Raw genomic sequence first — 71,765 nt, 5'->3', positions numbered from 1 at the left:
ATACACACACACACACTCATGCCACTCAAGTCACAACTACTGCACACACTCACACAGAGAAACATGCTTGCACACGCACACATGCGTAACTGCTCAAACCAGGACGGACTGACCGTTTCACTCACGGCCACGCACACACCTGCACACACACACGCACACACACACACAGGCAGTGATACACACACAGGCAGTGATACACACATGCATGCAGAGTCACTTAGTCACACACACACACACACACATGCACAGAGTGTCCCCATCGGTGCTAATTTATGGAGTGAGGAGCCATGTTGTTGGCAAGTTAGCTCAAATCTCATAACACACAAACACAAACACACACACACACACACACACACACACACACACACACAGGTTTACAGCATTAATGGCTGAGAGGCAGGAGGTTATAGTGCAGTACTGTCATGAGTGTTGTTAGGCCTGATGTCAAAGAGCTGATAACACCAAGTGAGAATATTGCACTATAACCCAGCAGCTCAAGGACATTATTGCTTTTACGAGGCAGTCAGCAGCACAGGTGGGTTTAATTGAAAACACTCAACACTAAATACAGACCTCTGATAAAGAAAATAAACCAGATTACAGTTAACTGGTCCCTTCTTCTGCTGCTGGAGTTGGAGCGTTTTTGAGTCTGGAGCTCTACGACAGAACACTGTCACTTCCCCGGAGGCAGGAGGCCTACAAAACACACAAGTGGCTGCAAAATGTTACTGCTGAGAGACGGATGAACGCTCAGAAGGAATCTGATGTCAACTTTTCGTGCAAAATAGGGTGTAGAAAATTAGCGTTGGTTAACTCGCTGGAGTCAATGTTTCCATAGCGACACAACTCTGGCCTCGCTGTCATTGGGAAAGATGTGAAAAGTTCCCCGACAGCTGGCGGGCTATCGTGGGTTAACGTCGCCGCAGAGTCGCCGCGAACTACCCGGTCCCCCCAAAAACACATGCAAACACGAGCGGGAGGCGCACGCGCGGACTCTGACACGAGCTGTGTTGACGGCATGAATAGTGAGACAGAGAAACAGGCAACGTGCCCAAGTGTCTTTGGCACATTCAAGCAGTTAAGGTACAAAAAAAAAAAAACAACGACCCAAAAACATTTGGTTCAGGGTGTTAGGCTGATATGTTTTCTTTCACAGAGGAGCGAAGAGGCTGAGATCAGCACGAGATGTGTTTGCAAAAAAAAAACTCTCGCCCGTCCACAAACAACGTGTCGGAAATTTCAGGAAATGAGAATTAAGGCTGAAATGCAGTTTTACATGACTGGTGATTACGCTCCTAAGAAGTCGGTATTATGCTACCGTGGCGTTGAAGTGGACTTTTCAGGTGTTCCTCACATTAAAGATGCAGGTATTAAGAAGACCTTTGTTTAAAGGGGTCACTGCACTCAAATCTTAAAAAGAGAAATGACAAGGAAAGATAACGAGGAATTCATCAGAATGAATTATCAGACTTGTTACTCGTGGTAATTAAGAAAATATAGATGGGGGGACTACTTCACTTACTTCATTGTTTCCGGCCCTGCATATTATTCCAGTAATACTGGTGTAGCATATGGATGGATTACCTAATGGACCTACTGGCCACAGGCCCAGGGGCCCAAGGGGGTCAGGGGGCCCGCTGGTCTCCACCTGCAAAATCTCCCAGGAAGAGCCCTAAAACGCCAGTTGTGTCATAACAACATGCGAGGTTTAGGAACATAGAACATATCTGATAGTATTTGTAGCGTCGCGGTAATGTTTTAAAACGACTTGAGAAAATAATCTCACCACGAGGGGACATGTGATATGAAGCTCCGAAACAGATATTGGATGGATCCTGCGGCGAGATTCTGAGCAATCTCAGTCGTTGTGGTCCAAGGTGAGGAATGACCCGTGAATCTCAGCTTTTATGCCAACATGCGTCGTCGCCACCCAGACCTCAGGAAGTCAGCGATTTTGAAAAAGTTACTGCTCGCGGTCACGACATAGTCTGGCACAGAACTCCCCCTAAAACCACAACGTGACGTTTTCACACTTTTTGAACGGACTAAACAAACAAGATGCAATAAATGTAATCAGTGAGATTAAGAGGCATTGGCGGAGAGCGTTGTCATCTTCGGAGAGAGCCAGGCTAGCTGTTTTCCCCCGTGTCCGGTCTTTATGCTAAGCTAAGCCTGCTAACCGCAGGCTCTAGCTTCATGGTTACCATACGGACACGAGAGGGGTATTCACTTTCTCATCTAACTCTGCAGGAAAGCAAATACTTCCCAAATATCTACTAATCATTTAAGAGAGGATTCCAGTGGTTTTGCGTGTTTTAGCCTGTTTGCCACAAATCACTCACAACGCGCCTTTTCGGGCATCTACCGGTTTCCATGTGTTTTTGTACTAAAGAGAGATCGTTCTGCAGACTGAGACTTGCTTTCATTGTTTAATCCCTCATGGTGAACGTCAAGTCTGCAGTATATTTTGTGAGATAAAGCACTGCAAGACTTGAAGAGAGAGTCATCCATCCACGTGCCTCGATTACTGCAAATCTTTATATCCTGGCATCGCTTTGTATATATATAACACACACATTTACTCGTGCCTAACCTAACTTACTCTCGTATTTCTGCTGAAGTATCTGCAGGAGTTTTTTTGTCTTGTTTTTTTGTTTTTTTTTGTCTTTGTTTGGTAACACTTTATAATATAAGCTGTGATTTAGATTGTATTTCCGTTGTATGAATCCGGTGTGAATTATATACTTACTGGCACTAAGAGGTGGGTGCAGGGGAAGAAAACAAGACTTCAGGGAACAAGGGGGCAACAACTGGGCATTTTAGAGGAAACCATTTTCGTAAGTACTGGGTAGATACTGGGTGAGCAGTACCGGGAAACCAAACTAAAGTCTACAGTGAGTCCACGGTGAACGTCCTGCTCCTTACAGTAAAGGATGAAGTACAGTAAAAACAAAGGCTCTCACCCCTTTGCTCGTGGCAGTTTTTAGGTTAAGGATGCCCCAACAGACAATCTGGTGTCAATCTGCTATTACAAATTGTTGCCCAGTTGTTACTCCCCTGTTCCCTGTCGTCCCGTTTTCTTCTTCTGTATCTCCATTTAAGTACCTACATTTTATTAACCCCTTGATTCATACAACAGAATTGCAGAGCACATCACAGGCTGTAATTTTTTCCGCTTACGTTTTTCCCCGCTTTCGCTCCGTTTCTCTGACTTTGCTGTGAGGCATTTTGTGTCAGCTGTTTTGAGAAGTGCTGTGCAAATAATGTTGCGTTTGAGTCAATCTGCTCTTCAACTGCGTTGCGAGATAATGACAGTGTGCTCCTGACCAAGATTTATGCAGACTTGATGTTCTCTTTGAGAGATCACACAACTCAAACAAGTTTCAAGAGCCCGCTGAATGACTTTCATACCATATGGGTGCCTGTGACGACGGGAAAATACAGTTGAATAAATCTAAAACTGAATCCGCTATATTTCAAAACTGGCCAGTAAAATGGAAAATGTACAGGGTTTATAGTTAAGGAGCTAAAACTTGCAGCCCCCCTCATGAGTTCCTTTAGGATCCATAACTCAAACTGTTTGGTGATTTTGGTCACGACTGATTAAAAAAAAAAAAGAAAGAAAGAAGAGGCTGCAAACGAAAAGATCTTAGCATAAACATGGGACTGAACTTGAGTCAGTAGAGTGACTGCAGAAGGAAACTGCAGACACTCATCCATCCCACTGATCTCCTCACTCTCACGTTACACTGTTTTGGCTTCAAACTCTGCGGCCTCTTTCTGCTCATGTCAAATTGTCATGCGATCCTTTTTTTGGCTGGCGCAAACACATCCGTCTCATTTCCCGTGCACAGAGCATGTCAGGTTTGAAAATTTAAGACGTGTTTGTTTCATGCAATTTCATCAGACCTGCCCGGACTGAAGAACTTGGATATCAAATTAGCTCGGGTATATATGGATCCAAGGTGACTGGTGATAGTTGTGTGGTTGTTACCAATTAAATCTCTGGATAAAGCTTTCTATTCCTGGATTAAGTGACAAACAGAGTTGAATACGTGCCTTTTGAAATGCCTCCATTTTCTTGCGGGTAATTAAAGAACATTTATTTTTGGTATAATGTTGGCGGTGGAAACTTTATTTTTTCTGAGTGTGGTGTCATTTAAATAAGTCTGAAAGCTCTACCTTGTTAAAGGTGTTATAATGGCTTCATTGGTTTGTCATCTTTTTAATGAAGCACAATTATGAATGTGTTAGTAAGTGAAAGTCTATTTTTGACTTTCCTTTGACGGGGTTTAATGAGAAACGTGGGTTCAGCCATAAAGTTTGTCAGGGAGGACTTGGAGAGACATCTCGAAAGAGGAGAAGAAATCTGAGACTGTCCTCCCGAGAAAAGGCAGCAGCATGAGTTGTTTCAACCAATGCTCTAAAACGGCATTTGCCTACGCTCAGGGGACAAAGATCTCTAGAGGCCGTGGAAACTTTGACTCATGATTGTCGGGGGCAAAGGAGGAAACAGTGATGTTGTTATAGAAACTCCTGAGAGGGACGAGAGATGGGACAGCAAAACGTTGGACTTTGACGGGACGGAAATAACTGTTCGCTTCCTGCTCCCTACCAACCACAGTGTTGAGTAAGGTACTTGAAAATGTAATCAGTTACTAAATACTTAACGTTACTTTACTAATCACTCAACAGCAAAAGTAGTTCAACTTAAAAACCTTACTAGTTACATTACTTCCGTTACTCAGCCCTGCTCTGTCAAGACACACGCCAGACCTACGCGTCACTCTCTCGACTGTCACACCGGAGACCGGGGTTCGGGCCCAGACGCCCATCTGTGGAAACAAAAGCCCTTGGGTCAAGCTAAGGGAAAAATCTTAGGGTTTTTTATTTTTTATTTTTACTTTTTATTTAAATACGCGTGATGTGTCTGAACTCACCTCATTCTGAAGCAGACCCACAAAATGTTTAAATAAGAGTGCATTACCGGGAGTAATAACTGTACCGTATTCATCGGATTTCCAATTGTAATCCGTTTACTCTACTTGTTACTGATAAAAGTAACAACATTACTATAAAACATTAGTAAATAACAAGTTACTGCCCCACGTTGCCTTTTTTTTAAGCCTGCCCACGATCGTGTCCTCACCTCAACCAAGTGGTTCTCATGGTAACCATGACAACGAAGGTCCCATAACTTTAGCGGAGCAGTAATGTTTGGCCCGAACCTTTATCTTCTCCTCACTTTTGGTCCTAAACCAACCAACCCTCAGTCACAGCGGTGCCAGATCAGAAAAAGGTTTTTCGTTTTGTAGCAGTGATTGGTGATGGGTTTAGACGACACTGACAAATGATGTTGTGGTGCTGAGCTCCTAAGAACTATTGATTGCCAACAAAGTTACCTAAAAGTCAACTCAACTCATGAGTTCATTCTTTTGCTGTCTTCGTCCTCGGCGCCTTTTCCCCCGACTTTGTTTCTGGGAAACACGGGCGATGTGGTGGCCACGGCGGAAAACGCTGACGTGTTTCCTCCTACTGTCGGTTACTTTGGAGTTTAAACTGAGGAAAAAATAAACTCCAAGTGTTAGTGGCAGTGACCACACACTCAGTCCATAAAAATCCGATCAAGCATCTTTCATTAACACTCACTCAGTGCCTCATCAGGACCGCGAAAGGTGCAATGTGCCAAAGGCTTAAAAAAACACCCGTGGTGCATTTTTCCCGACTACGCGTTCACCTCCCGGGCGTCAGCGCCTCCGGCGCTGCAACACACATGACACCAGGCAGCAGCGTGAGGTGTGGTATCCTTCTCCCAGTTCTGCGCTAGGACAGATATTGGACTCTCCCCGCTAGCTGTCATCTTAAGCCACAACTAGCAGTGTGATGCAGTATTCATGCGACAACGAAAAGGGTCCAACATCACGCATGTTACACTTTTTCCTCAAACCAAACACCTTTGCTTTTTGTTGCCGGTGTAATAAAACGACACAGACCGTTACTGAGCGGTTCAGTACTGCTGCAGGATCTATTGGGTGCCTTTCTAGGTAATTACTGGCTAAGTCGGGCGCCTTGTTGTTTCACTGTAGGCCCGTCGTTCCTGAAGACTTATAGCCAGTCAGTTCACCGTGACACGTCATCATAATTCATGATTTATCACGGTTATTAAAAGTATTGACATAAGTAAAAGTGAAATATGATCTGAGAGTGATATCACAGGAGGCAAAGTGGTCGGGCTGAACAAACACTGTGCGGCCTGTGTTCTGATGATCACTTCATCAGCCAAAACTCGTTTTAAATTTATTTTTAAGGGGTCGAAACACGACTAACGGGGACTAACGACGATTGTCCTCCCTGAAACAAAACAACAACCGTGTTTTATAGAGGTTAAAGTTTGTAGTTTTGGCTAATTTGAAACAATAATGAAAATGAGTAGAGGTAATTTTATTATTTGTTGTAAAAGGAGTAGCAAGTGCCTTACGTCTAATGAGCCTACTGTAGCACTGCCCTCACGCAACCTCTCGACGTCTCATCCGAGGTGTCTCTCTGCAGCCTGCAGGAATTTTTGGTGCGGTTTCAATAAGAATGAAGGAGAATGAAGCACAAGGTTTATTTGGAGTAAAGTAAAGAAGCGTCTGACTCATCTGGTCGGCTTGAATCTTCCCACACAGCTTGATGACGCCACACGACAAAGTTATTGCCCTGCACTAGTTTCCATTCGGATTTCAGTAAAAAGCAGTTCGGTTATTAAATTGTCACCAAGTTGTATTTTTTTAAAACATCGAAATATGATCGAACTGTACTTAATCAAGATTAGCATTTTGACCTCAAGAAGTGCAAAATGAGCTCCGGATCTTTACTTGACGTTTTGTTAAAATTTAGAAAATTAGGTTGAAATCTACAACCAACAATGGGCAGAAAACTGTGGGAACATGTGGCTTCTGCATGTGTTTCAGACTGCGTCCTGCTGTAAAAGAGCATAAGTGTTGCGGATGAATGTACATGTAATGTATTTAAGGGAGGGGGGGGCACGTCCTGACATTTTCCTGACCTCGGACATCAAACACTTAAAAAGGCTGAAAACAAGACGCCGAGCATGTTTAAGTATGGACACGGAGCCAGAGGAGCTCTTAGTGTAAGAGAGGGGGGACCCCTCTGCAGCCTCACCACCCCCATCTGCATCTTTCTGCCTCCAATACAGAGTCAATTAACCTAATGGAAGTGGCAATTAATTAACTCGGCAAACACAATGATTAAGGACCTGACAATCAAGTGAGTGGCAGCGGTTTAAGTAATGCTGATTTAGAGTTAATGACTTCCTGGCTTCTCTTTGATGCCGGAAAAAAAATAAATAAATGAACAACCCAACAAACATCAGGCTCACAAAGACACACATGCACCCTGGATTAGACCGGATTCGTGTCAGGTAAACATAGGTAGACTCCAAGGTGAAAATGAGTCCGATTTGGTCAGGCTGAGTCCCCCAGCCTGGATGTCAACCGCATTTACAGTTTTCAAAATAAAAGCACTTCAATTTGGCTTTTTTTTTTTTTTTTTCCGTGTCACAGCGAAACCGGCAGCTAATCAAAAAAAAGCCCAGCAACCACCGGACTTGAGGCCTTACCGTGTTTCTTTGGCCGTTGGCTCCTATTGGTCCTCTGAACACCCCCTTGATGCTCCTCAGCTGTCCGTCACGCAGGTGGGTGGAACTGATCACAATGTAGTAGCACGCCATTGGATATAGTCGGGTTTCATATGCTTAAGTATCTATCTATTTGTGGCTTAATCTATCTGAACGTTGAGGAAAAAGGCTTTAAAACTGCTTCCTCTCCTCCTCCTCCTTCTTCTTCTTCTTCTGTCCTTCTCAACTCTCTCCCGCTCTCCTCATTTCATCTCCCCTCCTCTGTTTTATAAAGTAGAGGAGGGGAGAAAGACAAAGAAAAAGCAAAGGAGGAGCGCAGGTTCCCCCCGCTGCTCTGATTTATTCTCTCTCTCCTGTAAGTTTTTGCCGGTGACTCTTTCACTCTGCCTTCTATCTGCTCATCTCCCCTCAGCTCCTGTCTCTTGTTAAATATTTTACCCTCCGCTCCTCCTTTCCTTCCACTCTTATCCTCTCTAAATGTTTTTTTAATTCTTCTCGTTTTTTTCCCCCCAAAATTCACCTCCCGCTAGATTCCTCTGTCTCCCTTTAAATATTTCTCTTTAAGTCCTTTTCTCTCCAGATGTTTTGCTCCCATCTTTCATTCATCAGTCGTTTCCTGTCATTGACTCCCTCCTCCTCGCTCACTTCTCTTTCTTTTCTTGCTGAGTCTAAATTTTTTCCCGAAATCTCAGCTGCTCATTGATCAGTCTCACAGTTCCTCTAACTATCTCCCGTCCGCCGCCTCCCTCTCCTCACTTCACAATCTCTCCAACCCCCTTTTGTTTTCCCTCCCTCTTTGTCTCTGTATCTCTCTAAGTGGAGGGGAGGGATACTTTTTCCCTCCTCTTACTATCTCCCCATCTCCTGTCCCTGTCTTTGTTTCTCTCTCTCTCCGTCTCTTTCTGCTCTCTGCCTCCTTGTTAGAGCTGAGAAGAAGTACTCAGTCTTCTCCTCCTTCTGTCTTTCTCTCTGTCAGAGCAGGCGTGCAGCGTCCTCTCAGATGCTCTTCTCCTCTCCTCTGCTGCGCTGCATGTGTTTGCTCTCCTCCCTCCCTCTATCTCCCTCTCTCTGCTGATCCCTTGCTCTGTGGCCAGCAGAGTGGTTTGCTCCTCAGTTACCCGCGGTTACCATCTGCCCTTTTAACGCATGGAGTGCTGACGCTTGCTCTCTCCTCCCTCCCTCTCCATCCCCATCCCTCCCTCTCTCTCCCTATCTCCCTCCCTCCCTTCCTCCATCTCTCTCTGCCTCTCCTCTTGCTGTCTTTCTTCCCTCTTTAATCATCTCCTTCTCTCCCTCCTTCCCTCTCCCTGTCAAGCCGAAGGAGACAAGCTCCACCTACTGGTAATCAGGAAACATACAGAGAGGAGAGACCGAGGAATAAAGAGAAAAAGAGAGTGAAACAGCAGGAGGTATGTGTTCTCTATGTCGTATGTGGATAAACCGACAGTTGGCATGCAAAATATTAAACTTTATTAATCCTAATAATATGGGAACACGGGATTAGATACAATCACGACCGCGAGGCTGGTAGTGATTCAGTGTCTTGCTGAAGGGCGCTTCAGATGTGTCACTTTAAATCCCGGTTCTTCTGCCGTCATGGGGTCTCTAACGGCAAGTAAAAATAATAGAAGGAAAATATGAGTAAAAGCACAAATGTACACGCGTAGTGGTGCGCAGACTAGCTTGGTTTACATTCAGGCAAACAGATGAAGAGGTAAATAAATTAAAGATGAAGACAACAGCACTGGTCATGTGTTGAAATGCCTAGAAACTGTGTTAAGCTTACCTGACAAGGACCTCTACTAGAATTATGACTCTTGTCTGACTTTAAACCTTTAAATAGATTTTTTTTTTTTTTTGTGTGTGATCACTTGGGGGCAGCTGCAAACACAACACTGACAATGATCCATTTCTAAGGTTACAGGCCAGACATTTTCTTATTTGCACATGTAGCAGACGAAGACAACATTGGCATTCATTTGGAGCTGATTAATGTACGTCCAATATTCACTCTCCTTTTAGCTCTGTTTTACTCTTCTTATATCTCGCTCCTTGGCTGCTAAGTGCTCCTCTATGTTCACCAGCTAGTCGCTAACTTTTTTCTCTGCGCCATTTGTCACTGGGCAGGTAGCGTTTAGTGAGTTTTTTCTCCTTGAAAACAGCTGCCCCGCTGCAGCTGAGAACTGCACCGATTGGAGCAGTGAGAGGGAACCCAAAACAGTAAAGTTGTGGACTGGAAAACCAAAACGATGAGCTGAAAGATCCCAAAAAGCTCCGCAGAGCTGAGGAGAACTGCACCACTCGGTCGGGTGATAATTCTCTGTGATTATATTATAATTTTGATTATAGCTGCTTTAACAACGGTGGTGGAAAGCATGAGAGTTTGACTTCTGTCCTCTACCAACACTCAACCTTGGTTTCTTTAACGGTGACCTGAGCGTTTCCTAACCTTAACCAAAAATTGTTTTTTTTTAACCCAAACCAGGACCCTCCTCAACTTTGACCAAATAGTTTTAGTTGCCCAGACCTAACTGGACCGTAACCATTTCGGTGGCAGATCAAATATCGGATCAGTTTACAACCAGGAAGGTGTCTGCAGTCCATCACAGACCTGCAATTAACACGAACCTTTCTATCAAGCGTAAACATGATCTTTCCCTGCACTTAAAACCTCCACTGATTTAGCATCACGCTGCTATAACACCGTCGATCTCAGGCTGGACAGTTTAAAATAAAACAGATCAGAATCGACGCAGCAGAACCAGATATATCCACACGTTCTTCTTCCTTATCAAAACCTGGCACCTACATTACCCATAATGCAATGTCGGTAGACTCCTGTGTGTATACTAGTGGTGGCTGATGCAGCCTCCAGCCTGTAGCCTGAGGCAGCGATGAGGAGGGAGGCTACAGAGGTCTGCTGAGCTCACTTCTCTCTAACCCCACAACCCATTGATTGGGACAGTGAATGTGGGGAACGAGAGCAGGGGAACGATATGCAGCACCTGGTCCAGCTGGCAGGGAGTCAAACCGGGGACTCGGCGTGTACGCCCATGTGGTCAGCGCCGTAACCGCGTGGCTGCAGACCACACGCCTGCCATCCTGCCAATCGGGGCACCAGACCAAAAACAGACATTTTGGTCACTTCGGAAGTCGGGGACAAACGACGTTTCTGTCATTTAGCGTATAGGATTTGTTGCTCAAATCTACAAATGTTCACCAAAGCAGAATTCGTCGAAATGAATTCATATATTTAACAAAATGCCTCCACTGAAAACAATGAAGTTTTTTCCATCACATATGTTAGTGTTATACTTTTCAACTTGCTCTTCAACTCTCCAGTTCAAGAGATCGGAGGATGAGGCAACATCACTACCCACAGCTTTATAACCAACAGGTCAGAAACGTTACAAACAAATTCCCAGTCCAACCCAATTATCTGAGCCAAATTATCTAAAGTCAAAGTGAAAAGGAAACTTAGAAGATCTAAGAGGCCTAAAAGTGGGAAACAAGCAGAAGAGGTAATAGATATGAAGCAACACACTTTAAATCCATAAAACTGGACCTGACAATCACTTCTCTTTGGGAAGCCAGCAGAGGGGAGATACTGGGTTTCTGCTTGATGCCAGTAAGAAGCTGGGCAGGCAGGCGAGACAGAGCCGACTCACACGGAGAATCACAAAAATCACAGTGGGAGGAAATAAAGGCATGTGAAACAGTCCCCAGATCCCTAAATGAGAGAACGGTTAAGGTATGTCGAGTATTTCAGACAGTCCGCTTTTCAGTTCAGACGCTAAAATGGATCATTCTTTTAATCCATTAGAAATTACAGTTTAGTCGTAGAATCTGCGGTACCCTCTGATCCGCAACGCTTTTGAGATTGGCCCCGCGGGTATTTCCACTTCCCCACGGACTTCACATCGTGGCGATGGCCTGCAAAGACAAAATCACTTTTCTAGGCTCTGTGAAAGATCGTTCCCTGACCTTAACCACGTGTTTATGATTGTAACCGTGACGACAAAGGTCACCAAACCTTAGTACTTATTTGAACCCTCACCATGATATTTCCCTAAAGCTAGCCAAACCTTAACCACAGCCATGTCACACAAATGGATTTTCAAATATTCATGCCCACAACAATTTTAGTAAATCGCTGACTAAAAGATGCAGTGTTTAATGCTGGTGGAATCCGAATATTTCAGGGCCTTGGTGATTAGCTCTGTAAGTGTGTGTGAATTTAATGCCGTACTTTTAATTACACGTTATACACATCCTCCTGGATGTGGTATGATCACACCTAGTACCTTAATGATTGCTGTTACAGATATATTATCAATGACATATATATATATATATATATATATATATATATATAGATATATAAATATACATATATAGATATATATATGTATATATATAGATCTATATATGTATATATATAGATATATATATGAATGTGCCTCCTGACGATTGCACATCTCAGCCGGACCTTTTTAAGTTAAAATGCACCTAACGACCTTTCGCAAAGACCAACAACCTGCACGCGTCACTGCACAAGCTCTGCTGCAGCTCAGAACAAATTTGCAGACGTACACGACCATTAACTTTAAGTTTAATCATCCCCAAGTATGTTGGAGTTTTCTCTGTTACTACATCACTTAGTATTGGTGAGGTGTCTTGGTGTCCTTGAGAGAAACTACACACGTATTATTTCGGTAATCTTGTTTCACCTGAAACACGTCAAGTGCTGCATGTACTGTATAACTCAAGCCCAGTGCTGAGATTGCTTATTTTCTGGGGTCCCACTTAGTTCTCATTCGATAAGAAACAAAACAGTCCCTTTCTTGTTTCTCGCTGAATGACTCTGAATTACTACGTGTGCATCGGTGTCGGCTGGTGGAAGGATTTTCCTCGACAGGAAATTGTCAAGACCCCCCAGAGTCTCTTTCTGGTTTAGTGACCGAATATTGTTGTTGAGCTTTGAGAAAATAAAGTACACTGTAAGAGGCTTATCTGATAAATTTCCCTCTACTTTGGGTCCCATGATTCAATACTGCTATAAGCTTAAAACATCGGCTCAACTAGATTAATTTTACGCAAAAACAAATCTAACTTTTTACTCCCTGTTCAATTCTTCTTGTGGTTTATTCATTGATTTATGCCGTATGCATGTCGATTTATCAGTTTGTTTTTATTTGTATGAATGTATACATTTATATTTTCCTCTTGTATTCCATTATGTAATGTTTTATGTATCTGTTATACATATTTTTGTTTGTGTTTTCAGTGCAACAGCGAGATAATGTGGGGTTGCTGGTGGATTATGAGTCCTGTTTGGGGTTTGGGAAGATAAGAAGGAAATCGTTAAAATATGTACTGTAATAATACCGTGTGTTAAATGAATGCAGGGTTTATTTAATAATATATCACATATGCACCCACGGGGAAAAAAATAATAGAACTCATGCTAATGTGGGTCAATTCATTTTCACTATCTGCACATTTAGGTGGAGGAAGACAAAGGGAAAAAAATGCTTTGTTGCATTTTCTTGGTGAGCAGATGTATTTTAGGTTGAAGAGTGGGTGATTTTAGAGTTTGCGTAGTAGGTACAGATGGCTGGCAGATTTAAGGGGAAAAACCAACATGTGTCTTAGTGAGGTGCCGGGCCACGACGAGCCTCCAGAACAGTCTCTGGGACTCTGCTGGAGGGATAAAACAACAATCTCTCAAAAGATGTTCCCTCATTTGGTGTTTTGATGATGCTGGTGGAGAGTGCTTTCTACCACATCACAAAATCTTTCATCGGAGAGATCTGGGACCGCATTTTTCACAGTGCTACACGCTTAGCAATGGTCTCAGGAGCCACCTTAGGAGTTAAAAAAAAAAAAAAAGAAAAGGAAGGAACGTGTTAAGTATGAAGAATAAGACACATTTAAGTGACAGCAGGAAGTGTAGGAGTAAAAGAGCAACTCTCTAGTGATGACATGATAAATCACTAGTATGCTCTGAGCAGGAATGGCCAGGGACAATTTACCCTACATCTGCCATATTGTTCATTTAATAAAAAATAAAATAAATAAATACACCCTTTAAATGCATTTTACTATGCAAAAGCATATGTAATTTAAATTAATTAAGTTTGTTGAAATTGTGTGAAATCCTTAATATCTTCAGCAGCAATTAACATGTGAAATTAACTATCTAATATGTTTATAGTAATAAGCTATAATAGATGTACATATATTATAGTTAAATAGACAAACAGAGATAAAATAATAGGAAATTGGCTGAAATGGAAACAAAACAGAAAAAACAAACTGGAACAGGGAGGAAATTCAGCCGCTGGTATCATCAGAGAAATCGCATCATAGAAAGAGTTTTGTACCATGATAACAAGTGCTGACACTGAAGCTGGAAGGAGAATGCAAATAGCTTTTATTCTTACTTTTATCATTCAATTAAGTCTAAATTTTCGGTTTTGATAAAAACAAGCTCTGGCGACTACGCAGGCCCTGGCCTGTTATATCACGTCATTTTTATACTCATCAAACCATTCAGTGACCCCCCGTGCCCTACGTCTCTGCATTCATTTATTCATTTTTGTCCTTTAATTTGTCAACCATTTGTATACCCTATTTGCTAAGAAGAAAGAAAACAATAACAGGTCAAATATTCCACCGGAAGTTCAATCACAAAAACATGATTTGAAAATGGTATAGATAGATGGATAGATGATAGGTAGATGATAGATAGATAGATAGATAGATAGATAGATAGATAGATAGATAGTCCACCTTATTAATTGTATTCAATTTACAGATGGACATAAATTCATACACAACACTAACATTTACGTATGGTGTACATGTGACGATTAGGTGTGATAATGTGCTCTTTTATAGATGCAGATGGCATAAATGCAGCCATGCATACATGTATGTGCTCATAATTACAAGAAATGCGCATAAGAAACTACAAGCAGACAGCAACAACAAAAAAAGCACTTTATTAAGGCTGGTACTTATAATATTTAGCATTGGTCATTTTGTCCAGTTTGTGACTGGATTTGTGTTTTTTGGGGATTTGTGACTGGTGTGTGAGATGCCCTTAGGAACAGAAAGCACAAAGCAAACCAGGACTCTTCTTCGTTTACTTCTGCAGTTCATCAAATCTAATGAAAACCAACAGGCCAGATACCACTGTACTGCTTTAGGGGGGAAATTATTCATCATCCTCTATGTAACCTACCTCTCACTGTCTGTTAATATTCCCATATTCAGGCCTGCACAGACCGAGATGGTGGTTGGACCCCAAGAGACCCTGCAGATGGGACAGCTTGTGCCATGGTGTGGGCCGTCACATCCAGACGGTGAAATGTCACAAAAATGTCAGGGGAAACCCACTTGGCTTTATAGCAGATACTCTTCAGTGATACACCACTGAACAACACCAAGGAAAAGGCCAAACTCCCCAACACTCATGTGCTTTGACAGGCTGTATGTTGGCACTGTGGCCATTAGTCAGACACTGGTTCAGTATTTTATTTGCCTGTTTTTTAAAGACTTAAGACTTTTACAAGAGGAATTGTATATTTATTGCAGGGTAGTGTAGATTTATTGGGAGAGACGAAGCCACGGGCTCGAGATATTCAGATATCAACAGTGACAGAGGACTGCTCTGTGCAATCAGTCCATGGCTTTAAAGTGGTGTTAAATAATCTATGACCTTTATAGGACCGGTAGGAATTGCAACCAATTTGGCAGAACCTCTTCTCCTCCAAGTCTCTGGCACAGCACCAACCTCCAGCCCTCCGCCTCCCCTGAGCCACAGCAGCCTGCAACTGACACAAACTACAAAGCTGCGTTTTCAAAAAGGGGACAAATACACTCTCTAATGAGAGCAGAAATCCAGCACAGATGTCACTTTTAAAGAGGTAATACATCAGGAGGCAAAATATGGGAATACAAATAATTATATGGCTGGTGTAGACAGCCCTTGTTTAGCAGTTCAGTTCGGTTTAGTTTATTTGCAGATACAAATTTCAAATAAAAATTGCAAACAAACACATACAATGTGCAGGGGTAGGCAAAAAGTTGATAAAACTAAGTATAGAAACAACTGAAATAATATGAGAGAAAATGAGGATATATACGCAACATGTTCAAGAAATTCTACAAACTAAAACAGAAAACTTGTTGACTGTGTTACATTTAATTAAAGGCAATTTACAATTGGGCAACGTAATACAAAAAACAATCAGAGGCATGACATTAAGTATATAATTAAACCATAAGCATAGAAAACAAACAAAATATGGTGCTAACAAAACTGTAGCTGTGTCCCAAATCTATTCTACACAATAATTCTACGTACTCTAATCAGCACACTGGTTTAGCAGTTAGTATACAAAAAATTTCTACACATTTAAACATTTTATACACACAGGAAATTATACTAGATGTGCAACAGATGTCAATCAGACTGTGGCTTTGAATTAAACTTCACAAAAAGGCACCAAAATGTTTTCCAAAGATTTGAAGAAAATTTAGTCGTTTTTCTGTTTGTTCGTTTGTTTGTTTTCTGGAGCCACTGTTTCGCCACCACCCACAGTTTGTTTATTTATTTATTTTTCCAGGTGTGAAGTACAAACAAATCTCCAACACCGGTTCTTCGGAGTGATCTGGCTAAACTCAATCACCAGTCGCTGAACGAACCACTAGCTCTTAGCAGAGGAGCTCCTCACTGGGGACTGGGAGCAGGGTTGTCAGCTCAGCTTCGACTCACAGTACATTAATTTCTCATTAAAAAGCTTATTAAAAGACCACAAAAAGCCACAGAAACAATCCAAATCTGATAACTGTCATAAATAATAGGCTGCTGAGCTGTTAACCTCATGTGCAGCGCTTGTATAGGCCTGGTTTTAGACAGAACTGACTCAACAGCCGGCCGAACATACTACTGAAGAGTCAGAATCAGACTGCATGAGCGCTGATGTGTTCCCTTGCGGTTGTATGTAATGGTGCCCCTTCGCACTGAGATTCAATCATTTAGCGTAGAAAAAGGTGAATGAGCGGCGTAGTCAGTGACTACGAAACTTTAAACTGAACGAAAATGGTTCGAATCAGGAGAAAACAGTGTCCACCAGCAGCATTCAAAAATCAGTCGTATTTATTATGCCTGCTGTCCACTGTTAACACACTACGTGCTAAAAGCCTGCGTAGACTTAGTTTGTGGTATGGATATGGGAAGGGTTATAGGAGTCTGCAGCTATGCTAGCTGCTCTCTGAGGCTGTACTTAGGTAAATGCTAACATCCACATGCTAACATGCGCACAACGACAATGCTATCAGGCTAATGTTTAGCATGTACGATGTGTACCCTGGTCACCATCCTAGTTTAGCATGTTAGCATGCTGAATAGCTCTAAAACCACAGAGTGCAGCTGAGGGTGATTTGAATGTCATTGGCTTTCCAGGCATTTGGTCACAAACCAGTAAAAATTAAAAATTTGACCTGCTGATGGTAAACTTCTTACAATTCCTCCTGAGAGCATCATGAATATCTGTACCAAGTTTCACGGGAGTCCATCCAATAGTTGGATAGTTGAAAAATTTCACTTAAAACCACACGTCAATATCATGGCTGCCATGATATTGACGTGTGGTTTTAAGTGAAATTTTTCAGAGGTCAAGGGATCGCCAAATTCACGGGGATCCGGAACAACTTCCACGGCAATCCTCTCAGCAGTGTTTGAGATATTTCACTCTAGACCGCAATGGTGGGCCATCTGACTGACAGAGCGAAAGACAAGACGTTGACATACTTACAGCAACACCGCAAGCGTGGTTAAAAATTCACCTAGGTGCTCTCACAGTTTTCATTCAAAACTTCAGCCTGAAAACTGACATTTTTGAAGTCAGACAAATCTCAGCAGAGAATGAAGTAATAAGAAAGTCACTGTTATTATTCATAACTGCAGTTAGACTATAGTCATTTTGTGCATTGGGGCAGAACACGTCATGCTTATTTTATTTCAGTGCAACTCTGCAGAATACACTACAGTATGTAATCCAGAGCATGCATGTTCTGGTTTTCTGTCTAACTAATCAAGAGCTGAGGCTGATGTGTTTGAATTGCATACAGCTAAGTGTGCGGATCATCTCCCTCTATATGGATTTCACTGTTAACACCAACACCCTGGACACGAATCAGTAACAATAATCATCAGTAAATGATCTCAGCTGGTTTAACAACAAATCTTCCCTACAGACTTTATTTCCATTTGAACATGAAGATTAGGATATGACACCTTTGTGTGCTGTGAGATTGGAGTGTTAGGAGCTCATCCCAGCGGTATTTGTTGATTAGCATGTGAGCCAAATGGATACTCCCTCATTATCTAACAAGCTAATTACAAACTAATTATTTCAAGGGAGCGAGCTTAGCGCATCAACTCTGCAAAGTTGTGAAATTGATAGAGACAATGCAGCAGTGAGGGCAATCGTTATAATTGATGGTGTAGCTGTTCGCATGGTTGAGAGAGAAAGCAAGCTGAACCTCGGGAAAACTGCTACGTCTTTAATTAGGAAACGATCTATACTGCAAAAAAAGACAAGTGCCTCCAAAATTAACAAATCTATTAAAGAATCAGTGTCTTAACAAAGCTTTAACTAGAGTTTTTCACTTATTGTGTTTTAGAGAAAAGATACTGACGGTTAAAAAATAACCCACTCAACACTGCATTTGGCATTCGGGAAAAAAAGGCAATGTAAAGTCTTTACTGGCAATAAATAATAAAAATTCAAAAGTTTAACACATATAGGAAAATGATTACACATAAGAAATGTCATTTTTTTAAAAATCAAAATATCTTCTGTCCCTTATGGTTTGTAGCTCTGCAGCTGCTGGTAGAAGCCGGGGTTGGGGCGGACTGAGGGCCTCGCCAGCTTCGCCTGGCCGTACGCGTCATCAAACGACAGCCCCTCCCTCAGCATCAGGTAGCCAATCACAATGGAGGAAGCGCGTGAGACACCGGCGTTACAGTGGACTAGCACCACGCCACCCTACGGAAAGAGAAGATGAGTGTAAGGCAGGAAAACAGAGGGGTTAAGGGTGTAGGGCTGCAGTCACGCAACGTCGGCAGAACGGGAGGAGCAGGAAAATCAGCCCTTATTGCGACTTCAGAGTGATCACACACTATTCCAAGGCGGTTTGCCCTAGTGCTCCCATAAAATGACTTGAATAGATGGTATTAGTGTTAATATTTGATTTTATTTTGGATTTAACTGCACACGGTGGCGCATTTGCAGCCATTCTGCCGGCACTTAATTGACGTCTGTAGTACCTTTCAACCAGCGGGAGACATCGTTGGTTTCAGAAGCTCCCGATAGCTGCACGTCAGAATTTACAAGTCGAAGGCTGACGTGAACGTTTTTCCCCGCTCGGCTGCTTGCAATTACGGTTTAAATGAAGTAACGCGACAACAGGTCAAAGTCGGAAATCCTGGTCTTTATTTACAACATCCACATGTTCAAGTGGTCACATTAAGAAAAAACTGAGAAGAAACGTGGATTTTTCTGACCTTAAAATCATGTTCCCAATGCAGTGTTGCAACTTAATAATACGGTGAGGTTACCATTAACCAGCACGCACTGAATGCACCTCTAAGCTCAACAGCAAACTAACAGGTTTAGTCATTTAACATACAGGTGTTTGCCAAATTAAAAGGGTTTAAAACAAAAAAACTATTCCTCTACTGCCAGTTGTACAGTTTTATCTGCTGAGGTTTTGAGATATCCATCTCTGAGTATTCATAAAGACTACTTTCTACAGAAGAAATACTCCCCATAGGTTGTAGCGTAAGTTTCAGAGGTTGATATCTGAACATTAAATTATCCACATGGCCAGATACCACTAATATTTTGTTGTTCATTTAAAAATCATAAACATGCTCTTAAGAAATGAGTGGTGTTGACCGTGTTGACGTGACGGGAGCTCGGCAAAATCACAGCTTGAAGGGTCATTTCACTGCGTGTTTCCTCGTGTAATTTCTGACTTTCCAGCATCTCTGAAAGTAGCAATAGACAGAGCATATAGGGCAAGAATAAATCTGTGTCTGTGGGCGTGTGTCAAAATTTGTGATATGATTAATATTAACGTTGATGTAATTATTTTACTGCCTAGAGTGCCTAGCTGGAAATAAAGTTTTAAAATTCCAGCCACATCTTTAGACAATGCGTGCAGGCCCACGGCTCAGCTCTCAAGCTCGGCGTATTGACACATTTGTCTTTTTTATTCAGCATGGAGCCTCCCATCACAGAATAACGTCTCCTTTCAGCCCGACACGGAGCGAAACAGAAACTGTAAGAACATTTTTCGATGTTACGTGTCAATCAATACCAAGACGGAGGATTCAAATTGGCTGAACACACGTGCCGCACTCTGGATGCTGTAATTGACATGTTATCACTGTATATATGTTGTCACCGTACTTATCTGTGCTTTCCTTCAAAGATATAACTCAATCAGGCCGTTCCTCGGGGTGAAATACAATCAAATGAAGCAAATACCGAACATACAGAGAATGATATCGGTCTTTTATAAGTTTCTATCAATCAAAAAGGTTTCTCTGCTCCTTTGTAATATTTGTGCTGTTGTCTGCAGTCAGTGCAGTTACATATCAGGTCTTGTTTTCCTTCCTCTAGAAAAAAAACAAAACAAAACATAAAACTTCTACAGACAGAAAATTGCCCGAGCTAGATAATCCATCACAGCAAACATGGAGACTTAATTTGGTTTTGTCAGAGTTTCTTGTTTTGCTGTTATTTCATTGCGCTTGAGTGTTTTCATATCAGTGCTCACATCACATTATGTTCTGCTTACGGTCAATCTCCTGACACAGCGCACGCACACGCACGCACACACGCGCAAACACATGCACACACGTACACACACACACACACACGCGCGCGCACGGAAGACGAAATGCAACTCTCTGCCAGGAAATAATCCCTTTAAAAAGTATTACATACAGCATGTGAGGGAAAACTAAGTGTAAGCAGAGAACATTTTGACTTTCAACATTAAATGACCCCAGCATGGTCTTTTAATAGGTATTCCAACCACCCACCTCGACTTTGTGCTGAGTTATAGATAACTGAAAGTTGTCAGTTGTGTGTAAATGCATCACAGTAAGGAAGCAGAGTAGCTGTGTGGTCACACTGACATGTTAAATTTGCTGGCAGATATAAAAGAAGGTATTTTTAGGCTGCACGAGCCTCCAGAGAGAAAGCAGATCCAGAAAAGTTTAAATAGATTTGATACATTTTTTTATTACCTGGTAAAACCTGAAGCTCTACTGTGGGTGTTTGTCTGTCTCTTGTGTTTATGTATCTGCATCTGTCAGTGGTAGAAAATGACTAATTACATTTACTATAGTAGAATTTTTAGACGCTTGTACTTTACTTGGATACAACAAATACATGCTACGTTATACTCCTGCTTCACAACATTTCAGAAGGAAATATTGTATTTTCTTTGATGGTTGCATTTAATAGTTACTTGGCAAATAAAGATTTTGGAAAACCTTTAATTATCATATAAAATATGATGCATTGTTATGCAGTTAATTCAAATAATCAGCAGCAGTTAGCATGTAGTTAAAATCTTCTCCACTTCGACAAAACTACATTAAAACGTTGCTTTTAAAAGAATCATGATCCAAATGTATCTACCAGGATTCTGTATATTAATCCCATTACATACTACATAAACACATAAGACCGACGGCAGCTTTTACTTGTAAAGTTTTGGGTACACTTTGCTGATAATACTGAATATTTCAACTTTTAGTAATATTTTAAAATTTTGGGAAATTGTTTTTTTTTTTTTTTTGCTTTCTTGCCAAGAGTTAGAGGACAAGATTGACTACTCTCATATCTATATGGTGAATATGAAGCTACAGCCAGCAGTTGGTCAGCTCAGTATAGCATAACGATTGGAAACCAGCTAGATCCACCTACCAGCGCCTCTAAAGCTCGCTAAATAATACACTGTATTTTGTTTGTCTATGCAAAAAATGGTACGTAAAAAACGACAATTCATAGTTTTATGGGGGGTTCACGTGCTGAGCTATCTTTTGGCCCGGACCAGTTGCAAGCAGCCAGCAGAGACTGCAGGAAGGAAAAAAAAAGAAAGAAGCTGATTTAGATACTGGCGGCAGCTTCACAGTCAGTGTACGGACATGTGAGCAGCATCAATCCTCTCTAACTCTCAGCAAGAAAGCGAATAAGCACTTTGAAATCAGATGCTTGTACAGTAGTATTTTACATTATTTTGCTACTTCAAGTTGAGGATTTAAATATTTCCTCCACCTCCATCAGCTGTCAATGTGTACAAGAGATGATTAAATACTAATCGTGTGTGTGTGTGTGTGTGTGTGTGTGTGTGTGTGTGTGTGTGTGTGTACCTGTTCTCGAGCCTGATCTATGAAGGAGCTGCATTCCCCGAGATATGAAGTGATGTCCGTGTCTGGGAGGTCCAGGATCTGGAGCGTCTTATACACCAGCTGATCTGGGAGCAGGTTCTTGACTCCATAGGCCACATTTAGCACATGAGACACCTGACAGACACAAAGAGATAAGACATATTATTCAAAACAGCCATATCGATGACACGACACAACCTGAGCATTGACTCGTTTTGAGAGCTGTTTGCAGGACAGAGACAGAAACCTGAATGTGACTAGAGTGAACAAAACTAGAGGGTTGACAGGAAGGGGAGAGAGATGAAGAGGAAAGAGGGAGCGAGACAGAGAAAAAGAGGGAGAGGGGGAAAACGGGAAAGAAGACAGATGGCTCCAATTCATTCTGCAGTATCTGTCTACTCTCACTTAAATTTAGCTTACCTCACAGAGGACCACATTCTCTCCCCCTCTGCATCTTAGCACCGTACTGATGTGTCCTGTCTTTAGACTGCTTGTAACATTTAACACCGATTCTTTTTACACTAGTAAGAGGACGAGACTACACGTTTTTCCTACTGTCAACAAATCAAATGAAAACACCCAAACCAACGGATTTGATCCTGCTATACTAACAAGTATCATGTGTGTATCCAGAGCCTGATATATCTTACTCCTCTGGGCCACAGAGCAACAGTGTTGTCCAGAAACTACACCCAGTGCAACCACATTGTTGCCCTTTGTGACGTGTTCCTCCATTATCATGAACACACACACACACACACACACACCACAGTTTGAATTGTGTCGATCCCACATACGCTGCCCTGTTGCCAATAGAGACGTGTATTAATCCGCCATTGACAACAGATCCGAACAAATGCACTATTTACTAATACTTAATTAAAACTACGATGCCCACATGCTTCTAGGGAAATTACTTCATCTTTAAAAAATACTATACTGTATATTTGTGAGCTGTTTTAGAGATTGAAGACAGGGTAACCTAGTCTTTTCATTCGATTTGTTGACAATAATAAAAATTCTAAATAATGGCAGCCTTTCCCTTTAATAACACAGGACATAGAACATACTTCATCACTAACTTAGTGTGTTTACATGCACACTTGGATCCTGGTTACAAACAGGCTTGTGGAAAATCCTGGTTGTTTGTTTCTTTATTCATCTGTATGTTTATTCTAGTATTTTGACAGCGACATTGCTCACTGAACAACAGTTACTGAGTAGTAATCGAATTATAAAGTGATTAGTCAACGAAACAAAATGATGTCATTTGGGTTCACAGTCTGAAACAAAAGTGAATGTTTGACTTCCGCAATGCAGATGATACATTTTTTGTGTTGCTCTTTTCATTCATGACTAAAGATTAGATGGAGAAGCTAAATCCAGCAGAGTGGCAAATGTTACCGGGTTCAGGCAGCCTCAGCAGTTGGGGTAACTAAGCCGATACAGAACTGTGTATATAATATGTTTAATGTGTGGAAGAGTCAAACTCAAACTAGCACTGATGCAGATGATCAGAACCCTGGATAATATAAGAATCACGCAAACAGGGAGAGGAATAACCAGGTTTTCTTTCCCAAATATGATTACACCTAATTAAGCCCCCAAACCGGGAACTAACGTGCATGTCAGTGTCTCCACTGTGACACTATGACTCAACCAGACTGATTCGGGATTTGATTTACTCACAAGGTACACCTTTACTATTATGGCCTTTTCATTCCAACACCAGTAAATGTTTATTACACGTGTTACTCGTACGATCAGGTTCTTATAAAGTGTCCTTTGGTCCCGCTATCAAGTGTCATGCACTTTAATAGCCACCTGGGAACTTCTGGTCAGTTTGGTTCTCGGGCAGTCAAGATTTCGTCCCAGAAACAGGAAGTGAAGGTATTTGTTATCTCTCCAATTCATCATCCTGAGACTGCACTGGCGTCAATACGCTTGGAGCAGCCACTGCAGAGAGATGTAGTCACATCTCTCTGATGTGGAGGAGCGGCGCTGAGACTTACTGTAATCATTTACTCCCTCTGCTGAGCTGAACCGTCACTGCATGAGTCACGAAGCTCCTCTGGCTATAGGCTGGTTGCCGCCGACCCGCAGGAAAGCACACCTACGAGGCTGCCTCTAATCTCATGTCGCTACACATACGTTGACAGGGAGGCAAGGGCATGGCCGCTCTATTGATCCCTCTGTACTAACCTTATATCTCTGCAGGGTGTCAATGTCGTGGGCTGCATCCTGAGAGGCTGAAATGGCAGAAACAACTGGATGAGAAGAGAGTCGGGAGGACATGCCTCTGCTTGCCACAGTTTTACTATTTAAGAAATGCTTCCTTCACATTAGAGAAAAAAAAATGTACCACTTAAAATGTTATGCTTAATATTCTATTTAATTCATCTGTACACTACTATCAATGTTAAAACAGTGATGGCAATGCTGCTGGCTTTGTTAAAAGCTGTAAAAAAATTTTTTATTTTTAATTATAAAAGAAGCAAATAGTCAGTTAGTTGATCGATCAATCGTTTATCAAACCAAAAGCCAAACAAACATTTGCTGGTTCCAGCTTCTTAACTGTGGGGATTTGCTTTGTTTCTTTGGTTTTGATCATTTTAAGGTGAATATGCTTGGATTTGCGACTGTTGGTTGATCTGAAGACGTCACCTTGGGCTCTGGAAAAATGTGAAAAAATTGTTTGGTTTTTTTTTTTTTTTTACTTTTTTCTGACATCTTACAAACTAAACAATGAATCAATTAATGATATAAATAATTAATAGATCAAGTGAGAATGAAAATGTTCCTTGGATGCAACCTTATTCATAATAAAATAAACCAGCGAACAGTCAGTGTCTTATAAATAGAGCAATTTGATCCCGCATACTATACAGAGTTCTTAAAAAACAGTCGGTTCAGTGGTGTAAAACTTCAGCAGCAGAAAGCAAAAGCCGCAAGATATCAGCACCTATATCACTTGGTAGGAAAACACTGAGACAGAAAAACCCCTTTCTGAACAGCTGCAACACCAAGAAGTGAAGATATCAGTCAGTGGAAACCAACAAGAAAATGGCTTAAAGCTACAGAAGAGGCAGGAATAGGAATCTAATGATTTGCATAGTAGCAGTAGACTAGGCTTAAAAAAAAAAACTGCTGAAATAAACATCCAACATTATCTACAGCTGCAGAGAAAGAATTTTATGATTTTCCTGAAAAGAGTGAGCAACGGCATTTTTAATGACAACACCCTTCATAACAGCAAGAGTTTGGATGACTAAAGCAGCAGAGGAAGCAGGTCAAAGTCTAATGGAGGAAATACAATGAGAGAGACCATACAGCAAGCCAAACCGGATGACTGCTTCGGCCGAGAAAAGCTGATACTCACTGAAGGAGACAGTTAGAACAGAATAAGAGAGAGTCTCTTTCAATTTGTAGAATAACTCTTCATGAAGACAGCAGTGGTGGTCTTAAATACAGGAGCTGGATAATTATGTGAAACAGACATATGGGCAGGAAACAGAATATGATCTTCCTCCAGATTTCCAGAGCGGATTCTCTGCAGCAGCTCACTGCCTTCAGAGTGGCAACATTTGCACTCTTTGCATTAGCCAAGCCACTTTCACATAATGCCATATTCATGGGGTTGAGACGTAAATCTAAATCCAAACGATACGAGCGTCTCTGCAAATAAGCCAGCTCCGGCACATATGACTCGTCAGTGTCGGTGGAAAAGATTTAAACTGACACATCTGTGCAAAGATGCAGGAATGCCAGGATTTTTAGAGCATTTTTTAAATACAAGTATGACATTTTTCTTTTGGGTTACAAGTGCATATGGCTGCTTTCCAGTGAAAAACCGTGTCTTCATATTTGGTCATTTTTGGGTTTTCAGATAAAGTGAAGGAAATTTCTCCTATGTATGTCTTGGCTAAAATTGACGGAATGATCTAAAAAACGATCCACTGTTTAGGGAAATTCTGTGCTTGTGGTTTTCATTGACTGCCAATCAAGAGAACAGAAATACCTAGAAAGTTAAAGTTAACTTGTCACAAAGCTCAACTTACTCTCAGCAAGAAAGCAAATATTTCTCCAAATGCTTTATTAGTCATTCATAAATTCTGCTGTATAAAGGTCTATCATCTGGTTTACACACACTTTAATGTCTGTACTGTAGGGCCCATCCGCGCTGCTCATATTTAAGCGCATGTCAAAATAATAATCATCATTGGAATTTACCAGAGGATGGCAGAATGTTATACTGTAAATACAGGAGATATTTAAATCGCAGTATATTGCTAAAAAAGAGCTCAGGGTGCACAAAGTATGAAATCTCAACTCCAGTCTCACAGGGCAAACATACTGTACAGGATATGTCAACTGTGACAAGAGCATCAGACAAAAGGCTGCTCGAGGAAGTTGACTGACGGCCTGTAAAGGGCTTGGACCAAAGAAACAACAGTCAAGTCAAAAAGTGTCTCTATCCAGTCCAGTGGCGGACTGTCAGTGAATGAACAATAACAAAGAGGCATTTCCAAAAATACTAGAGAAGCTTGTCAGAAGTTTAACAAGGCAATTTATTGAAAACCTTTCCAAGAGCTGATCCTGTAAAGTTTCATCACAAGCTGGTGTCACCATGGATGTGGTGCAGCGTACCTGAAGCAAAGCTGGAGCTGTCACTGAGAATGATTGGCTGGTGTTTTGGGAAATGAACAGCAGTTTGATGCTATGACAGCAGGAGTGAAGCACTGTATGGAAAAGAGTCACCTCTGTTGACCCTAACAGATGTAATATTTCATTGATCTCTGCTGAGATATTCTCCCTTTGATTCTCTCCAGCGGTGAGGCCAAAGTGCAGCGCTGGCTGCGGAACCGAACAGCACCCCAGAGCTCGGAGGGGAGTCAATGTCAGGCCCAAGGACACTTCAGCGGGACGGATACGTGCTGACATGTATCGTACGTCCTCCAGCCGCAGGGCAGATCACCACGCTCCCTGAGACTAATTCAAAATTAATGACATTGATTTATTAGTGATTAGGAATTTATTTATTTATTACCAGGACCACAACAACCACCTAGCGCCTTTGTGGACTGGAATAACGAAGTGACCGAGACGCTATGAAACTAATACTGTTGGACACTTAAAACCTCAGAGGCTCCACTGAGCCTTTCCCACTGACACTGACACTGACACTGCGCTGCCATAAACATGTCATAAAATCTGCCTGTGTGAAATGGGCTGAAAGAGTGAACGTTAGTTAAAATGAACCTCTATTGGTTCACGACAAAAGAGTCGTATTATTACTGGCTGGAAGTCGCGGCAGCACGCGTAGCAGCTGCTGTAGTAGTAATTGTGGTGGTAGCTGTAGCAGTGATAGTAGTAGTGTAGTAGGCAAGAGTGGGAGGTAACTAATTACAAGTAGGTAACTATTAACGATCATCTATTATCACGAGACCAAAGCTCGGGATCGTGTGGTGACCCATGGTTAGGTTGCATTCGCTGAAGAAGGCCGTGAAATATAATCAAAAGCTCCAAAAAAAAAAAAAAAAGCTGATAAGTGAACCCTGAGTTTTGAGTATTTTATCACAGATACGTACAAGTACTCTCATTACTGCAACTTTGGCTTTTTTATGGTTGTGCTTGAAGTTTTTTTAATCGCAGTCCTAAAATCAGACATTTGTCCTTAAACTTCAACCTCACCAGATTTTGTATTTTAGTTGAAGTACTTTTTTTGTGTGTACTTTTTTTTTTGTTTTTTTTAAATATATTCTAAAATAAGTTCTTTGTCCTTTTAAAGTTAAGGGTAGTAGTAGTAGTAAGGGTTAATAGTTGTGATAGTGACCTTTGTGGTACGTGTAGGTGTTGTAGTAGTAATGATGGTGGTAGTATAGTGATGGCAACAGAAGAACTGGTAATAATACCTGTAGTAGCAGTAGTACTAATAGTAGCTGACAGTGGTACGAGTTGTAGTTGTGATAGTCATAATAACAGTAGTGCTGCGAGCGCTAATGGCAGTGGCAGGTGATGGAGTATTCACTGAAGTAGCCGCAGTAGTAGCAATAGCTCTGGTCTGAAATTGACTTGAAGTTGCAGTTGTGGATGCCTGACAAGTAGCAGAAGCAGTCGTGGGAGTAGTGCTCAAAGCGCGGTACAAGTAGCAGCGGTAGTAATATCAGTGGTGCTGGTAATAATGGTGGAGGTTGTATCAGTGGTAGTGGTGGTAGGATAGTCATAGCAGTACTAGCAGTGGGTGGCAGTAACAATGATAGCAACAATAATGGGAGTGTACATTCATGCTAAGGGAACCTAGACTCTACCCCTGGTAATAAAAGTTAAAAACAAAGGTAGACTAGCGCTATTAGTAGTAGTAGAAGTAGTCCTGTATTACCCAGCAGTAGGAAGGGTCTAACGACGCCAACCTGAAGGTCCAGACTTTTATCTTCTACAAATCCACATCCGCTGCCCTCCTCCAGCTCTTCCACCTGCTCCACCTCTCCCTCCCCGCCGTCGCTCCTCCTCTCCAGCAGCTTCCTGCCCGTCACCGTGGTAACACGCGTGCACTGCTTCTTCAGGCGGTTTTTGGAGAATCCCTGGATCTCCTGAGCCAGCGAATGCATGACACCTATGAGGGGGGGGGGTTGAAACCATGACGAGTTGTTTATAGACAGTGATGAAGAGGTAAATGAAATGAACAACCAACAGCCATCACTACTGAGTTAAACAGTAGATATACACTATGTTACAAAGTTTTATGACAACGTGAAAGGTGAATATAAGTGGGTACACTTAACTTTCCTGAGCATTCACTCTCAGCTGCTAACCTATGCACAAAATGTGAAATGTGAATTGAAAAGTGACCATTAGGCTGTTTAACATCTGTAGATAACGGCCACTGGTGGAATTTTTCCCTCCATCACTGTACTCGAGAACAATTCTGAGGCATTTGTACTTGTGTGCTTCTTTATACTTATATTCCACTACATTTCAGAGGTAAATGTTGTACTTTTTACTGCACTACATTTATCTGACCCAGCAGGATATAAAGTACCTAATTCTGAACGGTTCTTTCTGTATAAAAGTACTTTTAATTTTGGTACTAAAGTTTTTTTTTGTTTTTTTTTTAATTTGGATACGTGTGTACTTCTACTTAAGTGAAATTTTGAATGCAGGACTTGTAACAGAGTGTTCACACACCGTTGTGTTACTGCTTTCACATAGGCAAAATATCTTGAGTACTTCGTCCGCCACTGACAATGGCTAATTCTGACCAAAGACCGCGGAGCTTTGGCATTTTACTCCTCCCGCTCCGCGCACCCGCCTGGTCTGAGCGGTTTGAGTCTGAGCGAAATCCCGGAGGCCACCGGACCATCGGCGCTTTCAGCCCGCATGTGACATTTTTTTTTTTTTTTTCGCCACAGGACAGAGGCGTGCGGGGAGACACAGCCACGCCGCAGCGGCGACAAACGCGTCAACGCGGACCCGACAGCCGAGTCGGAAGCTGCGTCAACAGCATGATGCGTTCGGTGACTCGGAGTAAAACAGCGAATCATACCGGTTCGCCAGGAACTCTGCCCCGCGCAAAATGTATCTATCCGTCATTCTTGACAATGTTAATTTAGAAAATTTTTTTACTTGCGAGCATCTCCGCACTACCTTGAATTGCCGAGCTGGTGGTTGCTGAAAAAAAAAATGTAATGGTGCAACAAAACCACGAAGACAGACGGAGGAAGGAGGAAAAGGAACGATTCAGCAAAATGTGCAGTTTTGACAGAAAAGCATCTCTCCCGCTGGCAGTGGTGGAAGGAGCCCTAGATTCACAATAATACTCAGGTAAAAGTACAAAAGTATCAGCATCAAAAGAACCGAAAGTAAAAGTACTACTTTTTTTGAATGACCCATTCCAAAATCATGCATATATGACTCGACTGCAATTATTGATGCATTAATATACGACTTTATGTTGCAACTGTGAAGGTGGCTCTAAATTCAGTGACTTTATATGCTTCCAGGGAGCATAAAAATTTCCCCGCTGGGATCTCCAGTGTTTTATCTGAACCCATAACAATACACGATAATTTACTGGTTGATCATATTTAGTATAATTAATTTGAGTCTGCATGCGACTGAAGTTAACAATTGAATGTAGTGGAGTAAAATAGTAAAATATCTGACTATGAATTATAGTGGAAAATTAGAAAGTAACAGAAAATCGATTTACTCAAGTAAAGTACAAGTACAGTAACTGAGTAAATGTACTTAGTTACTTTCTACCGCTGCCCATTATACTGTCTTGAATATTTCCAGTGATAAGGCTTTTGATACAGGAAGACAGCGGGCAAGTTTATTTGTAATTTTTCTAGAAAAAAAAAAAAAACTAACTAAAAATGCAATGATTAGCGACGCCATGTCCTGATGAGCCGGCACGTAGCAGTAGAAACCAGTTCGTGTAATAGATTTAGTACATATCATGCAGTACTCACTAATGGTAAAAATGGCACAAAAATAAAAAATTCACTGGTACCAGCTTCTCAAATGTGATATTCGCTGGTTGCCCAGTTTTCTATGATAGTACACTCAACATTTTGGGGCTTTTGACTGTCGGTCAGACAACAAAAACAATCTGAATGTGTTAACTTGGGCTTCAGGGGACAATGAGGGACATGCTTCACTATATTTCGTCATTTTATATACTGAACAATCAATCAGTCATTAAAGACAGTAATCGTCTGAGCCGTTGATAATTGTTGATTGCTGTTCTGCTATGATGGAAAAAAAAAACACTACCTTGGTGCCAGTTTCCAATTAATTTGCAAGTTGATGCGAAATGATGCAGAGTAAACAAAAAACCCTCAGTTTTAGTGATTATTAGTTCACATTAGTGAAAAAGAAGCCTTCTTATTTGTATATCAGTATGGAAACCGAGACGGGGTAAAGTTAGTATACAGACGTTATCAGACACCCTTATTCGATTATTAATATTGGAGTATCGATAGATAATCATATGTTTATATTTTATATCTTTGACTTCACTATATGTGTGTCCATTTTTATTTTTATTTTATTATTCATTTTATCACCTACTGGCTTGTACATAACAGGGATATGTTTATGTTAATTTATCTTTGCTCAGTTTTGTTTTTGTTGTATGTCCATGTGTACCTCCCTGGGCACTGTCACTGGTACTGCGTCCTTTTTACCGAGAGCCACCAGAAAACCGGAGTGAGATCCCTTGTATGCACAAACATACTCGGCCAACAGCCACGATTCCGATTTCTGAAGCCGAGATTTTACTTTTAACGAGGGGCGCCTGAACGCAGCAGGAGCCACCCTCGTTGTGAAAACCAGGACAACTCCTCATCCCTGTGACCGAAAAAACAAGCAGGGAGACGGTGGGGTGGAGTACAGGAAGCCGCTGTCCCCGAGTACCTGAACATGGGCGAAATTTAATAACTTCATCGATCACTGCTTCTTTTTCCCCCCCTTTCCTTTTACGGAACCAGAGGCTGCGGAGATCTGCGATATTTTTTTCCCCCCTGGATTGAATTGGAGGTTTAACCGAGTAGCGAGAAGATGTCTCGGGGAGTGATCCAGCCCAGCCAGCAGAAACTGGCAGAAAAGCTCACCATCCTCAACGACAGAGGCATCGGGATGTTGACCCGTGTTTACAATATCAAAAAGGTTCGCACACACACACACACTCACACCGAGTTATATCCTCATTAACCAAACGGGACTGTTAACAGATCCATCAGATAAATGGATAATATCTGCATCCCAAATGAGTGTCACAATATTAACGTTAGTAAGACAGTATGAATCCTTGATTAGCTAGTCCCGACTGTACCCTAACGTGTAGATCCACTAACTCTGGTATTTTGTGTATTATCCCCTGTTAATAATGTAATTTAAACAGGTAAAATGCGTCTGTAGGCACTTACGTTATCCTAAATGTTTCCCCTGGAAGCAGGATGTGGGCAATGTTAGCCACAAGCCGTCGGTTAGCTTGCGGTAAAGTTGCCCGTTGGCTTTACGATGTAAACTGGTTCTCGGTTGGATTGGACACAATCGTGGACGCTTGTTATGGGCAGGATGGTACACGAGTATTAAACAGAACCCAACAGACTAACAGACTAAACTGAATCTGTCAAATTCAAGCTCCTGAAACCTTCGGGCCTGCAGTAGCGTTAGTAGCTGCTAGCTACCGTAGGCTGGTAATGGCGGCGGCGGCTGCTGCTGCTGCTGTTGGCTAAGCTACCAGTCGGGCGTCGTCTCTGCTCCACGAAAGCACCGACACACCAAAACACAAATACAGCTGCAGTCTGATACTTAACGACTAGCAGCTCAATCCAGTCGGTCGTATATAACCCAACTTTGTGTTTTTTTCGCCCTATCCGGCCGCTAGCTACACTAAGCCTGCTGCTCAATAGGGAGAAAATAAGGCGATAGTAGAGGCTGTTAATTGTCGGTTAAATTGTCCTTTATTCGATTAATCACTGACTTTAGCCACAGGTCAAATATACCAACAAATATTAATCATGACAAGTTATCAGCAGTGGTGGAAAGTAACTAAGTACTTAAGTACATTTTTGAGGTCCTTGCGCTTTACTTGACTATTTCCATTTATGTCTCACTTTATACGTCAACTCCACAACGTTTCAGAGGCAAATATTGTGCCTTTAACTCCACTACAGAGGAGGTTTTACATTAAAAGCATACGATAAATTGATAAAAAATACAATGATTAAACCAGCGCTTGGCTTGTGACATTCTTTTATAAAAACAGTGTCTGACTGGGGCCTCATGCCATGTTTCTGATGTCTGTGAATTATTTCATCTTTCATCATAACAGAGGCTCTGTTATGATAAAAAAACATATATATATATCCAGTATTTTACATAAAACTAAACATGAGAGAAAAGTTCAAAGATATTAATACACAGCTGTGTCTAAAACATTTCCCCCTTTTCTGTCTTATTAATCATCTCATAACCCTCAGATTTATCTTGTGACCCTTGGTAGGGACTTGACCCCTAAGTTGGGAACCACCATACGAAAACTGGCTACCTGTATGTAAAAATGGTAAAAGTGGACCAGTTACCACACTAAAATGCCGCTTACGCATTGATGCATCAGTATTAACAATCCAATAATGTCATATATAATAATATATCAGTCACAGGGGACATTTTACTGCACAATGTCTACTTTTACTTTTTTAAATGCAGGGCTTTTACTTGTAATGGAGTATTTGACATTGTTGTATTGGTACTCTTACTTGAGTAAAATTCTGAATACTTCTTCCACCACTGGTTTTTAGAGTTCAATATGATGAGTCAAAAAAACCAACAGAATTCATTGTACTGTATAAAAATCTAATATACAATGGCAGGTTTTAATATGTTTACCCTAGCTACATGTATATCCGGCAGGATTTCTTCTCACCTTACTGCCCAAATGATAAATAAATTTTAGCTGATAAAATTTGGAACCCATAATTGTCAGTTAATTAGTGAATGGCTTTTTAATTGTTTCACCACAAATATTTAGAATAACTTTTTCCACACAGTACAACAGTGCAATAGACACACTAATGTAAAATATAACACTTTTTTTTTTAATGTTACTGACTTTTAAATGTGTTGTTCAAATGTTACAACGATGGTTTGTGGGTGGGAGGAAAAGAGTACTGGGTCTGTTTGTGTGGGACGAGCCTTTTGTGCTTGGGTGTGTATGATGAATTAAAAAAAACAAAAAAAACAAACAAAACAAGGGAGAGAGTGAAAGAGGTCAGTCGTGCCCTATCAAAGTTTTAGAGAGTACAGAGTAGAAGTTAAACTCTCTGAAGGCCCACGCTGTTTCTTATTGATTGGCATTTGAGTAGCCATATACTGTTCAGCAGTAATTTCCAAAGCAGCAGGAGATACGTTGGTGGTCTGAAGGCACCTATGAGTCTGTTATCATCAGATCAATCTTATTCTCATTTAAAATTGCTAGTTGTCAGCAGAAAAAAATCCTAGTAAAATGTAAACTTTTTACCTTGTATTGTCAACACAGCTGTGTTTTTTATCCTTTTGTAGAAGTTATAAGACAGTATGAGCGGTCAGACGCAATCACAGAGATTTTGCTGCTGTTTACACTTCTTAATACGCCCTTCCTTTCCTCCCTCCTTCCTTCCTTTTTCTTTGTTTGTCCCATCATCTTCATATCTATCCTGATCTGCCTCACCATAAGGCTTCCGAACAAATCCACCCTGCAGTGCTGTTCATATGTTGTTGTTTTTTTTCCTCCTTTCTTGTACTTTGTGATATTAGCGAACTTTCCAGCATCCAATAACAGCTGCATCCCAAAGCTAGAAATTTAAACAACTGGGTCTATAATCTGTGATACAATCAATGGGCTCATTCTGGACTGATTTTGACACCCTCAACAGTTAGGTGGAGACTAAGTTAATCTCTTTATTTTTGAAATTCCCCAAGAAGTTCCCTGATGAAGTGCTTACATAACTTTCTCTAATTTGTCATCAGTGGACTAGCTTTATTATGTTTCTTAATGAAAACACAGGTGAAAGACTTGGTTGTTTGGTTTCTACCTTTGGGAGAGAGCAATTCATTGTCACTACCAGTAATATTATCATCTAATATCACAGCAAAGTTCTTTTTCCATTTTAAGTATATTCACTCATTACATACCACTGACTAGCTGCAGTAATCCTTAAAATCTGTCCCTTAAATTTTCCGTAACAGTCACCTTTATTAATCTTGGCTGAGTGGCAATAAAGTTTTTGTTTGCTGTGCTTATCTTTCAGCCGGCGGACCTTCTAACATCATATTTTTGCACACAGCGCTTACATGTATTTATTTTCCTTAACGTTGCCTATACTCGGGTAACCCCCATAGTCTCCTAAGCTAATTTGCAGTTAGTTAAAAAATATACTTTTTCCAATTCACCATGACCACAGTTAAAGGATAGTCACTGTGTGTAAGTGGTAAACACAGTGAAATGTTTAGTATTTCCTGAAACTTGATTAAATGCAATGTTAATTTGTAGGCTGGAGCTTGTTTTGCTTTTTTCAGATGTCAGTTTTAAGTGTCTACAAAAGTAGGTAAGTTAAACAAATGCCTCCCTGACACAATCTCTGTTAAAACAGGGCATTTTAAACTTTACAAAAGCAGTGTTTCTTGAAGGGCAGTTGCATGGGAGTGCATTGTATTTTACAGGAGTTAATCTACTCAGTGAAGATAAACAGGTTTCAGGAGGGAAATCCAGAAACACATTTGCTTACGCGCTCATCAAACACATTATTAGGAACACCTTTACACCTGCTTAGTCATGCAATCAGCCAATCGCGTGGCAGCCCTTAAGTACATAAAATCATGCAGACACAGGTCAGGAGCTTCAGTTCATGTTCACATCAAACATCAGAATTGGGGGAAAAATCAGCGACTTTGACCGTGGCATGATTGTTGGTGCCATACGGGCTGATTGGAGTACTTCTGAAGCTGCGGATCAACTGGGGTTTTCATGCACAACAGTCTCTAGAGTTTATTAAGAATGGGACAAAAAACAACCAGTTAGCGGCAGTTCTGTGGACGGAAACGCCTTGTTGATGAGTGAGGTCAGAGGAGACTGGCCAGACTGGTTGGAGCTGACAGAAGGACCACAGTAACAGCTCAGATAACCACTCTGTGGTGAGCAGAAAAGCGTCTCAGAATGAACAACACGTCCAATCTTGAGTCGGATGGGCTACGACAGCAGAAGACCACGTCGGGTTCCACTCCTGTCAGCCCAGAACAGAAATTTGAGGCTGCAGTGGACACAGGCTCACAGGAAGTGGACAGCTGAAGACTGGAAAAACGTAGCTTGGTCTGATGAATCTGGATTTCTGCTGAGGCAGCAGATGATAGGGTCAGAATTTGGCTTCAGCAGCATGAATCCATGGACCCGACCTGCCTTGTGTCAACAGTCCAGCCTGGTGGTGGTGGTGGTGTAACGGTGTGGGGAATGTTTTCTTTGCACACTTTGGGCCCCTCAATACCAGTCAATCATGGTTTGAATGCCACAGTCTGTCTGAGTACAGTTGCTGACCATGTGCATCCCTTCATGGCCACAGTTCAACATCTTCTAACGGCTACTTCCAGCATGTTAATGCACCATGTCACAAAGCAAAAGTTGTCTCAAACTGGTTTCGTGAACATGACAGGGAGTCCAGTGTACACCAGATCTGAATCAAATAGAAGACCGCTGATATGTGGTAGAACGGGAGATTGGCAGCATGAACATGCAGCAGAAAAATCTGCAGAAATGCTGTGATGCAATCATGTCAACATGGACCAGAATCTCACAGGAAAGTTTCCAACATCTTGTGGTATCCAGGCCACGAAAAAACCGAGGTTGTCTTGAGAGCAAAGTGAGGCCCTACCCAGTATTAGTATGGTGTTCCTGATAAGGTGCTCGGTGAGTGTATAAGTATAATGCAGTGTATCACTGCTCTTACCTACTGCTTGAAACTCAGCAGGTCTTACAGAAGAGGATAATGCCCTTTTTTCCAACCAGTTTATCATCTACTGTTAAATGGTTAAGTGATTTTTTTTTTTTTTTTTTTTAATTTATTTATTTTTCTAAAATACTAGTTGTTTTTTGATGATGGTTCGTGTGAGATCAGGATTTTCTTCTTTTACTTGCTGTGTTGTGCTAACATTTTCTACTCCTTTATTCTGCTTACTTACTAGAGCTGTTCTCATCAACAAAATCTGCTCTTTTTTGGGGGGGCGGGGGGTCTGCCCAGAATACACTAGAAAGTGTGGCCTCGTTACTGGGTTACCTATGGTGGCCCAGAGGGAACAGTAGCTATAGTCTCATATGAATAATTACAAGTTGACATTTAATGAAGGGCACTCCTAATTACTAGGAGGGCATTTCTACTCATCATGTTTAATTTTAAGGGCATTTTATGAGCTGTTAAGGGCAAATATCCTAAAACCTCCATTAATTTCTGAATGGCATGTTCCTTTGGGGAAAAAATGTAATACATTTAATATTTTCATGTAATCTATTTGATTTGAAGATACGAAACTCAGATGGAGCGACTTGGGTAACAAATAGGTAGTCGTGCCATTGAGGGCTGTGAGTGTGCAGGTTTTCTTTGAAAGCGAAGACTTCACCAGATGCTTAGTTTCTGCTTTCTGGTTGAAGCTGCTCTATTAGTTAAATCACCTGTTTGTATTGTTTGGTTTGGATGAAAACCTGCAGACTCTCTCCGTGGCATTACTGCACGTCTGTGGTTTAGATAGTGGTAGACTTCTAAATGTGTGCTATATGCCGAAATGTTTGCAGAGATTCCCTGCTTTCACCAGCACTCAATAATGCACCGTAACTATGCATAGAAGGATGTACAAAATTACAGAGCAGTTTCTGTTATGTATTATGTACCATTAGAAAAACAAAAAAGTCACCATTTAATATGTTTCACAAAGGGAGGAAATGAGAGTCATTTTTACTCCAAATTTGCCAAGTCTCTAAATGCATTCAGAGGAAATGATGTGGGTAAATTATAATGACTAGAGTGTCAATAACTCACCCATTTTGTCTCGCTGTCTCGTTTCAATTAACTATTCTTGTCCCTCTTTTTTCTTCTAACAAGATGAAAGTCAACAAATAAGAAAACTTACCAGTCAACAGAGTGTACTTAATCATGCATGTTAAATTAATGTTTCATTAGAATGGTCATACAATCATTGCAAGTTAAACTGTTAACAGCCTGGTCATTATTTGCTCTAAACACCTGTCAAGACCCGTCCAGCTAGAAAGCTGGATGGCGCAAGCAACAGAGCAACATAATTTCTCTATAAAAATAAGTGGAAAAAAACTCTGCACTACACAGTGTGAAACTGAAAGTCCAGTATTATTTTACTTTCTTGAACTGCCTTGTCATGGGTTGTCATCACCCAGGGATCCTGTAAGGAGGCACGACTAAACTTTGTCTTTTATTTTTATTTTCTTTTATATCAGAATTCAGTTCCAATCCTACCAGATAATGCTGAATAAGGCAATATTATGTATCAGAGATTGCTGTGGCCCTAAAAATTGAGATTGAGGCCCTCTTTAACTGAATGATATATGATTGATATTGTAAAGATAGAATTTTATAATGACATTTCTAAAGAGACTGTATTGAATGTGGATCGGTCACATCTGGCCCCTACCCGATCCGCTTGCTCAGGTCACTGATCCTGATCTGATGGATTGGATTTGATTGGGGCATTTTTAGTTCTGGCGGGCTACAACTAACGATAATTTTAATTATTGATTAATCAGTTTGTTTTATACATAATCAATTAAAAGTTTAGTCTTTAATACATTTAAAAAAAAATCGTAGCACTTGCATTAATGTCCTCAATTTGCTTGTTTTTTACAAACGGAGTCCATGAGTTGAGAAGCTGAAACCAGACTGAAACCATTTGGCAGCTTTGCTTGAAAAATTTCTAAACAATTAGTTGATTATCAAAGTAGTTGCTGATTAATTTTCTGTTGATCAACTGATTGATTAATTGACTAAACATTGCTGCACTATTTGAGAGATATCCATCTGACGGACAAAATTTGCCCAACCGATACTGAATTTGCGAGTTTTAAAAAAATCCTGTAAGAACATATTGTTCTATAGTCTTTTTTTTTTTTTTTTTTTTTGTTACATAAACGGATAACATAAACTAAAAATTTGGGCATAGATCCCTGTATTTTGTCAGTCGTACCTGGTGGACAAACTATGTAAATTACACCAAACCTAGTTTGGTATTGCTGTACAGCAATTTATTATCAGCCGAATTACAGTACCCACTGACACTGATAAATAGATTCTAATATCAACCAATATATCTGCCTGGCAGATTTATTGATCTAACTGTACATAGAATTAACAGAACCATTATTAACCATCTAAGACTGAAACGGCCAACATCAGTTTTGCTCCGTTTCCCTGAACAACACAAGGGCTTTTTTCTTGACCCACTGGTTTTGCACCAACATTAAGCTACGTGTTGTTGACTCCTTCTTGCTGCCACATGACCACTTAGCGAAACTCAGTTTCCCCTTCTTGCCATTATGAACAAATTTCTCCTACTGGAACGCAATACACGATCTGGCTGTTTTTTAATAGGCGAGACCAGAGCCATAGATTACTGTGTCCAGAAATTGGTGAATTGTGTTGCTGCACATCGGTATAAGTATGAAATGATAAATTGAAACATGTATTAGAGCGTCGGCAGCAATGAAGTGCCCCGTGCTTCAACGATGAGGGAGCACTGCATTGTCTGTTACTAAGCAACAGCCGTGGAGGAGATATTTGGAGCAAATATTGCAGCCAGTGAAAACAGAAGGGACCAAAGTTTGTCTCTTTATGCTGTTCTGTATAAGACAGCGGAGCTGCTGAAAGCCGGATGTCAGCCATATTATTTCAACACGTTTCCACAGTCTTAAAATGGATGTGTTATTTTCAGTTTGTCTAAGTGCGTAGGTAGGGACACCTGGTATTACTTTCAAGACAGCGTACGTTAAAACGAATGTTATTATGATCCCATGTTGGCGCAGCATGTGTTGTTTTTTATGTGTTGTGTTGAAAAGAAATGCCAACATGGCTATCCCTAACTAAACTCTCAGATATGCATAAAACACCTATATGAAAGCAGCTGTTTAAGACATGCGTGTGCGTGTGCGTGTGTGTGTGTGTGTGTGTGTTTGCGAGCGAGTGTGTGGTACAGTGATCCAGCAGTTTGTCTGGGTGGGCTCTTTGTTTTGATTTCTTCTCTTCTTCTCTCCGTTCCAATGCTTCCCCCCTCTCCTATGCAGCAAGGACAAGTTTGGAAGGTTTGCAAAGTTTATCACCTTCCACTGATGAAACCCCTTCCCCTTCACCCTTCCTCAGCTCCCTCCTCTTCCTCCTCCCCCTCCCCTCCTCCTGGCTACCTGTACTGATCTGTTGGTCCTCTCCTTTGTGCCTCACTCCTGTTGATGTTTGAATCTGTAAAGCTGAGAGTAAGGCTGGGCTCCATTCACTATCAGTTTTTCCAACCCACAATTCAGTGTAATTCATTTCCTTAAGATGCAGCTTTCACACGCACATTGTTTTTCTGTGCTTTACAGGGGAAAAGAAAGCTTTTTTTTCTTTGAGTGCAGATACAGTAGTAGCCAGTTTACTAGTCTGCAAAGCAAAAATCCAAACTACATTTGACACTTTTTTGAATACCAGCAATCAGTCAAACAACTGACAAGTGGTATAAGTCTTCACTTATGAATATGGCATCTAAATATGCCAATTAGCAAATACTTTAATCCACAGTACCTGACAAAATGAGTGCATTTAGCAAGAGTGGCCGCAGTGTGAATCAAAGCGCCCAGACATGGTTGTGACAGTACCATATCCAATTTGATGGTCACAAATATACCAAATATTTAGTTAAAATATTTGTTTTGATGAACCATAGAAATCTTATGCATTGATACTAATGCAGGTTAAATGTTGTTGATCTGGGCTATATTTTCTACTGTTGATTAGAAGCCATCATTTAATTAGTTCTATTAATGTCTTTGGTTTATGAAGAAAGTCTACCTCATAAATTAACTGATTTGGCAGCAGATTCACAGTTGCACCATCCCAATAAGCACACTGGCATTCTGTAGAGGAAGAAGTGCAATAATGCTGACAAATGCAAAAAGGATGAGTGAAGATTAACACTATTTGAATGCCAGCAGGCAGTCCAGGCAGTCAGCCAGCTCTTAGCAGGTTGTAGTGCTTCTCAAGTGGTTCTCTTTCTAATCACGTGGGACCATCCATTCTTTGGATCCCCCCCCCCTTTTGCAGCAGATAATCCCTCCTTGTAAAAATGAGAGCACTCACCCTGTGAGCAATGACAGACAAAAACGAATTCATCTCAGTGAAGACAAGTTTGTTTTTTGCACGGTTTACTGGGACTCTGAAGGATTGCTGAAAAGGGGGCCATGGGGTATTTTAATATTTCATCCAGTAATTAGCAACCGTAATTAGTTTTCAGATTCAGGTTTCCCTGGCCCAGTGCTATCTATTCCAGAGTCCCCTGCCATATGTTGGTCAATGTGGGGACCCTTTTGAGAAGCTCAGCTGTTAATTGCAACCCGGAGTGGAGAAACGATGGTGGAGGCGAGACTAAGGTCTGTTCTGGTATCCAGGCAACAGCTACCCTTACTCCTCCCTGACCACTACTGATTCTCAGCTTATTCCCATGCCCTGTCCCTTCATTCACAGCGCCCCTCCTTCCATCCATCCTTCCATCAGCCCCCACCCCACCCCACCCAAACCCAGCCAGCCAGCTTATTGCACTAGCCACCGCCACCACTAATGGACAATGCCATGCCATATAAATGACAGAAAATGATAAATCTTAATGCTTTTGTTCTATGATGCTAAGATACTTAACTTCTGAAAGTAAAATAATTAATAATAGCTGAGTTAGTAACCTAGCAGAGGCTAAATCAGCTGATGAGATGCTGCGATGGTGTGGCTATATCTATAAATATCAAACTAGGCTTCTATATGCTAGTATAATAGAAACAAATTTGAAGGATCCTTTTGGAGGTTTTACATGTTTTAGCCCGTTAATGACAACTCATGTATAACTAAAACTGTACATTACTGCCAATCATGATTCAAAACATAGGTGTTCACATCAAGTGTGCGTCAATGTGTTGTTAACTGCCTCTTTCTCTTTGTCAGAATCATGTCACTGTTATCTGTAATGCAGTTCTCAGAAAAGACAGTGATGGAAACTATTCCTTTTTGTAGCTTTCAAGTGCTTGTGGGAATTGCTGATGCCTAACATTTAAGAGGCAGCTGCTGTACAGCATCACATCCACAAACGGAAAATCAAACCAGATGATGAGAATAGTGTGTATTTGGTAGTTTCTTGCATTATAAAAGGTCGCTTGTATAATGCAAGAATCCAGCCTTAATGTCTGAAGGAAGGCTGTTGCAAAACCTGTGAAACCACAACAGCCAAAAGTTTCTCACCTTTTGAGTTTGGGCTAAAACATGGAAAAACACTTGTACAGTCCTTTCAGTCAGGATACCAATGTTAACCAGACAGTGTTTTTTACTCCGCAGTTCCCTGGCGTGAGTCAAAGGGTAACTACATGTTGGTGGCCAATGTAGAGACTAGTCTGGTGTGTAGGGCAAGGCTAGTGGTATGTTGTCATCAGAAGAGCACTGTGTTAGCAAAACAATTAAGGCTTGTGCTTTTGCAATTGCATGGATTTCACAGTCACATCTTGATTCCTTGTTTCTCATTTAACACCGTTAATATTCAGTCTGCCTCTCCCACACCTAAACAGATTTTCTTTGGCCGGTAGCTGTTGAGTCAACATGCAATGGCGGTGACAACGAGCTCTGATGGCTCGTCAGGTGTGAGAGAGAGAGTGGGCACAAGGAAACAAGCTGAGACTCAAGGTCCAGTCTGTGTCATTGATGGATATTGAAATCATGTTGGTGTTTTGTGTCTTTTTATGTCAACCCCCCCAAAAGTGTCCAAGTGTTTTGTGTTTGAGATCCTGCAGTAGTGGGTGTGTTTCAGACCCAGCTCTACACGAGCTCAGCATGCCTGTCTCTGGTGTTTTAGTGAGTGAACTAGCTGCAGAAACAGACTAAATAGACAAACTGAACTGGGTTTTGGCTAAGTACTTAGCATGATACATATTGTTTAGTTGATTTTGCTGGTAGACCAGGCTATTCCTTTTTTTCCTGAGTGAATTACACCTATTTTACACTTGCACCATTTTGCATCCCATATTGAATTATGACAGATGCAAAGTGGGAGCAGGTGCTGATTGGTGTGTCTTCTTCTTAAACTTGCAGTTAAACCAGCAACATCCACAATAGTGGCTCTGATTCGATTCTGTACAAGTCGTAGCTAATCTGTAAATGTAAAGAGCGATGAACTTTAAATCCTCAGTGGCAGAAAAGCATTGTTGCACTGATCTCTGTGGTTTGAAGGTTTTCAAGTCCGATGCACTGACCACACCCATTGTCAGCAGTGTGGTGCATCTCACATGACACCACAACGCAAAATGCGCCTGCTGTGCAATGTTGTCTTAGTTTTGTGAGTGTTAAGCAAAGTGAAAATCCCAACAAAAACCGAATTTCCAGCCTGTGTTTCATCACTTTTTAATACCCAGGTAGTCAGTTGCCTACTGTGCTTGTGTGAACTAGCATGTGCTGCTGTTTGTGGTTTCATTTTGCACTGGCCGATGCTGGAAATATTTCAGCGCCATGCAAACTGAAATCCAGGTTTATGGTTGTGGTGCTGTTTCAAGCCTGTTGGTTCATTAGCTTGTGATATGTAATTGCGAGTAGAAACATTACATTTATAGCATAGTTTTGTGTCGTAGAGTTCATTTCGGTAACTTCATGTTACTTTTTATTGCTTTTCTAAATGTGTGCTTCCACTTTCTAAACTTAAACCTTAACCACGAGGAACTGAATCCCCAGAGTGGTCAAAGCCACTGACCTCCTCTAGGATTGTTCCTCAGTGTTTGCAGCCAACAAACTTTAAAACATTCACCCTGTTTATGGCACATGCATGGACCACATCATCCTCACCATTCACCACTACACTACCCATAATGCATGAGCACTGCTGCTTCCTGCCAGCGTCAGGGCAGTCAGGCAGATACTGCAACGCCGGTAGCAGAACATATGAGAATATTAATGAGGAGAAAAAGGCAGCTCTGAAGGCGAAGTGAGATAATTAAAATGTTGCTGCTCTGCAGAAAATTCAGCTCGTGTAGACGCAGAGAACAGGACACATTCAGAGAGAGAGCTTTCTTTCTGACCACTAATCTCTGTCTCCTTCCTCACTCTACCCTTTCCATTGAGTCATTTCTCAGTTGACCTTTTTGTGTTCCCCCGTTATTTAGGTTCTCTCTCTTTCCCTTTTTCTACCCTTTTTCTTCGTCTGTGTATCTCTCTCTCTCTCTCTCTCTCTGTTCTGTTACATTCAGTCCCTTCTTCACTCTACCCATCCATCACTCTGCCTGCCATGCAGTGGCACTAACCAGTGATGGCTCAGAGACACAGTTTGAAACTGAAACCCCCCTCATTACCTGGGACTCTCTCAGTGGTTCTCGGCCCTTCTGGGCTGTGGATAACTTTTGGCTCGGCTTTCGATGGTTGACAGTAGGGCTGCAACTAACAATTATTTTTATTATCAATTAATCTGACTTTTTTTTTTGTTTTTTGTTGATTAATCAGTTCATTGTTTGGCTTATGAAGAATCACAACAAAGAAAAACAGCAGAAGTATCACAATTGAGAAGCTGGAACCATTAAATGTTTGGTATTTCACTGAAATGGTCAATCAGCTATCAATATAGTGATTGCTTTTTCTATCAACTAATCAATAAATTGACTAATCATTGCAGCTCTAGTTGACATGTCTGTATGGTAACAAGAAAATTCGGAAGCTTAAAAAATCCATTTAAAACTTGAGGTGGCCGCAGCAAGGGTCAGAAAACACAATAAATTGTCCAAGCTGTAGATTAAGTGTTACGGTAGGTAATATTTGTATTAGAAATGAACATTTCAGGATTAAAGCTCTGCTCTCTAATGTTTTTCCACAGCTTAGCAGCTGAGAACCACTGATCAATTCAGGCTCTTGCTGAGTTTTTTACAACAGTTGAACCTGGTTTATCCAAACGTGAAAACCACAAACCTCCAAACTAAAATAAACAAAGTGGAAACTTACCCTGCTGATTGTGCAAAACTTCTTCAAATCTTCTTTTTGACATGTGCATCTAAATGTGCATCGAGTTTTGTGTGCGTTTTGTTTTCATCTCTTGAAAATGCCTCTGGTCTGGAAACTTCACTAAATGTCAGCGGTGTCAGTATTTCATTCGCACCTCAGACCCCTCCCCATATCTTGGGCCCGGGATAAACCAGTTTTCACTGTGAGACTAAATGTTTCCCTGGTGATGACCACACATCTAACATGCCTGACCATGAGGAAGGAAAATGTTAGAATAAAAGAAATAAAATCAGTCAGAAATACTGAAATAAAGGATAAAGAGCCATAGGTGTTTCAGCAGCAGCAGTGTTCTTAACCATATGTTTTGTTTTGCCCCCCCTCACCTCTTCTTCTCTTCTGCTTTCCAGGCATGTGGCGATCCCAAGGCTAAGCCCTCCTATCTCGTTGATAAGAACTTGGAGTCTGCGGTTAAATTTATCGTCAGGAAGTTCCCCGCGGTGGAGACGCGGAATAATAACGTAAGTATGCCTGCGTGTATGTCTGCGCTGTGTTCGTACAGTTCAGAGAGGAAGAGAATGTAAGAGAGGGATTTTTCTTCACGTGCACGATGCCATGGCGATAGCACTTAGTACTTCGAACATTGTCGCATTTGAACCTGGGTTCTTCAGCTACGCTCAGAGGTCTAAAAGGTTTAGCTGAGCAGATCTAGAAAATGTATAGAAAAACCTTTTGCACTATTTACATAATATTCATTTAAGGTTGCAAATTACACAATAGTTGTTGAAAAGTCAGATTTTTGGGGGGGGATCAGAAATACTTGATTAACTGCCACTTCATATGTCAGGATGTTCGCGGTTGTAAATAATAGTTTTATCTCAGTGAAATGGCCAACTACTATTTATATTACTTAGCCATAGTCAAACTCACTGTATGTCAGAAATATCGTAATTCAAGTTAGGGCTGCAACTAATGAATATTATCATTGTAGATTAATCTCCTGACTTATTTTTTGGATTAATAGATTCATCTTTTAGTCTATAAAACTTCAGAAAATAGTAAAAAAAAATGTCAATCACTGTATCCTACACCACAAGGTGACATCATTATGTATCTTGTTTTTTTTCTTTCTGACCAACAGTCCAAAACCCTAAGAAATTCAGTTTTAATCCAATGTAAGACCAACAAAGACAACAAGTACTCACATTTGAGAAGATGAAACCATCAAATTCTGGACCTCTTTTGCTTGAAAAATTCCTTAAACGATTAATTGACTATCAAAATAGTTAGCGTCGCATAATTTGACAGTGGAAAATGTAAAAATAACAGCAGCTACTAATCAATCACAATATCCAATATTATTCAGTCAAGTGATCTGTCATATAAATTAAGTGTCACAGATGATCCCAAACACCCACCACAAGTTAAGTGATGCCGTAACATTTAATTAGTCTAATGAACTGAAATATTTAATTTGTATAGAAGAGAAGCAGCTTTTCTCGTTTGAGCAAAATTGAAATCAGTTCATTTTTTTTGCCATTTGACAGCAGGCACCCTGAAACACCGTGGGGCAAAACGTGAAATTTGTGCACTGGCAGATAATCTTTTTGAACGTGTAGATTCATTTGCTTTTTCAGTTCAGTTTTGTGTCTGTGCACAGTTTTTAGCCAGTTCGCCATGTGAACCACTGTTTGGTATCCCCGTAATAGTTATTCTTGTATAAATATATGCTTTTAACAAGACTGATTGTAATTTTAAGTGTGGCTTTGAGTGCGTGTGCATGCGTGTGTGTGTATGTGAGTGTGTGTCCAGGTTCGCAGGGTGAACTAAAACAAGTCATTGCTCATCAAATGTTTTCTTTCAGCTTTACTTGTTAGCTTAGCTCATAGCTTCTGGCCTATGTGTTTATGTGAAACTGTCATTTAGCAAACAGCTGTGTGTGTGTGTGTGTGTGTGTGTGTGTGTGTGTGTGTGTGTGTGTGTGTGTGTGTGTGTGTGTGTGTGTGTGTGTGTGTGTGTGTGTGTGTGTGTGGCTAACTGCTTCATTCAGTATAACTGTGCAACAATTGTCTCTTACGTTGTTTTCTGCTTTGTTTCTGTGTTTGTTTGTGTTTTGCATGCTAAACATGGCTTATTCCGGACTTGTGCTTTTTGGTAAGTTTTTGTATCTAAGTTTCTGTAACTGTTGTATTTTAGTTCATGTACCTAAGTTTTGCAATAGTGTAATGTTTTGTACCTGTTTTTAAAGCTATTTTGGAGTGTGTTATGCTTTGCTCTGCCTTCTCCCCTCTCTCCTCGCTGCTGGCAGTATTTTTACTTTCTTTCCTTCATCCTTTGAGTGACTGAGTGGCTGGTTAACTACCGGGTTTGCCAGTAGGCTGGCGGGCTGGCTGGCTGGCGGGCTGGCTGGCTGGCGGGCTGGCCGGCTGGCCGTTGGGCTAACAAGGTGGCTGGGCTGTTTGACTACTTGGCTGGCTGTGCTGCTACCTGGGTGTGTTTTTTAAGGTGTTACTAATTTGTCTCTGTTGTGTCTGTTGTATTTCTGTATTTTGGAAAGGTTTAGGTAGGTTCTGAGGGGTCTGTGGGGCTGGTTAGCAGTGCAGCAGGGGAGTTACAGGGAACAGGGGAACTGGCAACAGCAAATTAGGGAGAAAGGGCAGAAAATCCTCTAATCACCTATACAAGTTTTCAAAGATAAAAAAAAAAACCAAACAAAAAACGAAGCCTCTTTTGCTTGACTCTGGTACGAGCAACAGAGGTTTCAACGCCTTGGTGCAGCAGCAGTGTCACGCGCTTCCTTCTACACTTGCAAACTCTTCTGCTTTTTCCACTTTACCTGGTAGACTGGCCTTGGGCTCAGGCTACAGTTCTGACCTCAGACGCACACCGCTTAGGAGCTTGGTTTGATTTATAGCTGTATTCTCTCCTGTAAAAAGAAACAGCTTTTTTACCAGCTTTAGCAGAGCTTTCTCTTTGCTTTTCACGACTTGCTTATATATTGTAGCTTGTTAGAAGATTGATGTGACAGTTTTTGCAGCTGAACTTATCTTCCTGTTTTGAAAGAAAACACATCAACCCAAGCTAAACCTTTCCAGATATCAACAAGCACGGAAAGAGGTTTTGACTTTTGGTGCTTTGATTGAATTTCCCAACTGTCTTCTGTCTTTAAACTCTAACCTACAGTATTGGGTGGACCGTTTGGCTTCGCTTTGATAGGCAGATTCTACTTTGGTCAAACGTTTGAATTTTTTCATACATTCTTTGCAGCTGGGACATTGAACTTCCAACACGAGCTGCCTTTTGAGACAGAAAAAAATGAGTCTTGATTAAACATAACTGAACAGTGTCACTACATTATCCCACGAGAACGGTATATTCGGGAGTGAGCTCTCCTCTATGTAAAATGTTCCAGCAATTATTCAAATGACAGAAATGTTTCACCAAAGTAAAATGTAAAAGTAAAATTATTCAAATGCATGAATGTTTCAGCAAAGTAAAATAACTTAATATACATTTTGGGATTTTAGAGCCGTGTCTTTTCTCAGTCTTTGCATCCAGTTATCTGTGTTTCTCTCAGTTTTTATGGATGAAAGAAAAGCTACAGTTTTGCTAGGTCCAGTATCACTGAATTAAACCTAATCTTTTAGGAGATAAAATAACCTGCAAAAACAAAAGGAACAGAAAGAGAAATGCGTTAAATGATAGCAGATAGTGTTTATCACACGCTGTAACTGTGTGTATCCTGCCGTGTGGTTTTTACAGCAACAGCTGGCTCAGCTGCAGAAGGAGAAGTCAGAGATTCTGAAGAACCTGGCTCTCTACTATTTTACCTTTGTAGATGTCATGGAATTCAAGGTAGGAAAACACACACACACACACACAAAGTGTACTGTGAAGGAATTGATGCTGGTGACTCCCATGAAGGCATCTTATGTGGACTTGTTCATCAACAGGACCATGTGTGTGAGCTGCTGAACACCATCGACGCCTGCCAGGTCTTCTTTGATATTGTAAGTGCGACCCCCAAACGAGACATTGACAGAAACAATCACGTGTCCACATTATCATGTACATCTGTAAAATCGAATGCAATCCAACACAACAGCCCAGGCATAAATTCTACCTCTAATAATGTTCAGTTTTGATTGACACTGTCAATGTTAACCATATGTTTCATGGTTGAGGTAGCTGTTTGCAGGGCTTTTAAACCGGACAGCGTTATATTGAGAGGTGTTTCTAATGATTGACCCACAGACATGAGGAGGGAAATAATGTTAGAAACATATTTCAGTATAATGCAGCGCAGTACAACACCACTAACCATGACTTCAGTAATAAACATGGAGTTCAGTTCAACACCTCTAACAGTATCAACAAAAATGTATCATTATAATCGATTATAATATAAAATGTGTGGCATATCTGTTGAACTGGATTACATTAAATAGTGTAGGTGTACAGAGTTTATATCTGTTGCAGTTTTTTGTTTTAATCATTTTGCTGCTCTTCTTTAAGAATGCCTAAAGAGGTTTGTCAAGATTAAGACACTGACATGGTTTTGCTTTTATTGAGAATTGCGAAAAAAAATCAACAAAGAACAAAACGGCAAATGAAGTCTTGGTGTTAAGTTACGTCTTTTGTTTTAACCACGAGTCTTTAAGGAAAGGTTCCATATTCTTCTCCTCTACTGGCCTTGACATGCTGCTTTCTCGAAGACCTTTTCTTTTCAGCTCTTATCCCTTCACCCAATTATTAGCATTCATTTGTGGTTCTAATCGTTGCAGTGCTTGATATAGGTTACATGTAGATTTAACCCACGACAGCGTCATGCCAATTAAACTTCTGCAACCATTTGATTCCTCTCTGCTGGAGAGATGCTGCAAAGGTAAATATTTTTAAAAAAAGGAATTTCCCCTTTTTGTCTCCTGCCAGACGGTGAACTTTGACCTGACCAGGAACTACCTGGACCTGGTGGTGACTTACACTACTCTTATGATAATACTGTCGCGCATAGAGGAGAGGAAAGCCATCATAGGACTGTACAACTATGCCCACGAGATGACACACGGAGCCAGGTGACCGAAACGCGCAGACAGCGCGACATGACTAATCAGACGTTTTTCCTCAGTGTGCCCGCAAACACACTCACAAACAATAACAAGTGTGGCTTCGTGTATTCTCCTTTAATTACAACAAACATACAGACTTAACGAAGGAATCGCTGACACGTGTTGACACTTCAGAAGTCAAGCGATGACTGTGGTCTCTCTACTGAACTGTGTGTGTTGCAGTGACCGGGAGTACCCCAGGTTGGGCCAGATGATTGTGGATTATGAAAACCCTTTGAAGAAGATGATGGAGGAGTTTGTTCCACATGGGAAGGTAGGAGAACTGTGCTTGTGTTCATTTAGCAGTTTTAATATTCAGTGTTGGTTTTTTTTTTTTAAAGTCTTTGTGCCCTTATGAATGTTTTACATAACCTCTATAGTTGCGACAGCGGTTAAAGTGCTGCATTTAGCTCAGTCAGTCAGGGTGAAACAGTTTCCTGCTCTTCATCTGGGAGCTGCAATATCGACTGAATTAAAAACAATGTAAAGGTAATGCGGTGAAAACGTCCGTTCTACCGGACCTCTAACACTGCAGTTGTCGCTTTGATAACTTTGTACGCAAATGAGTTTGGATCACGTTCTGTGACAGGGACATATACTTAACAGTTTTTCACGCAGTATAGCGATGCATGGCGCTCCACAGTGGAGGGCAGAAATCTGCATACACGTTCAAACTGGTTAATTTTGCTTATTTGTCACAAATATGAGACCGTGCTATTTTATTCCCCTTTTAACGTGAGTAATTTTCAAGTCGATTTCTGATGCACCTCTTTCATCACCCTCCTCCTTTTCCTCGCTCTCCTGCAGTCCCTGTCAGATGCGTTGATCAGTCTTCAGATGGTCTACCCGAGGAGGAATCTGTCCGCCGACCAATGGAGGAACGCCCAGCTGCTCTCTCTCATCTCTGCCCCCTCCACCATGCTCAATCCTGCGCAGTCAGACACTGTCAGTATGACAACTGCGCTGAAATGGTTGAAATTCTGTATGAATAATTTAGTCAGATTTTCCCCTCCATAATCTAAGATAGCATTTTAAATGTTTGACATTTTGTTCCCATATTCAGTCCTCAGGAAATGTAAAGACTTAAGGACAAAGTGTGTTTATCAGGACATTTTTCATCCATTCACCTGTAATTGCATAATGCTTGTCTTTGATGCCATAGCCCTGCTTCTCTATGCAAATAATTCAACTGGAAAAGCTTAAACGCAACTGCAACTGCAACATCAGGTGCCGATGATCTGATCCTTCCTGCCTGTTTCTCACTCGCCTCCTGTGTCTCTGTCTTTAGATGCCGTGTGAATATCTGTCACTGGACACAATGGAGAAGTGGATTGTTTGTGAGTAATGTAGAAAGTTTTTATCTTTCATCCGAGTCGGCCGACAGTTGATCAAGTGGCCTCTGTCCGCACTTACTCACGTGTCCCTCCCTGTCGTCTCTCCAGTTGGTTTCATCCTGTGCCATGCGGTGCTGAACAGCGATGCGGCAGCGCTGTCTTTGTGGAAGCTGGCTCTGCAAAGCTCCACCTGCCTCTGTCTGTTCAGGGATGAAGTCTTCCACATCCACAAGGCCGCAGAGGATCTGTTTGTGAACATCAGAGGGTGAGAGTAACTGTATGTGTGGACACATTACAAATGATTGAAAGTTTGTTTGAGCACTGGTTTGTGTTGGTCTGAGTGAGCCGATCAGCTTTCGACTTTAATAGTTGCTTTGTCATTTAGCAAAAGTGCCAAATTTCCATGGGTTACAGCATTTTGCAGGTTTTCTTAGTTTCATATATATATTTGAAGACGTCGCTTTGGGCTTTGGTACATAGTGAAAAAAACTTTTTTCACTACCCTACAATAAACCGTATTTGCAGATATCAAAGATCCATATCACAGACAGACATACAGTATATTACAAATGCTCTTTTGACGCATCCTTTCTTCTTGTGTCTTCCAGGTACAACAAACGCATCAACGACATCAGAGAGTGCAAAGAACAGGCCCTGTCTCACGCGTACGTACATAATCTTGTTACTAATCCATTCGTCATGTCCCAGATGGAGTTTTCATCCCATCTTTACTTTTTGTTCCTCTTACACACAAAAAAGTTCACATTTTATTACTTTATTTCACTGCCCACATTTCCCGTTTTATTGGTCTATTTTTATTAGTCTACTCTACCATTTTATCTTTGCTTCTACCCTCTTGTGTCTCTCTCTCTCAGGGAGTCTCACACAGACAGATCACCTCCTTCTTCCCTTTATCCCTCATTCAGTTTTTTTTTTCCTTCTGTTTTATCCTCCCCTCTTTATCTTCCCCCTCTGTCTCATCTCTGCTTTTATCCTCATTACTTATTCCATCTTCTCCTTTCATCTTCTTTCTCATTCTTCTGCCGTCACTGCCGGTTTTTTTTTTTTTTGCCCTCTTGTCTCTTGATTGTCCTGAAAGTGTCAAAAGACCGTTTAATCATGGTGTTTGTGCATTTTGATGCTGTGCCCTCACTTCCTCTGTCTGCCTGACTCTGCAGAGGCTCCATGCACAGAGAGAGACGCAAGTTCCTCAGATCAGCTCTGAAGGAGTTGGCTACTGTTTTAGCTGATCAGCCTGGACTGCTAGGTCCTAAGGTAATGCAAAATAACATCTTAAACCGTGAAATGACACGTTAAATAACCCGGATTCTTTTTCAAAGAAGCTGGATAAGCAGTACTAAATGACACACCCGGATAAGTAATACGTGAGGTAGTAAAATACCACCTTAAATAAATCTAATTAGTGAGTTTATGACTTAAATATCACAATACAACAATGTAAAATAACTTTACATGATCAGATAAGAAAAAAAACGAGTGTTTCAGGTCAGCTCTAGAGAAGGGGACTGTTACTGCTGAAAAGCTGAGATTATTGTGACGTAATGTATCAAACCAAACTACCTTAAAACACCATAATATACCACCTTAGGTAGGTTTTAGTTCCTCAGTTCAGCTCCCGAAGAGTAGCCCACTGTCATAACTGACCAACACTCATCACTGACAGACGTAAAATAATCTAATGCTTAATATAATACATACAATAAAAACACTGTTAGACAGAATCAACAGATCAAGACAGCTAACGCATGCTTTAGAAGAGGCTACACAATATACAGGTAAGTTACCACCTTAAAACATCAAATTTAAACTTCAGTGGCCCTGTGTTATGACTCAGCGCTCCTTGTTGACTGTTGGAACCTAATACAACATGTAATGCTGCCATTCCGCCTTAAATAATGCTACATAAGGTTTGCAGCCTATTAGGACAGACAGTACATTTCTCTGGCCAGACGGGAACCTTCATCAATACATAACAGGCTATAACTGCTAAGCCAGACTGACTCTGTAGACATTTTGCATGTTCGGTTCAGAGACTGTGAGGACGCAGTTGCTGCCAACTGCTCTTAGTAATTTATCTGAGAATTATTTATCTTGTGGGAGTTTTTGCCATATCTTTTTCCTCCCTTTAGATCCGTCTCTTCCTCTCTCTACGTCCTTCCATATTTCTCTGTTTTCTGTCTCTCTCTCTCTGTCCCACTAGGCACTATTTGTGTTCATGGCATTGTCGTTCGCCCGTGACGAGATCATCTGGCTGCTTCGACACGCAGACAACATCCAGAAGAAAAGCACGGATGACTTCATAGACAAGTACGGCGCGCACACACGCTTGCTTGAACACACACATTTAGAGTGCAAGTGCATGTTCACACCTATATAAATGCAATCACTACACCCTTTGTGTATTTTCTAGTCTCAGCTTTGTGTGTGTTTGTGTGTGTGTGTTTTGCAGACACATAGCAGAGTTGATCTTCTACATGGAGGAGCTCAGAGCTCACGTCAGGAAGTACGGTCCGGTCATGCAGCGATATTACGTCCAGTACCTGTCCGGTTTTGATGCCGTGGTGCTGAATGAACTGGTGCAGGTATGAACACATGAATGCTCTAAATACACACGGACACACAACTTAAGCTCTCACATACATTAATGAAGAGTCTCTCGCTTCACTCACACTCACGTTTCATTAGTCAGCACAGTATAATTCAGCACCCAGCAACATCTCTGGAACTGCTAGAGTTTCCAAAAAAAATCATACTTAAACTAAACACAGGATACAGGACTTAGAAGAAAAAATAAAATGAAATTCAACTTTATTTTTCGCCTTCTGGAAATTTCTCATGGAAACATAAAGTAAGGCTAAAAATAAGGATTTTTTTAGACAAGCCTGACAGTGACATATATTATGTAATTGAAATTAAAAAGCAACTGTCTTCAGTACAGTTTTCTATTGCTTTTACATCTTAATTTTTGTTTTGGAATCTTTAAAAACTTTTTGTTTGCTGCTGTTTTGGCAAGAAAACCAAACTAGTCGTGCAGACTTTTTCCGGCAGGGTCAGCAGTTGCTGCCATTTTTTAAATCTGGTTACTTTTTTTCCCACCAACAGTATTTGGCTCAATAACCATCATTGTCACTGTCAGTAAAAACGTTTTAAGAGCTAGATTGTTGGATAATTTCTACCATGACACTGTAGACGTAAAAAAAAAATTTTGGCATTGGTTGAAAGCTGAAACTGTGAGACTGTCTTTGAGAATAGACATTTTTCCACACGGCACATCTTTCTAACCAGCCTTCTATCCTGTCTTTATCCAATAGAACCTGTCTGTGTGTCCAGAGGATGAGTCTATTATCATGTCTTCATTTGTCAACACTATGACCTCTCTCAGTGTCAAGCAAGGTAAACCGTCACTTCTTGTACTGTCAAAACTTAAAGGAGGAGTAGTAGTGATATTAGGACCAATAGCAGAATTGCAGTAGTACTACATAGTGGCTGCACTGATAGTAGTAAAGGTGACAGTGGATTGTTGAATTGTTGTGAACTGTTGTGCTTTTGTGTTCCAGTGGAGGATGGAGAGGTGTTTGACTTCAGAGGCATGAGACTGGACTGGTTCAGACTGCAGGTGTGTGTGTGTTTGTGTGTGTGTGTGTGTGTGCGCGTGCGTGTGTGCACAAATCTAGTGCTTTAATTCTTTAGAAACACATTTCTAAATGCCGGCGAAGTTCTGCTGGTGCAACCTGGTTTCCAGGACTAGTGAAGTTTGGATTTTTCTGTTTCATGGGAAAATTACGCTACGGCACCGTAACTCAAAGTAGTACAAAATCTCAAGTTGAAAGAGCGTTGAATTTTGTCAAAAAAGTTTTAGCCGTTGTTGGTGTAACTGAATCCTGCGTCTCCATCTATTCCTGTCTGCAGGCCTACACAAGTGTCTCTAAAGCCAGTCTCGGTATTGCCGATCACAAGGAACTTGGCAAAATGATGAACACCATCATCTTCCACACAAAGATGGTGGATTCCCTGGTGGAGATGCTGGTGGAGACATCAGACCTGTCTATTTTCTGGTGAGACGCACATACAGTACATTGACATACACACTATAACCCGTACATGCAAGCAGAAACCCAAATAAGAAGTGTGTGTGTTTGTGTGTGTGTGTGTGTGTGTGTGTGTGTGTGTGTGTGTGTGTGTGTGTGCGCAGCTTCTACAGCCGTGCGTTTGAAAAGATGTTTCAGCAGTGCTTGGAGCTTCCGTCCCAGAGCCGGCACTCCATCTGCTTCCCTCTGCTCTGCACGCACTTCATGTCCTGTACACACGAGCTCTGTCCTGAGGAGGTAAATAAACACACACAGACATAATTGTGGATTCTGACACACGCACCCTTATACATCCAACGTAATTGTTACCATAGACACACTGTTCACACAAATGTACACACATAAGGATGACGGTGATATTCATCCTCTACTTATGTCTCTGTGTATGTTTCTGATTTTGTTCCTCCACAGCGTCACCACATAGGGGATCGAAGCCTGTCGCTGTGTAACATGTTTCTGGATGAGATGGCCAAACAGGCCAGAAACCTTATCACCGACATCTGCACTGAACAGTGTACACTCAGCGACCAGGTAGGAGCACACACGCACGCACACACACACACACACACAAAGGAACAGTGATATTTTGGGAAATAGACTAATTTGCTTTCTTGCTGAGCGATAGAGGAGAAGATCAATACCGCTCTCGTTTCTGTGCGGCGAATGCAAGGCAACAGCCAGCTGCCTGTTAGCATAGCTTAGCATCAAGACTGTAAACGGCTAGCCTGGCTCGGCACCTCTGAAGCTCACTAATTAACACTTTATATCTTGTTTGTTTAATCTGTGCAAAGACCGTTGTGTAAAAATTCACTGCTTTCACTGGGTTATGTGCTGGACTTTTTTTTTTTTTTTGGGCCGACCAGTTGCCAGGCAACCAGCGGAGTCTCCAGCAAGTTACTGGTCCCAGTCAAGACCTAGTCCGAGAGTGGTATTGATCAGAAAGTAGAGTGGTATCGATCTTCTCATCCAACTCTCTGCCAGAAACCGAATAAGTGTGTTTCCCAAAATGTTGCACTATTTCCTTTTAACAACGAACACTTCATGAGCACAGTCTGGGAGAGTTTCTGTTTGTCTTGGTGCTTTGGGAACTAAATACAAATTCACCCAAAATTAAAGTCTGTTTGGCCAATAACAAGTCACTTTTTTTTTTTTCTTTGCAACAGTCACAGATAAGAGTCCTAAAGTTTTCTCAACATAGACTTTTAAAATAAAAGTCCTACAGACAAATTCTCTGATGTCTCAACATTTGACACAGCAGCAAGCTAGAAAAAAAAGGACCTTTATAGCCATTGCATGATATTACATGCTGTCACATTAATGTTGTGAGTCCTTTGTTGACGCTTGTTGTTAAAAGCTTCTTAAATTTATCTTCATCTGTCCGCTGGCCTCACTTCTTACATTTCAAATAAAGCTGCTGTGCCAAGACCATCAGCCAGGCCATCACTAATCGGTCTTTCTCGTCGGTCTGTACTTCCCTCAATCTCTCGTCTTTCTTTTTTTGTTTTCTGTTTCTTTCTCTTCCCACCCGTCTCTCGTCTTCTTCTCGTCGGTCTCTAGCTGCTCCCCAAGCACTGTGCGAAAACCATCAGCCAGGCCGTGAACAAGAAGAGCAAGAAGGCGACGGGGAAGAAAGGCGAGCCGGAGAGGGAGAAACCAGGAGTGGAGAGCATGAGGAAGAACAGACTACTGGTCACCAAGTTAGTAACCAAAGACGAAAACTTTAAAGTCCCTTTTTGTTCAAGACTTGCTTTCTTTTTTTTTTTTTTTTTTAAATCTCTCTAAGCTTCTATTAATAAGTCATTACTGTCGATTTTGTCCTAGTTATTAATAATAGATTACACACCTTGTTTTTATTGTTGGTTTGAATTCCCATTAACACCATTGAAGTTGCATCTTTGTTCATGCAGTAGTAATGGTAACAGCTGTTTATGCTCGTCTGAACAGCTCACGTTGTTGATGTAGCATTTGAACATACCGAGTCACGCTGTCGTTGTTTTTCACATTCTACCATGTTGTCCTGACGGTCCCACGTGTTTAACTTACATTTCTCTACTGTATCCTGTTGCTGTTAAGACCCACTTTCCCCAATACACATCGTTGAGAGTTTCATCATATCATGCCATGCCTCTTCTGACCTTGTTGTTTTTGTTTTTTTTCTTCCAGCTTGGATAAACTCCACACAGCGCTGTCTGAACTCTGCTTCTCCATCAACTACGTTCCCAACCTGGTGGTCTGGGAGCACACTTTCACGCCAAGAGAGTACCTCACCTCGCACCTGGAGATCCGATTCACCAAGTAAACGCACGCACGCCCGCGCACGAGTGAATAACTTTTAAGTTAATTCAAGAAATTTAGAAAGTTAGCCACCAATGAATAGCGAAGGCATCAGTTCGTAGACTATTACCATTACAGGCAGCCGTCGGTGAGCAGTGCAAAGGTCAGCGTCACTGCTTTAACATCTTCAGAGGATGAGCCTGTTGGAAAGAAAATAAGCACTTAAAGAAAAAATTAGGAAAAAGAAAGCAAAAGAAAAACACACTTGCTAATGTCAGGGGAGTGATGGATAGAAGAGCATCTGTTAAATTTTTCCTCTGCAGGTTGTTGGTTAGATTTTCATCTGTTCTCTGCTCTTGCTGGTTTGTGTGTATTTGTAGGAGTTCCTGGGGTTTTAAATGCGCTTTTGCTGGGGTTTTTTTGTTTGTTTTTTTTGTTTGTTTTTGTTTGGTTGTTTTTTTTAATTGTATTTTTTTTCGAATCTCCGACTGTTGCTCTGCCACCAGGTCCATAGTTGGGATGACCATGTACAACCAGGCAACTCAGGAGATTGCCAAGCCCAGCGAGTTGCTGACCAGCGTCCGGGCCTACATGACGGTGCTGCAGTCCATAGAGAACTACGTCACCATCGACATCACCCGGGTCTTCAACAATGTCCTCCTGCAGCAGACGCAGCACCTGGACAGCCACGGGGAACCCACCATCACCAGCCTGTATACAAACTGGTATGTTCACTTTAAACCTGCGGGTTTGAGAATATGCAGTCAACCAAACAAGAGGTAGCTCCAAAAACATTATGACCAGGAATCATAAAATGCCAGAAAAATAAAAGGAGTTGAAGATTTTTCCAGCTACAGGAAATGAATACCATTATATAAAAACATACAAGGAATTATGCATTCAGATTGTATCTGTAAAGGCTCTGCCAGTACATAACGTGTAATCTAATCTTCTGTAGAATGGCTCTGTAGAACAACTCTTTCTGGGAGCCTGTGTTCACAGATTATCTTTTGTGAGAAACTCTCTTATTATAATGACTCATAAAACGTCAAATTTTTAGTGCAGAAGCAAATAATTTTTAAAGTTACAGGGTTTTTTTTTTTTTGTCCCTGCAGGCAAGTGTGTTGCAGCACCATCAGCTAAATGTCAGACTTTGCTATTTTTAGCACAGAACCTGCAGGATTGTTGTTCATAGATTTGTTCATGACTTTGTTCTTTGGGTGTTGTTAATTTCTCTCTTTGATTTTGGGGGATACCAAAACCAAACACAACAACCAAAACCATTTAAATTGCTGCATCATTGTGTTAAGGAGCCAATCGCTGACCTTAGTGCTCTGACAATGGGATTTTGCTTTCTGCATAGAAACCTCCCACAGATGGGTTAAAAGCCTGTTTAACAACATATTAACAGATTAATTTCTGAAATAAATGTGTTTTTTAAAATTCAGAAAAGGTAGAAGACTAGAAGGACAGACTAGTACACGTGACCCATGCTCAACAAGTACTTTTCGTGTTTAGGTACTTGGAGACGTTGCTCCGTCAGGTCAGTAACGGACACATCGCCTACTTCCCTGCCATGAAGGCCTTCGTCAACCTGCCCACCGAGAACGAACTGACATTCAACGCTGAGGAATACTCCGACATCTCTGGTACAGACCTGCACTTTTACATCCACTGTCTGATGTGTATTCTTAATGTTGCCGAGGAATAACAAAATGGAGATGGCGTGTGAAAACATTGTGGTGCTGGTTTCCTTTTTTTACCCCAGAACAAAATATTTGTGTGGACAGTTCTGTTCCAAAATAAAACACATTTGCAGTCATACAGTGTTATAAGCACATAGTCAAACGAACAAGTACATGTCCGTACCGAGTCAGTTTAGAGATGATCCGGTGGTGTTCTTGTGACCGAGGTTGGTCTTCTGCTGCTGTCCACACTGAGAGACTTTGACGTGTTGTAATTATTTGTGTGTGTCATTTCACAGAGATGCGTTCTCTGTCGGAGCTGTTGGGGCCGTACGGTATGAAGTTCCTCAGTGAGAGTCTGATGTGGCACATCTCGTCACAGGTCGCAGAGTTGAAGGTAGGCAGGCGCAAATCAGTTTGAACTGAATGAATATGTCTAAAAGACTCTGAACTTTGAGTATGAAACAGTTTGCTCCTGTTTTCATATACAAGGAATACTGGCCTTTACGCTAAGTTTTGCAAATCTGTTTTTAAAAATAATAACTGAGAAGGAATGAAAAGAATAATCCTGCTGTAGAAACGTGAAGTCAAAATATCATTCAACACTAACTGTTTGTGTGTTTGTCTCCGTGTAGAAACTGGTGGTAGAGAACATGGAGGTGTTGACCCAGATGAGGACGAGCTTTGACAAACCGGACCACATGGCCGCGCTCTTCAAGAAACTCACCTGTAATCTCTCTCTCTCTCTCACACACACACACACACACACACACACACTATGTACCATTTCCATGCAAAATTCTGATAATGTGGCAACTTGCCAAATATCCTCTGCATGCCTGGTACGGAAATCTTTTCAGGAAATATGCTGTGTGTTTGACAACCAATGTTTAACTATGCTCACACTGAAGAGAGTCACACTCCTTTGTTGGCTCTGCTGACAGTCTGCTGTCTTGACTTGTGTGTGGAAAGCTTCTCGCTGTTGATTTGAGAAGCCATGTCTTTATTTCTTGTACTGTTAAAGGTTTGTTTGTCGTAAACTTGTAATACTGTTAATAGCGGCTGAAAGGCAATTAAAAGTCAATACAAAAACTCAGCAGAACCCAGAACAGCGAAAGCTGAAAAATAACACTCTTACGTAAAGCAGCCTTATCCTGAGTTGTGAATGACCTGATTGAAGATTGATTGGTCTGATATTTATTGTCACTCATTTACCGATCAGTGTGCTAGGAGGACATATCTCTGACCAGCGTTTGTTTTTCTGTGTGTTTGTAGCTGTGGACAGTGTTTTGAAGAGAATGACCATCATTGGAGTAATTTTGTCCTTCCGCTCCCTTGCTCAAGAGGCTCTGAGAGATGTAAGACACACACACACACACGTTAATTCAAGTGCAATAAATGGATGGAGTTAGAAAGAAAATTTCAAGGATTTAAAAAGAAAAGATTTCGTGCCGATGCCGCATCACTCGGTTACTGGATTGTTCCTTTGTCTCGCTTTCTCCAGGTGTTATCCTGTCATATTCCTTTCCTGGTCAGTTCGGTAGAAGATTTCAAGGACCACATTCCCCGAGAGACAGACATGAAGGTGAAACACACTCGCAGACGTGTAAAAATAAGAGAACCTCTTAACCTGTTGGCTGTGTTCAGATGTTCGGAATATTTCGTCTGTTCCCAGGTGGCCATGAACGTCTACGAGCTGTCATCAGCAGCAGGTTTACCCTGCGAGATCGACCCAGCTCTGGTGGTGGCTCTGTCCTCACAAAAAAGTGGTGAGACACACACACACACACACACACACACACACACACACACACACACACACACACACACACACACACACACACACACAAAATGAAAACTGAATCTGTCTTCCACATATCCTGTGTCTTGATTACCTGCTTTATGTGTCTGTGCAGAGAACATCAGTCCAGAGGAGGAGTATAAGATCGCCTGCCTGCTAATGGTGTTTGTGGCCGTTTCATTGCCAACGCTGGCCAGCAACGTGATGTCCCAGTACAGCCCTGCCATCGAAGGTAGGACACCATGCCGTTATTCAGCGGTTTTCTGGGGGGGGGGGGGGCTAGGGAAAACACAGCAGAGCTGCTGACTACCGTTTGCACCAGATCAGTCCCTCAGTCTGTCGAAGTAAGAAAAAAGCAGGTACTAGGGCTGCAACTGAGGACTCGTCTTGTCTTGTTTTGACTGACCTACAGTCCAAAACGCAGTGATGCTCAATTTACTATAATGTAAGCCTCAGAAAAGCAGCAGATTCTCACCTTTAAGAAGCGGGAGCCGGAGAGCATTTGGCATTTTTGTTTGGGGAAAAAAAAGACTCAAACGGGTTTATGATTATCACAATAGTTGCTGTTTAATATTCCTTCCTTTGACTAATCAATTGTCTAATTGTTGTGGAGAGCCTGAGAGCAGTGCAGGAGAAAGTATTAGTGGTTGCAGAGAACATAATTAACTGCATCAACGCCACGAGACTGTTCTGCATGCAAATGAGATGGACCTCATGCCCTCAGATTGATTCATTTGTGTGCACACGAGCCATATCATCTTGATTATGTCTGCTTTTTTTTAAATTTTGAAAATACCGATACATTTTATTATAGGCCTTTTTTTTTTACTGATTTCGACCTTTTTAACCTTATTTGTTGCATGTTTATCAGTAAGAAAGATTTATTCAACTAGACAGACCTGATTTCTAGTGTAATAGACACACACTGTTGTAGTTAAATGGGGCTTTTGATAAGGTATCAAAGAGTTTTGTCATTCAAGGATGAATTATCAGGACTCTGCCTCCTAACAACCTTGAAATGAAAGGCACAATAAGGGACATTTGAAAAGGATAATGGGTTGTAATGGGCTCCACCATTGTTAGTATGCAGACTGAATATTGGCCAGCAATTGGTTTTCGGGAAGCACATCTCTGTACACCATGGCGGTGCAGTCACGCTAACCATTTTATGCGAACTTACAATTACATGCACGTTTTATATTCACATACTTTCGATGCATCTCACATACACACATAATGGCTGTCATCTGCATGAAATATAAAAATGGAATCCATACCCCCCCCCCCGGAGTGCGAGTCTCACCTCTGTACGGCGGAGGGCCTCTCTGCTGCGGAAGTCCTGAAGAGCCACACGTGTCAGAAATTAACCCAGAATTAATTGAGTTTTCAAACCCGCGGGATGTCTTCTTATTCTCCCAGTAACAGTGTGTGTCTGCTGCCCCCTACAGGCCACTGTAACAACATCCACTGCCTGGCCAAAGCCATCAACCAGATCGCTGCTGCTCTCTTCACCATCCACAAGGGAAGCATAGAGGACCGCCTGAAAGAGTTCCTGGCCGTAAGACGAATAGATATTATTTCATTTGTGCTTGTTTTCCTGGCACCACTGCAGGACGTCACTTTGTCATCTTGCTGTCTGGCATTATGAGAAAGAGAAGTCTGTTTGATAGGAAACTACCTGCCTCTTTGTATTCTGTTGTCGACCAAACATTCATGTCACGCCGCCACTCACCGTGACGTGCCTCCTCAGGTGAGACGTTTAGCGACTTTACTTTCGGCGCTGTCATTTTCCTGAAAGCAGCGGAGGAGTCGGTCGTAGTCGCTGCATCCCCGGCTTGGTTCTGGACCGTGGCCCTTTTTTTTTGCATTCCTCCCCCTCTCCATCACCATGGCAGCAGAAAAAACCCCCCAAAACAAATACAAACACCATCTTAGCTGGGAAGCAGCAGTGTAATGCTAAGATGTATCAGAGGTCCTGCTGCTCAGTTAATTATGTATTCAAGTCACGCCCTCTTAAACACATTTGATTAAAGGAAGCTGATGGAAACGTCTGATTTACAATTTATTTTTCCCAAATCTCACAAACTGCGGCAAGAAAATTAATGGAAACGTAATTAGTGAGACACAATTAGCAGTCCTGCAACTCTCTAACATGTTTTCCTGTGTGTGTGTGTGTGTGTGTGTAGCTGGCCTCATCCAGCCTATTGAAGATCGGCCAGGAGACGGACAAGATGACGACACGTAACAGAGAATCTGTCTACCTGCTGCTGGACATGGTGAGAGGAGAAAACAGACTAAGGAGACTTTATACGTCGCTTAGCATGTCAGAGCGTTTTCACCACACGTGGGAAGGGACCAGCCTGGATCTGGAAGCGAGAGTAGGAGAAAGACCGTATGAACGTATTCCTACTATCTAACAGTCTGTCTGTGCTTTTCTTTTTTCCGTGTTTCAGATCGTGCAGGAGTCTCCCTTCCTGACCATGGACCTGCTGGAGTCCTGCTTCCCCTACGTCCTGCTGCGAAACGCCTACCACGCCGTGTATAAACAGAGCATCAGCGCTAATGCATAGAAACCGCGTGAGCACACAGCAGAGGCCTGCCGTGCTGTCTGCCAGTAGAGCGTCAGCGCTCACACTACATCAAATACACACTAACAGCATACAGTAAAGACAAACAAACTAAACACACTAAACTATGCCTACAATGCCTCAACGTGCTATCCTGACAACAGAAACCCGTCGGCGTCGACGCGTACGCAGAAGCGCCGACGCACGCGACACACTAAACGTGTAGCATTTAAACAAGTCCACTCTAAATACAGAACAAATACTGTACACTAAAACGCCAAAAGAACACGTAAAACACACACACACACACACACAATTCATTGCACAAAGATGACGACAAAAAAAACAAAACACTGAAATTAGACAAATATGAGCAGAAACGTGAACACGCAGATGCACACAGATGCACACAGATGCACACAGATGCACACAGATGCACACAGATGCACACAGATACACACAGATACACACTAGCTGGATGAAGTTGGGGGATCAGTGTCTTTATTTTAATCATTGTACTTTTTTCATGATGTTGCCAGGGACCATAACCATAGCAACACATAATATACCATATGTTTGGTTGGTATAAAAGAACAAAAATATAAATATATATATAGTTGACACTAAAATATTCTCTTTTTTGTTTTTTTTGTTTTTCTTTTTCTCTTTGATGAAAGCTTTGAGATTTTTAGTGGCCGGCTGACAGCTTCTATGTGGTGATGGATTTGGATGCTTACTTTGGGAATGCAAATGGTTCTGATGTGATGTGGGGTTATCATTATTATTATTATTATTATTATTATTATTATTATTATTATTTCTTTTCTTTTTTTTTTCGCTGGGCAGGTGAGGATTCCTGTGTTGATAATGAAAGACATGTTGCTTGTTAATATAAGTTTACACACACACACACACACACACACACACACACACACACACACACACACACACACACACACACACACACACACACGCGTGCAGACAGACAGACATCCTGAGCAGATATAAAACTACAAACACACTAATCCTTCAACATTTCCCGGTGAGCGGAGGCGCGCACACACACACACACACACAAACACACACAGACAGAGATACACACATGTATAACATGGTGATGTTTTCTTTCTTTTTTTCTAGCTAGTCGTAACAAACTTTTTGGTGGGTAAAGATATAATATCTGTATTCTACTTTGATGTGAACTGAACTTGTCTGTTTTTAATGTTCATGTCTTGTTATTTTTATGATGACGACGAAGATAACGACGATTTGCCAAATGTGTTGACACTAAAAATTGCGCGTCAGGGCTTGGAAGTGGTGGAGTGTTTGGGTATTAATGAGTGAAATGCCATTTTAAATGTTCGGATGATTCTGTAAACAATCCGCCTGAGCCTGCGGCAGCTCGGTTGACCGAAGGGGTTACACAGGAACTTTTACAGTGGGAACAAACTTAGATAAAAAAGTAAAAAAAAAAACAAAAAACTGCAGTAATAGGACAATATAGGCACGGAGCGGGCATCCCATCCTGCTGTCGGAGACCCTCGGTGCGCCTGCAAGAATTCCCCTCAGCTGTTGTTGTTGTTTAACTCTCCTGATTAAGTTAAGGGCCAGTAGGTGCTACTCCTTTTCTCCAGTGGTGTAAAGTAGAAATGAACAAACCAGTAAAAAGTATAATTTATGTTAACTCTTGCAAAAATAATTTCTGACTTCTGCAAAAAAAAAAAAAAAAAGGCTTAAATGTTCAATTTCACTTTTTTTTTTTTTTTTTTTTTCACATCTAGGGAAATTTTGCTTCTTTTCCGCATCTAATTTCTAACCGGCTGTTGAGAGGTCACCAGGTAAAGTCCGTGGTTAGATAAACGTGTTAGTACGTGACTTGGGAAGGAACAGTAAAGGTAGAATTAAGCAATTCCTCTGCAGACAAACGACTAAATCCTAACTGATCTCAGAGATCTGTGAAAGTCTTACATAAAACCTGGAGCTGCAATAAGACACACACACACACACACACACACTCTCTCTTGGTGAGGTTTTCACTGGATTAGTAAACTGCGGTCGATGGGGCATCCTCCAATGAACTTTCCCTATGAGCGGTTACATTTTTTGCAACGGTTAAGGACCTTGTAGGACAGACGGACGACTTTTACAAAGTGCGGTCTCATTTATTGTTGGTTTTTTTTTTTTTTCCTCAATCAAGGCTTAGCAAGGGCTACATATTGAGACACATACAGAAACCATGCTCCCTTTATGCCAGCCCTCTGCTAATGTATTACTAACACCGGGGCTCTGTCTGAAGGCTCGTACTGCACACTACCCAGGGCTGAGCTCCTACAACTTCTACGGTCTAAAGTCAAAATTCAGACGCAGCTGCTGCAGTTGCAAAGTGGAGTCACGTTCCCAGCATGTAGCAGGAATACGCTAGAGTCCAGTAACTGAAGTGTCCAGGCTTCACAGCAGGTAACGTGTCTGTTTCCGCTGTGCGTCCAGTCAGTAGTGTGCATTAAGGGCGGGCGAGGACGGATCCGTGGACGCATTCTGCCATTTGATGTGGAATGGTTGCTGTTTTCTTTCTAACCTCTTTTTGTGTCTCTAATTCCACCGTGTAACTTAAATGACATGAATAAAATAAAGTTTAGGGCTGTGTCAGACCTGAGCTGTGAGTGTGTGAGACGGTGTTTTCGTGCACGTGGCCTCGGCCGAGAGGACGTGGGGTGAGGTGAGGTGAAAACCGGTAAGTCGGCAACGGTTTTGATGGTCAGGTGACCGTTGGAAGTCTAAACCTGTTTGATCCCAGAACGCAAGGACTCTCGGTCTTTCAGAGGATGAAGGGTCACAGGTCATGGAAAGAAAAAGGCCTTAAAAGGTATTAAATAATTTACAAAAGTCTTAGAGGTTTTCTTGCCTGCTGTAGGCAGTAATGTGATTTCTGCAATGTCAGGCTGTCAAGAGACATGAAGTATAAACTTAAGGTTTTGACCCATATGACCACTAAAAAGTTAAGTTGCATTTAATGTGGCATTAAAGAAATTCTTAACGCCGCAGAAACCCTGAATAACGCGTTTGTTCCCTGTGCGTTGATTAAACACCGAGCATAGTCAGCTGAAAATGTAGGTACATGGAAGGACCCGAGCGCTTAATACACACTTACCTGTACATTTTACATTCATTCCTGTCAGCATCTAGTGGCGTTTAATATATAAACTGAATTTATCCCCAGTTCACGGCATCTTTAACAAAATTAGATCTATTTCTGAGATATGGGGGTTTTTTTGTTTTTTTTTAAAAAACGTACAAGACTTATTCATAAAGATTCACATCTACAGCAGTCTTAATGAAACAGGTGTTTTACATCCAGTCCTGCTGTGTCACACACAGGCCACCAGGGGGGTCCCCAAGAAAACGTGTAGAAATACTGCAATGACGGAGAAATGGCATTAAACTTTGACAGTCCAGCAGCGAATGGTCTCCATTCTAATGTTTATTGGGTACAAAAATCAAAGCTGACATTTTTATTGCTGTTAGTGATGTTACAAATCACAGGGATACATAGTGCATATAGAGAGGAAGAAGAAGAAGGAGGAAAAAAACCTGAAACCAAAACATGAATCTCCTCATCAGTTGACCCGTCACTCTGTAATTCAGTTGAAGTAATCTGATGTCTTTCCCATTTACAGAGGAATCAAAACCGGTGCTTATCAACCGTAAACCGACCTTTTTGCATAGTTGCAACGTGTGTTAAAAATGGCCGAGCGGCCTCTGCTCAGGGCGAAAAACTCCACGGTGTGGAACTCGAGCCGTTTCGTCACCAAGCTTGAATAAAGATTAAACGAGAACGCCTCTATAATCAAACAAAACCCTTTTTTTTTCATTTTTTTTTTTTCAGCACAGACATTTTGACGTGTCCTAGCAGGAAAAGCACAGGTGTAACTGACAACATCAACGATGGGCCCCAATCCACGTGTGCTTTTCCTGCTGGATGTCAAAAACCCCTGCTTTTTCAAAACGTCTATACGGCGCCGAAAGCTATAGGTATTATCTCCTGCATTACTTTTGCGTTTTATTCATTCGGCTACGGTAAAGTTCACCGGCGTTGTGTCACGCACCCGCAAAATTTTTCCGATCGCACAGCGGACACCTTTAAAAAAACTTGAGTCGACAAACGACCCAACAAGTAGCCGCCGTGTGGCACTGCTTATCATATCAGTCCTAGTACAAAAACCGGCCTGACTTTAACAGATCAGCCTTCAAAGCAACAGTCGTATCATTAGTTAGCAATCACGAAATGACCAGTACTCCGATGTGGACGTTAAGTACGGTTTTTTTAGAGCTGAAAATCGATTAATCGATCGACAGAAGAAGAATTGGCGACCCACAGTATTTTAGTTTAAGCAAAAACTGAGAAAAAAAAAAAGCTCCTCAAACGAGAAGATTTGCTGCTTTTCTCTGTCATACATCGTTTTAAACTGAACGTCTTCGGGTTTTAGATTAATGGCAGGACAAAACAAGACATTTAAAGACGTCACCTTGGGCTCTGGGAAGTCTAGATGGGCAAATCCCCCCCCACCCCCCTAAATTTGAAGTTTCAGACTAAACGAATCGATAAACAGAAAAAATAATTGGCAGATTAATGGATTATGAAAATAGTCGATAGTTGCGGCCCTCAGTATTTAATTAGCTTAAACGGTTGGTTTGAGCAGGTGTAAAACTGAAACGATCCAGACTACTTCCTTTTCGAGTAATTTTTCAGCCTGCACATTTTAAAATGATAAAATTTTGAACAACGTCTGTGTTTTTTTTTTTGTTTTGTTTTCACAGCATCAGAACAGGCTACTCTGAGTTTCCCGCCAAAAGTGTGAAATGTCGGCTGCGCGAGCGTTTGAGTTCAACTGTTGTGATGGAATTTATTTGCTGCTTCTGTTAAAGGAAAAAAAATCCTACTTCCACCCTGTTTCTGAACTGAAACGGGGCAAACAGAGGCGCGTTTTTAATTTTAATCCCGGGGCTAAAAAGATCGTAGTCGACTCGGCGGCGGTTTGCGTGAAGTCGCGTTGAGGTGAAGGTGCTTGGTGAGGTGAGGCGGCCCTGTTGGCTGTTTCCAGACCAGTTCGCTGAGAGGAAGGGGGGAGGCTTCGCGCTTGTTTTTTTACGCGCTCCGAGTAAAACGTCAACCGCTCGGAGCTCAGCTCTCCCGGTGAAATCAATGTCCTGTCATGTAGGCGCTAGGCTCGAGTTGGCCGCCGGAGTCCGTCTGTTGGTTTTGTCAGGAATAAATTGTCCGCCCTCTTTTTGTGCTGAAGACTTCTCCCCCGGGTCAGTCGTCCTGGGGGACGGTTTCGTCCTCGTCCTCGTCCTCCTCGGGTACGGAGCTTTCCAGCTTGCCTACACAAACACAAAGGTGACTGAAATTTAACATCGCTGAAAACACAATACATTCGTTTTTAACACCAGGGCTCAGGCCCTGCAGACCCGTCCCCCTCACCTACCGACCCAGACGTACGCCATCGCCACGGCCGCCAGCTTTTGAAAGAGAAACCGAAAAGAAAAGCATCGTTGTGATCCTCAAGCAACGAATCCGGGTTTAATTTGCTATTTGTGGTGCAATACCTGCCAACAATACCGCGATCCCGAGTCACCACGCGTAGACGAACGCCGTCATTACCTGACACGGTGCTGGACTTTTACAAAATAAAACTAAACTGTTGGCTGTAAAGGGCGAACAGCAGCTCCCTGGGATTAAAATCCCCCCGTTTCCACCTGCACGTTGGAGGCAGCGTCACCAGGAAATACCTGCTGAAGCCTGGACGGAGAGCAGGAGGCAGGCCCCGGGGGGGGGGTCACTTTAAAAAGATTGACTTCAAGGTATCAACGGACAGAAGAAAAAAAGACGTACATGATTTGGACATAGGTTTTACAGATAAACCAAAGGATCGGGCCTTTTGACAAGCTGTTACGGTGGGTCCCCATTTCCTTCTTTCCCATCTGTCCCATCTGTGGACGTTTTTTTTTTTTGTAGCCTCCGAGGGGCCACGCCACCGGGACACGTTTGTTGCGTAACCCACCCACTCGAATCACGAACACACAGAGACGTTTTCGGCCGTTAATGTCGTGACGCTGACCTGATCCGAACGGCAGGGTCGGCCAGGCGGGAGGAAGGCGGACGTGCAACGCTATTTATCGCTGCATTAATGGTGAAAACAAACGTTCTGAAAAAACCTTTTTGATTTAATCTTGAACACTTAATGTTTTAATCTCTTAATGGTTTTTCTCTGGTTCCGTCCCGGCATGGCTCATATGTCAGGGTCTTTGACGACTACGATTCATTCGACTCTCGCGAGCCGTCATGTCCTAAAACTATTTTCATTTTGTTTGTCGTGGAAGGTCGTTCGGAGCCCCACTATAGTATGACAATCAGGGGCCGTTTCTGGAGGTCTTGGTCCTGTTTTTGTCCTGGTTTGGATCATGTCCAGGATAATGATACGAAGCACAACCAGGTTAGTGATATACCTGCGTGGTTCTGGCATTATCCGGGTTTTCTGATGGTCTGTGTAGGAGAATCTGTCAGTTCTGTGCTGAGGAGCAGGTGTTATCAGTATTTGACACTTAATACTTACATTTTCTTTCTTCCTTTCTTTCTGTTATTCAGCTGACGGTGAAACTAGTGAGGCGTCTTAGTTTCGTTTCAAAGCTGAATAGCTCAGCATTAAGAACATAGAACATGTTTCCAATATTTTATTTTATTTTTAACATAGTGCTCAACAGTACTGTCTGTATTATGGGCACAGAGAGGATGTCAGTGCGGGTCTGTTGCAGGGACGTGGGGACAGGATTTAGACGGACCCTGCTCAGACCCCGTCGTGAACAAAACCTCGACCGACTGGGCTCGAGACAGCCACTCGCTGCCGCTCGACGACGTGTGACTGACTGAAACCTCCGATCTGCGGGTTGTTGTTGTTTTTTTTTAAGTCATATATATCTTGTTGCTCACCGGACCCGGGCGAGCGCCCGGCTCGCGCCCGGCTCGCCCGGGGCCCCGCTGGAAACGATCTCGAGAGGCCGTCGCCGAGGGATTAACAACACTCAGACATTCAGTCAATGTTTTAATGCAATGCATCTTTATTCACAGCCATTTCTGCACAAGCAAAAAGAAAAAAAAAAAAAACTCGACGTCGTCGCCCGCGGGATTTTAGAGTCTACGCCGATTCAGCGCAGGTTAACCTGAAGTCTCCACGTGCACGTGTCTGTCCGTGGGAACGGGCGCCGGGGGGGGGGAGAGGGGCTGACGCCCAACCCGGAAATTGCCCGACGTTAATGTGCAGCACAGGAGCGAAGCAGCGGGTTAGTGAGGCTCGGATGAGGCGAGGAAGAGGAGGGGGGGAGTTGGCTAGGGAGGGGGGGGGGCAAAGGCGGCTACCGGGAGACGGAGTCGGGACTGGACGCTTCCTTTTTGTGGTCACATGACAAATCTGAGAAAGAAGGAGAGGGAGGGAGGGAGAGAGAGAGAGGGAGGAGGGGGGGGGGCGGCGGAAGGTGGACAGATCATGCAAAGCCACAAGAGGAGGAAAGACAAAAGAGGGAGACACAGAGGAGTTAGTGCCACTAGTTGTTCCTCCCAGGGGATTTACAGAGCACAGACATGGACGGAGTCACCAGTGGCAGACTGAGTGTGTGCGGCACGTGTGCGTTTGCTTTTTCACGCACTGCAGACGTGGTCAGATTTTGCACAGTGTACTTTCTCTGCGGCCACAGAGTCTCGTTGAACGCACGTCAACGCAAGCTTGGATTTTTTTCCAACTAGAGGGAAAAAAAAAAAACCGGGACGACAATCCGACAGACACGGAGCAACATTAGCGACCATTTGGGGTTGTCGTCGTTGCCTCTGTCCCATATCCGCTCTCCCTTTAGCTGCTAGATGTTCAGCCCTCTTCACCGGCTGGTCTCCAGCTGCGTCTGCTGCTTTAGGCTGGATGAGAGCAGGTGGATGAGAGCAGCTCAGACGTAACAAAGAACTG

The 71,765-nt window shown here is 41.8% G+C and overlaps 3 protein-coding genes across 5 annotated transcripts in view; 1 reads left to right on the top strand and 2 right to left on the bottom strand.

Moving 5' to 3' along the window:
- Positions 1-18,202: 18,202 nt before the first annotated feature.
- LOC120796256 (dual specificity protein phosphatase 19-like) lies at positions 18,203-32,566 on the bottom strand. 3 transcript variants are annotated; one of them, XM_040138849.1, is made up of 6 exons: positions 32,054-32,566; positions 28,504-28,737; positions 24,327-24,373; positions 22,107-22,259; positions 20,976-21,037; positions 18,565-18,702 (listed from the first exon to the last, which is right to left on the bottom strand). In XM_040138849.1, the coding sequence occupies exons 2-6, from the start codon at positions 28,730-28,732 to the stop codon at positions 18,687-18,689; spliced, it is 507 nt and encodes a 168-aa protein (XP_039994783.1). In that variant the 5' UTR covers positions 28,733-28,737; positions 32,054-32,566; the 3' UTR covers positions 18,565-18,686. The 3 variants fall into 3 exon arrangements, with proteins under 3 accessions (XP_039994781.1, XP_039994783.1, XP_039994782.1); XM_040138848.1 differs by lacking the exon at positions 18,565-18,702 and adding an exon at positions 18,964-19,706; XM_040138847.1 differs by lacking the exon at positions 20,976-21,037 and having other exon boundaries at positions 18,203-18,702.
- Positions 31,686-65,504, top strand: nckap1 (NCK-associated protein 1). Its single transcript, XM_040138846.1, has 31 exons — positions 31,686-31,793; positions 45,289-45,399; positions 48,647-48,733; positions 48,832-48,888; positions 49,811-49,953; positions 50,170-50,260; positions 50,794-50,931; positions 51,275-51,323; positions 51,429-51,585; positions 51,929-51,985; positions 52,499-52,595; positions 53,542-53,648; positions 53,791-53,923; positions 54,653-54,734; positions 54,899-54,957; positions 55,251-55,396; positions 55,534-55,666; positions 55,841-55,960; positions 56,987-57,126; positions 57,593-57,724; positions 58,210-58,428; positions 59,222-59,352; positions 59,688-59,785; positions 60,024-60,117; positions 60,664-60,746; positions 60,893-60,973; positions 61,064-61,157; positions 61,305-61,421; positions 62,638-62,747; positions 63,376-63,465; positions 63,643-65,504. The coding sequence occupies exons 1-31, from the start codon at positions 31,686-31,688 to the stop codon at positions 63,757-63,759; spliced, it is 3,381 nt and encodes a 1,126-aa protein (XP_039994780.1). The 3' UTR covers positions 63,760-65,504.
- A 3,054-nt stretch (positions 65,505-68,558) lies between these two features.
- The window catches only part of LOC120796170 (protein phosphatase 1 regulatory subunit 1C-like), a 12,573-nt gene continuing 9,366 nt past the window's right edge, over positions 68,559-71,765 (bottom strand). The window contains exon 5 of the mRNA XM_040138625.1: positions 68,559-69,135. Coding sequence (XP_039994559.1) covers positions 69,068-69,135 — 68 coding nt within the window. The 3' untranslated portion in view covers positions 68,559-69,067. The remainder of the gene's footprint in view (positions 69,136-71,765) is intronic.

This window comes from Xiphias gladius, chromosome 11, assembly GCF_016859285.1.
Source record: "Xiphias gladius isolate SHS-SW01 ecotype Sanya breed wild chromosome 11, ASM1685928v1, whole genome shotgun sequence".
Classification (NCBI taxonomy): domain Eukaryota; kingdom Metazoa; phylum Chordata; class Actinopteri; order Istiophoriformes; family Xiphiidae; genus Xiphias; species Xiphias gladius.
Note: the sequence above shows the minus strand (reverse complement) of the source record. Positions and strands in the feature narration are given on the sequence as shown.

Bases quoted from the DNA above. Each gene is read 5' to 3' on its own strand.
- LOC120796256 (XM_040138847.1), bottom strand. From the start codon at position 28,732: ATGCATTCGCTGGCTCAGGAGATCCAGGGATTCTCCAAAAACCGCCTG. The intron at 22,260-24,326 runs GTTAGTACAGAG...TGTGTCTGTCAG, and splicing joins ACACCCTGCAGAGATATAAG to GTGTCTCATGTGCTAAATGT. The intron at 18,703-22,106 runs GTACACACACAC...CTCTTTCCGTAG, and splicing joins TAGATCAGGCTCGAGAACAG to GGTGGCGTGGTGCTAGTCCA.
- nckap1 (XM_040138846.1), top strand. From the start codon at position 31,686: ATGTCTCGGGGAGTGATCCAGCCCAGCCAGCAGAAACTGGCAGAAAAG. The intron at 45,400-48,646 runs GTAAGTATGCCT...TTACAGCAACAG, and splicing joins TGGAGACGCGGAATAATAAC to CTGGCTCAGCTGCAGAAGGA. The intron at 48,734-48,831 runs GTAGGAAAACAC...GTTCATCAACAG, and splicing joins TAGATGTCATGGAATTCAAG to GACCATGTGTGTGAGCTGCT.